The sequence below is a fragment of the Leucoraja erinacea genome, chromosome 15 (genome assembly GCF_028641065.1).
Source record: "Leucoraja erinacea ecotype New England chromosome 15, Leri_hhj_1, whole genome shotgun sequence".
Classification (NCBI taxonomy): Eukaryota; Metazoa; Chordata; class Chondrichthyes; order Rajiformes; family Rajidae; genus Leucoraja; species Leucoraja erinaceus.
Genome location: NC_073391.1, coordinates 24,382,929 through 24,450,240, shown reverse-complemented (window position 1 = coordinate 24,450,240; position 67,312 = coordinate 24,382,929). Strand labels below are relative to the sequence as shown.

General features: G+C 41.2%; 1 protein-coding gene across 1 annotated transcript; it reads left to right on the top strand.

The window, feature by feature from the left end:
• Nucleotides 1–20,225: 20,225 nt before the first annotated feature.
• On the top strand, nucleotides 20,226–62,876 carry LOC129704376 (uncharacterized). Its single transcript, XM_055647462.1, has 6 exons — nucleotides 20,226–20,610; nucleotides 21,392–21,689; nucleotides 26,092–26,276; nucleotides 27,334–27,406; nucleotides 58,575–58,747; nucleotides 60,903–62,876. The coding sequence occupies exons 1-6, from the start codon at nucleotides 20,554–20,556 to the stop codon at nucleotides 61,950–61,952; spliced, it is 1,836 nt and encodes a 611-aa protein (XP_055503437.1). The 5' UTR covers nucleotides 20,226–20,553; the 3' UTR covers nucleotides 61,953–62,876.
• The last annotated feature ends 4,436 nt before the right edge of the window (nucleotides 62,877–67,312 follow it).

Sequence of the window (67,312 nt, the reverse complement as noted above, 5' to 3'; positions counted from 1 at the left end):
TTTTTACCTCCTATGTGCAAGCATTATTACTTTATGATATCTGTTTTCATAAGAGTTGGATCTGATGATAAAGAGAAAAACTTGCATTTCTTGGGCATTCTCAATTTCTTTGATAAGGTTCCATAGTGCTTTACAGCCTATGATATAATCTTTTTGAAGTTATAATCACAGTTGTAATGTCAGGCACATGGCAGAGAATTTTCACAAGGTTCACTCCCACTAATAGGAGCAACAAGATAATCTTCCCCGAGTAGCAATTACCAGATAGCCCACATGAAATATGTTGATTGAGGGATAAACACTGGCCAGTTATAACATCCTACACTTTGGTGAAGTATAGCCATGTGATCTTTGACAACCACCCAAAACAACTGGAGTGAAACAGCAGTTTAATGTCTCATCCAAAGGGCAGCCAATGAAGCACTCTCTCAGTACTGCACTTAGATTATTGTGCTTGGTTCATCAGAATGTGACAGTTTTCATAGCTTTTGGAAGAACATCAACTTGGTGAAAGACGCTTTCTGATCCACCTGAAACTTGTTGGCCTCCCAGCACAGCTAAACGTCTGTCACGGCTTGTTGCCGGCTGGCCCATTCCAGACTGCAGGGGTATGTGCTGAGGAACGCACGGAAGCTTGGTGCAGCCAAGGCACTGTGGCAGAAGATCTCAACTTAAGTTCCTTCTGCTGCTGAACATTGAGGAGCAGAGTCTGGTGGTGACACCCCTCAAACAAGGGAATGGATATCACCCCAGGGAGCCACATGAGTTGCAAGGGTGTTTTGTTCTGTTTAAAGATAGGTGTGAGCACTACTGGGTATGGTTCTAATGAATGAATAGACACTGAGAATGTCTGAAGAGTTTTTGCATAGTTTTTTTGTGTTGCATATATTTGTTATTCTGAATAAAGTTGATTTATGAAATAAAAATAAATCTTACCGAAACTTAGCAAATGAACAAGAACACAATTGTATCTCTTCAGCGCCACATTATTGTGGTGTTAAGATTTCACAGAACCTTTATTTAAAAAAATGGACACAGACTGAGGAAAAGGTGAAATGCGCAGGAGTGATTAAAGATTTGATTAATGAAATAGGTTATGTGACCAATGGCGGATGAAGTGAAGGACAGCGAGCAGAGTAAGAGAAACTGAGAACATAGAACAGTACATCATAGCAACAGGTCCATGTCATATCTGCCAAAATGATGCCAAACTAAACTAATCTTCTCTGCCAGCATGTGATCCATATCCCTCCAATCCTTACATATCCATGTGCCTATTTAAAAGCCTCTGAAACACCACTATAACATCTGGCTCCACTACCATGCCTGGAACCACATTCCAGGCAGCCATCAATCTTTGTGTTAAAAACCTGCCCGCACATTTCCTTTAAACTTTGCCCCTCTCACCTTAAAGCTATGCCCTCTTGTCTTTGATATCCCCATGCTTGGAAATGGGTTTTACCTTCTCTATGCCTTCCATAATTATATATACTTTCAGGTCTCCTCTTAACCTCCAATGCTCAGGGGAAAACCAATCCAAGTTTATCCAACTTCTCCTTACACCAAATACACTGTAATCCAGGCAACATTCTGCTAAACCTCTTCTAAACTCTCTTCAAAGCTTCCACACCATTCTTGTACTAGAGTGACCAGAAATGCACAAAATACTCTGAATGCCGTCTATCCAAAGTTTAAAAAAAGCTGCAATATGGAAGCAATGTTTTATAAAAACTCTCGTTGTTTTTCGATAAATATTTTCAATACCTTTATAGTCAGGTGTGGTTGCAAGACTGGACCAGCTTATTTACTGTGGAACAGAGTCAAGGGCACTCGCTTCAAGGACAGACTCCAAGTTAAAGGGTCCTTAGAAATGTTCCTTCCAGCTGCGACTGACTCTCTCCATCCTTGACAATTTCACTGTGCTCTTGACTCTCAGCGGGATGAGCCTTGGGGCATTTGGACCAAAGGTGGTCTTGATAACAGCAAACAACGTTTGCCCATCATGACTACCAGCGGGTTGCTAGATCTCCTGCAGTCTTTCTGCTCACCATCTGTTCATTAGGCCATGGGTTGCCTGTTGGATCTCTGCCACTTTGCAATGCCAATAACTACTAAAGGCAATTTGCCACAGGGCAAAGCAACATGATAACAATAGACTAATGGGGCCTAAAGTACACAGCCTGCTTTACACGATTACTGCAAGCAGTCAGGGCTAATCTTGTTGTTTAATGGCTTATTGCCATTAACAGGAGGCCCAATGAGATAAGCAGCTAGCAACCATTATGGCTGTAATGGGCATCCATGCAAACAAGTTACTGCGGACTGCTGATGCTGGTTTACAAAAAAAAAAGCATGATGCTGCCTGACCCACTGAGTTTAGACTTTAGAGATACAGCACGGAAACACACCCTTCGGCCCACCGAGTTGCGCCAACCAACAATCACCCCGTAAACTAGCTCTATCCTACACACAAGCAACAATTTACAATTTTACCGAAGCCAATCAACCTACAAACCTGTATTTCTTTGGCGTGTGGGAAAAACCAGAGTACCCAGAGAAAACTCACACGGTCACAAGGAGAACGTACAAACTGCATACAGACAGTCTTCAAGGTCAGGATCAAACCCAGGTCTCTGGCGCAGGAAGGCGGCAATTCTACCACTGCACATTTCTACTACTGTGCTGCCCTAAGTTACTCCAGTACTCTAACTTTTTTAGCTGGAGTTGCATCTGTACACAGCAAGGTTTACAGGGTCTCCCAGCAGTTATGTGCTACTTCCTTCAACAGGTTACTAACATTACAAATAGTCTGAAACATTTCTGGTTTGGAGCCCTTCATCTGAACCAGCAAAGTGTCAAGGCAACTCTGTGTCTAAATTGTGGAGATGGGGAGGGATGGAGAAAACAGAGAGAATGTCTGACAGAGTTGGCAAAATAACATCTATCTACAGTGGCTTGCAAAAGTATTCATACCCCTTGAACTTTTCCACATTTTGTCACGTTACAACCACAAATGTAAATGTATTTTATTGGGGTTTTATGTGATAGACCAACACAAAGTGGCGCATAATTGTGAAGTGGAAGGAAAATGATACATGGTTTTCAAATGTTTTTACAAATAAAAAACTGAAAAGTGTGGCGTGCAAAAGTATTCAGCCCCCTTTACTCTGATACCCCTAAATAAAATCCAGTGCAACCAATTGCCTTCAGAAGTTACCTAATTAGTAAATAGAGTCCACTTATGTGTAATCTAATCTCAGTATAAATCAGCTGTTCTGTGAAGGCCTCAGAGGTTTGTTAGAGAACATTAGTGAACAAATAGCATCACGAAGCCCAAGGAACACACCAGACAGGTCAGGGATAAAGTTGTGGAGAAGTTTAAAGCAGGGTTAGGTTATAAAAAAAATCCCAAGCTTTGAACATCTCACGGAGCACTGTTCAATCCATCATCCGAAAATGGAAAGAGTATGGCACAACTGCAAACCTACCAAGACATGGCCATCCACCTAAACTGACAGGCCGGGCAAGGAGAGCATTGATCAGAGAAGCAGCCAAGAGGCCCATGGTAACTCTGGAGGAGCTGCAGAGATCCACAGCTCAGGTGGGAGAATCTGTGCACAGGACAACTATTAGTCGTGCACTCCACAAATCGGGCCTTTATGGAAGAGTGGCAAGAAGAAAGCCATTGTTGAAAAAAGGCCATAAGAAGTCCCGTTTTCAGTTTGCCACAAGCCATGTGGGGGACACAGTAAACATGTGGAGGAAGGTGCTCTGGTCAGATGAGACCAAAATTGAAATTTTTGGCCTAAATGCAAAACGCTATGTGTGGTGGAAAACTAACACTGCACATCACTCTGAACACACCATCCCCACTGTGAAACATGGTGGTGGCAGCATCATGCTGTGGGGATGCTTTTCTTCAGCAGGGATGGGGAAGCTGGTCAGAGTTGATGGGAAGATGGATGGATCAAATACAGGGCAATCTTGGAAGAAAACCTGTCTGCAAAAGACTTGAGACTGGAGCGGTGGTTCACCTTCCAGCAGGACTACGACCCTAAACATACAGCCAGAGCTACAATGGAATGGTTTAGATCAAAGCATATTCATGTCTTAGAATGGCCCAGTCAAAGTCCAGACCTAAATCCAATTGAGAATCTCTGGCAAGACTTGAAAATTGCTGTTCACAGACGCTCTCCATCCAATCTGACTGAGCCTGAGCTATTTTGCAAAGAAGAATGGGCAAAAATTTCAGTCTCTAGATGTGCAAAGCTGGTAGAGACATACCCCAAAATACTTGCAGCTGTAATGGTAGCGAAAGGTGGTTCTACAAAGTATTGACTCAGGGGGGCTGAATACTTTTGCACGCCACACTTTTCAGTTTTTTATTTGTAAAAAAAATTGATAACCACGTGTCATTTTCCGTCCACTTCACAATTATGCGCCACTTTGTGTTGGTCTATCACATAAAATCCCAATAAAATACATTTACGTTTGTGGTTGTAATGTGACAAAATGTGGAAAAGTTCAAGGGGTATGAATACTTTTGCAAGCCATTGTATATCTATACATATATTACTAAATATCACTCATCTTGTTTATTTCTATCTATGTCTGTTTGTGCGGGGTTCCTGGAACTACACCAAAACGGTACACGATGGCGCCACAATTTTTGGACCACCTTACTCACAATTGTCTTGTCGTGTCTTTTTTTTAATAAAATTTTGTTCATATTTATGTTATATTTTACAATTTAATCACATTTTTAACTTTACAAAACCCCACTTTGAGAAACATGACTTAAACACTACAGTGGCAGTTACAGCTATGACATCACCATGGGCTTGCAGCCCTGCCCACTACATAGTTGCAAATCCCAGAGTCCTGGCAGCAAGTGCAAGTGCAATTGGACTTTTTTTAAAGTTTAATGAGAGAGGGTGAATAAGGGGAAATGAGCCGCCCCTGAGCAGTTGGGGGCTATGGGTGAGTGGTGGAATATTGTGTTATGGGAACTGGTTGCGTTGGGGGAACGGGTGAGTAGTGGAATATTGCGTTCGGGAACGGGTTGCGTTGGGGGACCAGGCCTCCCATGGGGCTATGGGTGAATGGGTGAATGGGTGAATATTGCGTTGGGGGGATAGACTGGGTAAATGCACAATCTTTTGCCCAGAGTAGAGGTTTCGAGAATCTTCCTGATAATTCCTGACAAACAATCTTCCTGATATAGTAGTGGCCAGAGGATCTGGGGTGACAGATGAACTGAAGGAAATCCACATTAGGCAGGAAATGGTGTTGGATAGACTGATGGGACTGAAGGCTGATAAATCCCCAGGGCCTGATGGTCTGCATCCCAGGGTACTTAAGGAAGTGGCTCTGGAAATCTGGATGCATTGGTAATAATTTTCCAATGTTCTATAGACTCAGGATCAGTTCCTGTGGATTGGAGGGTAACTAATGTTAATTTGGATAGCATTTGGATAGCAGTAACAGGATCCGTCCTAGTCAGCATGGATTTACGAAGGGGAAATCATGCTTGACTAATCATCTGGAATTTTTTGAAGATGTAACTAAGAAAATGGACAAGGGAGAGCCAGTGGATGTAGTGTACCTGGACTTCCAGAAAGCATTAGATAAGGTCCCACATAGGAGATTAGTGGGAAAAAGTAGGGCACATGGTATTGGGGGTAGAGTGCTGACATGGATAGAGAAGTGGTTGGCAGACAGGAAACAAAGAGTGGAGATTAACGGGTCCCTTTCAGAATGTCAGGCAGTGACTAGTGGGGAACCGCAAGGCTCGGTGCTGGGACCGCAGCTATTTACAATATACATCAATGATTTGGATGAAGGGATTCAAAGTAACATTAGCAAATTTGCAGATGACACAAAGCTGGGTGGCATTGTGAACTGTGAGGAGGATGCTATGAGAATGCAGGGTGACTTGGACAGGTTGGGGGGGTGGGTAGATGCATGGCAGATGAAGTTTAATGCGGATAAATGTGATGTTATCCACTTTTGTAGTAAAAACAGGAAGGCAGATTACTATCTAAATGGCGTCATGTTGGGAAAAGGGGAAGTACAACGGGATCTGGGGGTCCTTGTACATCAGGTACAGCAGGCAGTGAAGAAAGCGGATGGCATGTTGGCCTTTATAACAAGAGGAATCGAATATAGGAGCAAAAAGGTCCTTCTGCAGTTGTACAGAGCCCTAGTTAGACCACACCTGGAGTATTGTGTGCAGTTTTGGTGCCCTAATTTGAGGAAGGACATTCTTGCCATTGAGGGAGTGCAACGTAGGTTTACAAGTTTAATTCCCGGGATGGTGGGACTGTCATATGCTGAGAAAATGGAGCACTCTGGAGTTTAAAAGGATGAGAGGCAATCTCATTGAAACATATAAGATTGTTAAGGGCTTGGACACGCTAGAGGCAGGAAACATGTTCCTGATGTTGGGGGAGTCCAGAACCAGGGGTCACAGTTTAAGAATAAGGAGTAAGCCATTTAGAATGGAGACGAGGAAACACTTTTTTCCCACAGAGAGTGGTGAGTCTATGGAATTCTCTTCCTCAGAGGGCGGTGGAGGCAGGTTCTCTGGATGCTTTCAAGAGAGAGCTAGATAAGGTTCTTAAAAATTGCAGAGTCAGGGGATATGGGGAGAAGGCAAGAACGGGGTACTGATTGGGGATGATCAGCCATGATCACTTTGAATGGCGGTGCTGGCTCGAAGGGCCAAATGGCCTACTCCTGCACCTATTGTCCATTGTGTATTGAGAACCAGAGGACATAGGGTTAAGGTGAGGGAGGGAAATATTTAAGGAGAACCTGAGGGGGTAAATTTTTTACTCAAGGAGTGGTGAGTGTATGGAACGAGCTGCCAGAAAAAGTAGTTGAGGCATTTAGACAGATACATGGATGGAGTAGGTTTAGAGGGATATGGGCCAAAAGCTGGTTGGTGAGACTAATGCAGATGGGGTATGTTGGTCGGTGTGGGCAAGTTGGACTGAAGGGCTTATTTCCATGCTGTATGACACTACGACTCTACAACATGGGCTCTCTGCCTGCATCTTTGCTGATACACGGTGCAATGTTTGAGTTCCACTCAGAGACTGTCCCTCAGCCCTCCTTTCATTACGATGATGTATGGAGAATAATGTGGAAAATTGCCAAGGTACATCCTGTTCACAAAAAGAGGGAAAAATCAAATCCAGCTGATCACCGCCCGGTCAACCTCAATCAACAACACGATGATGGGAAGTGCTACTGACACAGTGCTGTTAGACATCATTTACTCACCAGTTAGTTGCTCACAAATGCTGACTTCAGCTATCACCTCGGATTTGGTCCAAAAATGGATAAATTGCTAAATGCCAGATGTGAGGTCAGAGTGATTGTCCTTTGTATGAATGCTGCTTTTGGAATCCAGAAATCTTGGTGCAATTGATGGATATCAGTGCTTAGAGTCATACTCACTCATACCTCACTAGTTAGTTAGTTAGTTTAAGAAAGAACTGCAGATGCTGGTAAATCGAAGGTAGACACAAAATGCTGGAGTAACTCAGCGGGTGAGGCAGCATCTATGGAGTGAACGAATTGGCCACATTTCGGGTCGAGACCCTTCTACAGACAGTTAGTTAATTAATTTAGTTTACTGTCACATGTACTGCGGTACTATAAGAAACTTTTGTTCCATGCCAACTAGTCAGCAGAAAGCCAATGCATGATTACAATCGATTGTTCCACAGTGTACATGATAAAAGGAATGACGTTTAGTGTAAGATACTGTAAAGTCCAGTAAAGTCCAATTAAAGATAGTCCAAAGGCCTCCAATGAGATAGTAGCTCAGGACTACTCTTCAGTTGGTTCCAGTCGGTGACTGCCAATCACCCCCCCCCCCCGGACACTTATTATTTATTTTTTATTCAAATCGTTTCCTATGTCGCTCTTCAAGGGAGATGCTAAATGCATTTCGTTGTCTCTGTACTGTACACTGACAATGACAATTAAAATTGAATCTGAATCTGAATCTGAATCTGAATCTGAAATTGCCTGATAGAGTTGTAGTTGTTGGAGACTAATCACCACACCCCCCAGGCCAATACAACTGGCATTCCTCAAGCAATGCCCTAGGCCCAACTGCTTCAACAATGATCTCCTTTCTACAGCAAGATCAGAAGTGAGAATGTTCATAAACAATTGCACTATGGACAATGCTCAAGCCCATCTATAATTTATCGTCAATGAAGCAGCACATGCCCATATGCAGCAAGACCTACACAACATTGAGGCACATTGATAAATATCAAGATATGATACGAGATACGAGATACAAGATACGAAGGCAGCATCTATCATGAAGGAACCACCATGTGGGCCATGCCCTCTCCTCGCTGCCACCTTTGGGCAGGAGGTAAAGAAGCCTGAAGGCACACCACACCAGGTTTAGAATTAGCTACTTTCTAACACCAATCAGCTTCTCAATCTAACCTGCACAACAGTAATCCCAGGATGGAAATGTCAAAGACTATAGGGCACAGCAATTCAGCTGAAAGAGACAAAGTTTAAAAGTGATGTATACGGCAAGTTTATTTTTACACAAGGGGTGATGGGTGCCTGGAACATGCTGCCAGGGATGATGGTAGCAGCAGATACATTACAGATACAGTGGTATTTAAGAGACTATTAGATATGCATATGTATATGCCTTGAATGGGGGGGATATGGATCATATGCAGGCAGATGAGATTAGTCCATCTCAGCGTTATGTTCAGTACAGACATTGTGGCTGACAGTCCTTGTTTCTGTGCTGTATTTTTCTATCGACGATAGACACAAAGTGTTGGAGTAACTCAGCGGGTCAGGTAGCATCTCTAGGATAAAAAGGATGGGTGACATTTCGGGTTGGAATCCTTCTTCAGATCCTTTTTACACACTGTATTTTCCAATGTTCTACTGACCTGAACAGGCCTACTTCTGTGTCCCAACAACCAAGTAAGCAAGGTCTAGGTTCAATAGGACAGCAGATTTGAAGGGACTATGAATGTCCATTCTCCCATATCTTATTCTTATTTTTGACAGAGTACACCCTGTATGCTGGAGACTAATTTTATGATTAATGACTTAACCATTGCCAAAGAAGGAAATGAGCAAATTCACAATCGGAATTTATTTACTGTCATTATTAAACCAGTTTCCATTTACGAATATCATTGGAAGGATGCAAGAAAAAAATTATCTTTCAAAATTGAAATAATTTAAGATTAAAATGAAATTAAACAATTTACAACATTTAGAATGACTCCTGTATTCCTTTGCAACTTCTAAATGGGGCATTATTAATGCTGTCATTGGCATCAAAGCAAATGACAGCTATAAAATATCTCATGCCTTGTTTGTCGGGTATGGCATTTGTAGCATGCTGCTGACACAAGATGGACTTGGTGACACGCCTGCTTGCGAGATGACGTGTCCCACATATTCAATCTCATTTGGGCGCATTACCGACTTTCTGGGATTGAGCTTTAGGCCGGATTCTTTCACCCGTTCGAGTAGGGCTTTCACCCTTGCGTCATGTTGTGTGCGTTCACACCCCAAACAAGAATGTCGTCAACAACTATCTCCACCCCTTCTAAATCGCCAAACCCTTCCTGCATCGCCCTCTGCCAAATCTCCCTTGCGGATAAGATTCCAAATGGAAGCACGAGGTATCGGTATCTCCCAAAACGAGTATTAAATGTGGTCAGACGTGAGCTGTCATCGCTTAGAGGGAACTGCCAGTACCCACTTGTAGCGTCAAAGTTCGAGAACTATTCTGCATTTGGCATGTGGGCTGCCAAGTTTGAGACCACGTAAGGACCTGTTGTGACGAGCACAAAGAAAACACGTCCGACATCTTGTAAGTAAGATTTAATCTGAACAACCCACAGAAACTTCTCGAAGGTTACCTGATCTCAAGCACGAGGTACAGGCATTTATATTAAAGGGGCACTGGCATTTATATTACATATACATCACACCCACTACAGGCGACTAAGCTGTCGCCACATGGTTGCGGGGTGACGCCTGTATGGTCATGGCCTATATCATGGTGATCATCCAGGTAATAGGAATAGCTCATTGAATATGTAAAGTGGGTAATTTGGTTTGTTCTTCAACAATGGCCAGGACATTTAGGCAGTGGAATAAAGATAGATTTTTATTTATGTAGCATCACTGAGGTCCCTTTCACAGTATCTCACAGTATCTTAGAACCCAAGCAACTGTGACTGCAGCCAAATTGAGCAAACTCTGACAGATAGCAATGTGATAGTGACCAGATCATCTATTTCAATAACGTTGATTGAGGGATTGTTATTAACCTGGAAATAATGGGAAAAGGAATAATAAAACAAAAAACGGTACAGCACAAGAACAGGCCCTACATGTACTTAACCTATATCATAATGGAGAAGAGAAGAACAAAACATAGAACAGAACATGGACACAAAAAGCTGGAGTAACTCAGCGGGCCAGGCAGCATCTCTGAACAGAAGGAATGGGTGACGTTTCGTGTCGAGACCCTTCTTCAGACTTCAGTCTAAACATTGCCCCTTTGACCTCTAGTATTTGACTTTTCCATTCTGAGAAAAAAAATCTGACTGTTACCCTATCTATGCCTCTGATGATTGAAGGGAAACATTTGAGGAAAGATTGCAGACTTTTTAATGAGGGTCACAAAAAACATATTCACCAAGTGTAGCCTAAAAAAAAAAGTTCACATACAGTTCTGAGTAGCCACAGTGGTGCTGTTGAGGAAGGTTGGTTATGCTACTCTATACCAAATAACAATATGTGAAGCTTGTGTGCCATGTATTCTGCCCATTGGCACTTACAAATTGCTGCTGATTTGCAATGGCTAATGACTTTCATATCTTTCTGACAAGATCCATAAGCACCTTTTGCACACTCCTCCAACGCTGGGAGTTCAGGCAGGTGTACAGTTGGCCAACGGATTGAAAATCCCATGAGGCTGATATCTTTATGCTATGTTTATTTATACTGATAACTTTTTCGACATTGTTGATAAAGGCAAAATGACAGACCAGTTTGAGGAGCTCTGTTTCAGGGATATTAGGGCAATAATAACATAAAATTGGGCCGGTATCCCTTACAATCCATTAGCTGACTAAAAGGCAGGTGGCCTCTCCCATGCTCACTTATCTCAGCCAGATGTTCTTTCAGCTTGATGAGAAATGGAACAAAGAGCCTTGGTCATAATTCACACACCAGTCCTCAGACGTATGTGAGTGAGCAGTTCTTCGTAAAATGGGCTGAGCTGAGAGTAACTTTGCAGTGTGTGAACTTGGTGCTTAGATCTCAGATGAGTTGTCCACCTGATGTTATATTTTTTTATCAATTTCAACATGGTGGTTTTAGCCTGACTGGGCACCTTTCCTGGTCATATAAAGTCAACCCATCTCTGAAGATTGTAGTCAGACTGTTGGACAGAATTGGGTGTTTGATGTCTACCCTAAATTTGGCTTTCCCGTGGAACCCATTCTCCCTCTAAATAACTGCTTAGATCTTGCAAAGTAAACTTCGTCGAGCAGTGGTGAGTTTTTCCAACTGGTCAGTATATTTAAGGCCTTAACAGCATGTATTGGGAAACACCCTGAATGAACACAAAATGCTTAAATGATTCACAGCACCTACTTTTTTTTTTATCCTGTGAAACATTAGTTACATGTGGATTTTAAATTGTTGAAATGAGTATCAGTGATCAACCTTTGACTTTCTGTCTCTGTTAATTCGAAAAACATTCTCCCATTCTCTTGCAAAGCGGGGTCAAAAAGTGACTTTTCTTATCTTATGATCTTATTTATTGCCCTGAACATGGTTTATTACCTCCTATGGTTATCTTTACTTCAGATAGCTACTTCTTGTACTATAAGCACCTCATAAATCTATTTATTGCCTCTCCTATCATTACCTTTTAAGTAACCTCAGTACAATGGGCTCTTTCCCCATTATGCTTTTCCAGTATGTAAGTTCTTGGGTTAAATGTATTACAAACTTACTCAAATTGTCCAGAATTTAGAAATGAAAGAACCCAAAGTGCTTCAATGATTCATAGCACTAGCATTTTATTATACCCTGTGAAACATTGATTGCATGTGGATTGTACATGTTTGAAATGAGTGGTGGATTCACCCTTCAACTTTCTGTTTTCTTTTAATTCGAAAAACATTCTCCCATTTGTAACTTGGTGGTCAAAAAGTTACTTTTCCTAACTTACCGTATGTTCAATTTTATTGTCCTTAGCCTGGTTTACAACCTCCTATGTTTATCCTGACTCCAGTTAGCTATGTCTTATAATCTAAACACCTTCTAAATCTATTTATTGGCTCTCCTATCATTATCATTATGATGTGTGTAGGTGATGTAGGTGATGTTGTGTGTAGGTGATGTTTGCCTCTTTTCCCATCATGTTTTTCCAGTATGTACGTTCTTAGGTTAAACATATTTCAACCTTACTCAAATTTCTCATAATGTCCAGAATTTCCTCTATCAGACACAGAGGCTGGAATGGGTAAGAATGGCAATGAAACAGATGGGCTTTTAAAAAAAAAATACCAGTTCTTGTGATCGTCATAACTCACGTTTAACAAGTATCAATATTAATTGCTCCTTTGGAGCCACTGTCCAAATCCATTCCAGCTACGAGTGCAACCCAGAATAACCATTTGTTTACTGTGTATGTTATATTATGGCAAAGCAGTTGCTGTGATTCCATTTGTCGGAGCTTGTTAATATCCGGATGTCAAATTATGTGGAACTAACTACTAATTAATCAATGAGGAACAAACTGTAGATGATTCTCCCGTCCAAATGACAATTAAATTGACTCTCTTGACTCTTGACTCTTGAAAGGGTGGTTGATGAAAGGGAAATATAGAAATGGGACTGATACGATTGCTCCTGTGGGAGCTGACATGGAACAGTTGGGCCAAATGATCATCTCCTGTGTTGTATTGTAACAGTTAGTGAATTGAGAATTTCCATTAAATTGTCATCTCCCATATTGTGCTGTAAGCAGCTTAGTGAATTGAGAAATGGCAGCGATGTTCCAAATTAGTTTTGTGACCAAGCCTCTTTATTAGTGAGAGGGTGCAGTCTGCGTAGACGGACCAGTCTAGACCTATAATGGAAGATTCAGAGCTTCATATTTGAAAGAACATCTGGGTGAAACACACGACATCCATGGGACCAAGAGAGAGAACATCTTCAATAAGGTTCCAGCCTCTAACCTGGTAAGTATCCCAGCCCAATGTGATGCTATTATTGCCCTAATGCCAACAGTTGATAATGAAAATCAATTTGAATATGATTCCAATAGCTATTTCAGTTCATTTCTGCCTGCAGCTTGACTGTCATGTTAATGAGGATAGTGCTGGAGTAACTCAGTGGGTCAGGTAGCATCTCTGGAGAACATGGATAGGTGAAGTTTGGGTCAATTAAAAAAACGGTTTCAAAATAACATCCAGCTTTCCACTGTGGTTCTGTGTGTTTTGGTGACATAGTACCTGGTTGGCCATACAAATATAACTTCTACCACAAACAGCTAACATGCTTGTCACTGTCTATCTTCACTGGTTTTAAATAGCACCTAAGGCTGATTTTTCTTCTATTTTCAACTACCACTGGACAGAACTGGAATGGACTTGAAGGTCAGAAGTAAGTTGTGACGCAGATGTAAAAAGCTACAGGGGATATAGATAAGTTTGTAAATGGCCAAAGATCTGCCAAACAGAATATAATTTGGAGAAAAAAAGCAGTATCTAATCTCAACGATGAGAGATTGAGCAGTTGTGCAGAGAGATCAGAGTGGCCTAGATGATTCACAAAAGACTAGTATGCAGGATTGCAAGCAATCAGGAAATCTGACAGAATGTTATAATTTGCTCCTGGGGATATTAAATACTAAAGTAAGAAGAATACATGTTCAATTACAGTGCATTCAGAAAGTATCCAGACCCCTTCACCTTTTCCACGTTTTGTAACGTTAGAGCCTTATTTTAAAATTGATTAAATTCTTTTTTTTATCATCAATCTCCACATAATACCCCAGAATGAAGAAGCGAAAACAGGTGTTTAGAAATTTTGCAAAGTAATTAAAAAGAAATAATTGAAATATCACATTTACATATGTATTCAAACCCTTTGCTATGACACTCAAAATTGAGCTTAGGGTCATCCTGTTTCCATTGATTATCCTAGACATGTTTCTACAACTTGATTGGAGTCCACCAGTGGTGAATTAAATTGATTGGACAGGTTTTGGAAAGACACACACCTGTCCATATAAGGTCCCACAGTTGACAGTGCATGTCCGAGCAAAAACCAAGCCATGAAGACGAAGGAATTGCCCGTAGACCTCCGAGACAGGATTGTGTCGAGACACAGAACTGCGGAAGGCTTTAAAACAATTTCTGCAGCATTGCAGGTCCCGGAGAGCACAGTGGCCTCCGTCATTCTTAAATAGAAAAACTTTGACAACACCAGGACTCTTCATAGAGCTGGCAGCCCGGCCAAACTGAGCAATCGGGGGAGAAGGGCCTTGGTTAGGGAGGTGACCAAGAACCCGATGGTCACTCTGACAGAGCTCCAGGGTTCCTCTGTAGAGATGGGAGAACCTTCCAGAAGGACAACTATATCTGCAGCACTCCACCAATCAGGCCTTTATGGTAGAGTGGCCAGACGGAAGCCACTCCTCAGTAAAAGCCACATGACAGCTCGCTTGGAGTTTGCAAAAAGGGTTAATTTCTCTGGTGCTCTAGTCTGATGAAACCAAGATTGAACTCTTTAGCCTGAATGCCAAGCATCACGTCTGGAGGAAACCAGGCACCTCTCATCACCTGACCAATACCATACCTACGGTGAAGCATGGTGGTGGCAGCATCATGCTGTGGGATGTTTTTCAGCGGCAAGAACTGTGAGACTAGTCTGGATCGAGGGAAAGATGAACGGAGCAAAGTACAGAGAGACCCTTGATGAAAACCTGCTCCAGAGCATTCTGGACCTCAGACTGGTGAGGAGGTTCACCTTCCAACAGGACAAGTACCGTAATCACACAGCCAAGACAACGCAGGAGTGGCTTTGTGACAAGTCTGTGAATGTCCTTGAGTGGCCAGAGCCCGGACTTGAACCCGGTCGAACATCTGGGTTCGAGGAACCTGAAAATAGCTGTGCATCAACGATCTGCAGAGAAGAATGGGAGAAATTACCCAAATACAGGTGTGCCAAGCTTGTAGCGTCATACCCAAGAAGACTTGAGGCTGTAATCGCTGCCAAAGGTGCCTCAACAAAGTACTGAGTAAAGGGTCTGAATGCTTATGTAAATGTGATATTTCAGTTATTTATTTTTAATAATTTTGCAAAATTTTCTAAACACCTGTTTTCGCTTTTTTATTATGTAATTTATTGTGTAAATGTAATCAATTTTAGAATGTAACAAAATGTGGAAAAAGTGAAGGGGTCTGAATACTTTCTGAATGCCCTGTATATTTTCTAAGGTTATCCACTGGGATCTGAGGAGCGGGAGCTACCAGGGATAACCATTGTACAACAAGATCTTGACAAACCAAGTTCAAGGCCCAGTGGCAAGGATGTCGAAGACGATTAGAGACGTCGCTCTGCTGCATAGACTTATCTTGTGTACGCACATTCAGCCACATACTCTGACCACCCACTCAAAATGATCACAGACACATAATCTTTCTCTCACCTCTATAACTTTCTATCACCTCACTATGATGTGTTTATCACACCCCCACCAATACCTTCCCTTGATCCACTACACCAAAATCACTTCCCCCTCAGTCTCTTTACTTCAAAGCCCTTTCCCTTACTATTTACCTCTGTCTTCTGACTTTCATCAACCTCACCTTTGTCCTCCTATTCCTCCCCCCTCACCCTTGTGCCCCACATGTACTCGCACCCATTCCTCCCCTCCTCCTTACACCCACATTCCTTCCTCTAGTTTCACAATTTGCAACTCTTCAATCCTTTTGTATCTCACCTGTCTTTTCATCTCTGGCATCTATCCAATGATCTACCGATCTAAAATACCCTAATCTGTAACCACCTATTGCCTACCAGGCCTTGGCCTACTCCTTCCCTCTTCCTGCTTTCTTCCACCCCACCATCTCCCAACACCTTTGATTCCTGTTCCTCTCAACTCTCTCCCCTCTCACTTACCTCCTTCGTGGGTTAATCCATTCCCTCTTTCTTCACTTCTTGATTCCCAGAAATCCACTGCACTCTCATGGCTTCCCATCTCCCCAATGGATGTTGCCAATCAATGGCAGATGCGGTTTTTCATGGATAAACATGAGGTCATCCACTTTGGTGCTCAAAACAGGAAGGTAGTTTGCTGACATATTAGGAAAAGGAAGGGACAATGAACCACAATGTCATTGTACATTTGTGACAGACAAAGGCTCAAATGCAGTTAGAAAAACAGAGTTTGTTGGTCTTCATTGGACAGCATATAGAGCATTAGTGGGTCAACAACTAGAATACAGTACAGTAAATCCTCGCTATAATGGACCACGGGGGAGGAGGGGGGAGGGGGATCCAGTAATGCTGATTGTCTGCTGAAATTGAATAATGGGGTTAATATCAAGAGTCAAGAGAGTTTTATTGTCATGTGTCCCAGGTAGGACAATGTAATTCTTACTTGCTGCAGCACAACAGAATATGTAAAAATAATACAAAATGGAATATAAAAGTTCAATGTGTCTATAGACCATAGACCATATATACACAATACATAAACAGATATAGTGCAATAATAATAATAATAATAATAATAATAATAATAATAATAGATTGTTATTGTTCAGAGCTTATTTGATGTTGTGTTTAATATCCTGATGGCTGTGGGGAAGGAGCTGTTCCTGAACTTGGATGTTATAGATTTCAGGCTCCTGTACCTTCTTCCCAATGGCAACGGTGAGATGAGTGCGTGACCAGGATGATGTGGGTCTTTGATGATGTTGGCAGCGTTTTTGAGGCAGCGACTGCGATAGATCCATTCGATGGTGGGGAGCCGGTGATGACAACTTTCTGCAGTCTTTTCCGCTCCTCGACTTTCAAGTTGCTGAACCAGGCCACAATGCAGCCAGTCAATATGCTCTCTCCTGTGCACCTGTAGAAGTCCGAGAGAGTCCTCCTTGACATACCGACTCTCCGTAATCTTCTCAGGAAGTAGAGTCATATAATTGCATCAGTGTGCTGGGACCAGGAAAGATCATCGGAAATATGCATGCCCAGGAATTTGAGGTTTTTGGCCCTTTCCACCATCGTCCTGTTGATATAAACAGGTTTGTGGGTCCCTATCCTACCCCTTCCAAAGTCCACAATCAGTTCCTTGGTTTTACTGGTGTTGAGAGCCAGGTTGTTGTGCTGGCACTATTTGGTCAATTGATCAATCTCACTTCTATACTCTGATTCATCACCATCTGTGATTCGTTCCACAACAGTGGTGTCGTCAGCGAACAGATGATGGAGTTTGCACTATGTCCGCCTACACAGTCATGAGTATAGAGTGAGTACAGCAGGGGGCTGAGCACGCAGCCTTGAAGTGCTCCCATGCTGATTGTTATCGAGGATGACATTTTTCCACCAATAGAGGGACTGTGGTTTGTGGATGAGGAAGTCGAGGATCCATTTGCAGAGGGATGCGTAGAGATCTATTGGAAAAACAGCCAATAAACGTGCATTATGCAATAAACAGGAAAGAACATAAAATACACAATATCTTGGAGGCTCCCAGTGCTGCCGTAGAAGAGTTGCTACCTTACAGCACCAGCGACCCAGGTTCAATCCTGACTTTGGGTGTTGTCTGTACGGAGCTTGCATGTTCTCCCTGTGAAGGGCCTGCCCCACGATGCTAGTTTACCCAAGAGCTCTCCTGAGTTTAAAAAAAAAATCAAACTCGTGGTAAGTATGTAAAATGTATGTGGCTCGTAATGCTAATGGCAGGTACTCGGGAAACGCGGAAACTCGTGAAGTTTTTTCAATAGTGAAAAATTTCCAAGAGTAAAAAAATACTCGTGATGAGGTACCACGAGTTTGATTTTTTTTTAAACGCGGGAGAGCTCTTGGGTAAACTCGCATCGTGGGACAGGCCCTTTACCCCGTGAGATTCCTCTGGTTTCCTCCCACATTGCAAAGACGTACAGGTTTGTAGTCTAATTGGCTTCATATTCAATTGGATTGTCCCTAGTATGTTGGATGTGAAAGTGGAATAACATAGAACTAGTGTACGGGTGATTGCATGTCGGCACGGATTTGGTGACCCAAAGGGCCTATTTCCACGCTGTATGTCTAAACTTAACTAAAATGGTTAAAAAATACAAATTCAAATTTGTATTTCTCCAAAGTATCCAAAATGCTTCTATTAGTAGGGAGGATGGCGGAAGAAACAGGGCAACATCAATGTACAGTATGTCTAAGACTAAACTAAGGTTCAACCACCCAGCAGTCATTCCGTGAAACAATGGACTCGCTATACAAGATTGCCCCATCTACACCTGTCCCACCTGTTTGAATTTGGCCCAAACCCATCTAAACCTTTGTTACCCATGCACCTGTTCAAATGTTGTTTATAGCTTAAAGTAAAATGTCTTTTAAATATTGTTTATTGGTTATAGTACCTGCCTTAACGACCTGGTATGGCAGCTCACTGCATATACCTACCACTCTGTGGAAAAAGTTGCCCTCAGATTCCTATTAAATCCTTCCCCTTGTAGCGGCACCTGCTGGTGCTCGCAAGTATCGAACCCTGTGGTGGTAATCCGCGCGTAGGTGACTCTGGGGGTTGTGCTTTCCCGTGGTTTTCAGGGCTCTGCCCTTCAGTCGTAGTGAGACCACCGTTGTGGTTAATTGTGTTAGCGGCAATTGTTAAGCCATGTAAGCGGTGAATCACATTGTGAATAAACCTGATTCAAATCAACTGTCTGTTGTCTTCATCCGCAAAACCTCAACTTAAACCTAAGTCCTCTGGTTCTTGATCCCGCATACTCTGGGTAAAATACTCTGTGCATTCACATTATATATTCCCCTTGTGATTTCGATCTCCTCTGTAAGATCGCCCCTCATCCTCCTGCACTCTAAGGGATAAAGTCATAACTGCAATCTATTACAAAGGTTAGCTGCATAGGTCCACATTCCTCTAAACTATTCCCATCAATATAGCCATCCAAATGTCTGTTAAAAGTCAGACTTGTCTCTGGTTCTGCAGCTCCTTCTTGCAGCTCATTCCAGATACCGACTACCTTCTGAGTGCAACTGTTGCCCCCGCAGGTCCCGTTTAAATCTCTCCCCATAAAAAGCCTATTCCCTCTACTTTTAGAATCCTCTACCATGAGAAGACTTGCTGAGTATTTTTTGTTTTGTTATTTGCAGGCCACTTTTATTGCAAATGTCCATAGAAGTGTAAACACCAACACACACTGTTCCCTTGCACACTACCAGATAAAAATTGGGGGGGATTTATATACGGGGTCCTTTCTGCAAGGGATCAACAATTCAAACAATGTTACTTTCGCTTTTGCATCTACAATTGCGAGAGAGCGGCGGTATAAATTAGCAACAGTGGAGTCTTTGGGGGAACAGTGTGCCAGAGTTGTGGCATGTTACTCTATATGAAACAAGAAGGGAAGTGTTGGAAGAAATCAAGCAGCAAAGATACTAGAAGCAGTGTCCGTGGAAAGAGGGACCCGTCAATGTCTCAGAGTCTGTTTATTCCAGGACACCCTGGGTCATTACCAGCTGCCACCCATTGGTTGAGTCTTCTGGGTCCTACTGCTCATGCCCCAAGCCGTGGTCTCCAAACCCTAGACCTTAATACCGACTCCGGTGGGTCTTCTTGCCTCCCCCACCCATGCTAACCACGCCACATATACTACACCGTACCCGCGCACTTATCTCACCTCTGCACTACCATCCCAAAACAAAACAGCCTGAGGAAGAAGGTACACAAAATTGCTGGAGAAACTCAGCGGGTGCAGCAGCATCTATGGAGCGAAGGAAATAGGCGACGTTTCGGGCCGAACCCCTTCCTCAGACTGATGAAGAGTCCCGTCCCGAAACGTTGCCTGTCTATTTCCCCCGCTGCTCCGCAGATGCTGTCTGACCCGCTGAGTTCCTCCAACACTTTGTGTTTTGCTCAAAGCATCTACAGTTCCTTGTGCCTCCAGTCAAGGTGGCAGATCAGAGTCCCTGCTTGATTTATGTTGATTTATGACAAGGTCAAACCCAAAGATCCTATCCTAGAGGAGCTAGTATCTTTGGTCAAAACTAACCGATGTCTAGGTTAGCTGCTAACAGAAACATAGATCAGAACTCATATGGTACAACATGTATTTATAACTTCCATCTGTAAACAATGGTAACTTGGTATCACCCCAGTTACTTCGACAGGTGAATTATTGCTTTGTATTTAACGAACGGAAACTGGCTGCGGAAATGAAGCCACAATAAGTAAAATCCGCCTCTGCAAACGATGCAACGCATAGCATGGAGGACACGGTGAAGGAAGGTTTGCTTTACATGCAGCAGAATAAGTTTCGGAAGGTATCCAACTTTTACTTAGCATACGCCGTTAAACTTGCACTGGGTGCAAATCGTGCTATCGTCCCTGTCTCCGTGTTTGCGCCGAGACTTCCACCCAGGTTCCAGACACGGTGAAAGGGCTTTTCCACCAATGCACATTGCATTATTTTGAAAGCCATTTGCAATGCTTTTATTTTTAGTTTAACTTGTCGTTTTACCAGGGGCGCGAATCATGCCTACGGTACGGTCCTGCAAAAAGTATTGCACGACGAAGGTTTTTGTAAATAAGTCGAAATATTAAAATTGATATACCAATGTATTAATGCTATCACTGCAGATTTTAGTTGCGTGTTTTGTGTGTGAGGACAGTGCGAAACATTGATGCATTTATCGGTTTGTTTTAAATGGTTTAGTTAGGTATTTGACAAACACATGAAAAAAAAAGTTTCAAAAAATCTCGAGATGAAGTTGCAGCATGTAAATAGATTTTCGAAGATGCGATTACACGAGTGAAGTGTTCAGATCCATCCATTCATTTATCTTTCCCTTGATTACCATGTTTTTTCCCCAATGGTTGACAGTAAATCTTTGAGATTTGTACTTCTGCCATGTATTCAGATGCACAATAGAGTTGAAATATCAGAGAGGCACAAGGAAACTGCAGATGCTGGAATCTTGAGCAAAACACAAAGTGCTGGAGGAACTCAGCGGGGCAGGCATCATCTGTGGAGGGAATGGAAAGGGAATGGACAGGGAATCCTGCTTCTTTCTTAAAATGGAATGTGTTCTCTTCTCTCCCCAGAAATGGAAAAGAGTTTGGCTCTTCCTGTATCCTCAGAGCAACCAGTCGCTTGCTCGCCTTGAGTACTTTGAGTTCAAAGAGGGCTCATTTTTATCAGATAAGCACGTCAACAGAAGGATGGACAGAAAGATGATCCGAATGACGGACTGTGTAAGGATAGTTGAGATCGCTGAGTACTCTTCCAAAGATTCAAGCGCCTTTTCGGTGGAGACGACCACAAAGGTTTATACATTTTCAACTGGAAAATCGGACTGCATGGAATGGGTACAGAAACTCTCAGAGGTTGCATTTCAGGCAAGTATGCAAATGTAATAATTTGCACCCCATCAGACATTACCCTGTGGTTCTTACTCAAAGCCTTTTAATTAGACTTTAGAGATACAGCGTGGAAACAGGCCCTTTGGCCCAACGAGTCCGCGCCGACCAGCGATCATCCCGTACACTAACACTATCCAACACACTAGGGACAATTTACAATTATACCAAAGCCAATTAACCAACAAATCTGTACGTCTTTGGAGTGTGAGAGGAAACCGGAGCACCCGGAGACAACATACACTGTCACAGGGGGAACGTACAAACTCCGTACAGACAGCACCCATAGCCAGGTCCGAACCCAGGTCTCTGGCTTTGTAAGACAGCAATTCTACCGCTGCACCACTTAGGTCAGGCCTCTTTAGCAGCCTTCGTTGGTAGGGTTATTAAGGAAAGTAACAGGAGAGCCCATTGGAGTTTGCCATCATCCTTACAATTTTCATATGATTATAAGATATGAGCAGAATTAGGCCATTCAGTCCATCGAGTCTGCTCTGCCATTTGATCATGACTGATCTATTTTTCCCTCTCAAGCTCAATCTCCTGCCAGGAAATTATAGTGTTGTGAGTCTTGCATCAGGGAAATTATTGCAGAAGATTCTTAGGATCATGGTTTACTCGTATTTGGGAAAGCATGGACATTAGGGATAGTCAGCAGGTCTGGGTCTGTAGGAGATCCCGTATCACAAACTCAATTGGTATTTTTGAGGAAGTGATGATGATGATTGATGAGGGCGGAGCGGTAGATCTGCATGGTCTTTAGTAAAGCATTTTAAAGGTTCCTGAAGGACAGTAAGTCTAGAAGATGAAGTCATATGGGATATGTGGTAAATTGAATCCAATATTGACTTGGTCTCAGAAGCTGGAATGTTTCACTGACTAGAGGTCTGAGATTAGTGGTGTTCCACAAGGATCAGTGCTGTGACCTCTGTTGATTCAAACATTCTTTCATGACTTGGAAGAATTTGTAGGTGATCTGATTAGGAGGTTTGCAGATTACATGAACATTGGTGGAGGGAGGAAGATTGACAATGGATACAGCTGTAGGTCGAATGTATACAGTATATAGCAAGACCCTTGAAAGCATTGCTATACAGATGGATCTTAGGCTGCAAGTATGATCTGTAGAAAGGATGTGGAAGCTTTGGAAGTGCAGAAAAGATTCAGCAGGATGTTCCCTGGACTAGAGTGTATTAGTTGTTAGGAGAGCTTGGACTACCTTAATTGTATTCTCAGGAATGTCAGAGGCTGAAGGCTAGCAGCATGTAGAATTTAAGAAAGGCATAGATGGAGTAGATGGTCAGTCTTTTATTCTGGGTGGAAATGTAAAATTCCAGAGGGCATATTTTTAAAGTGAGAGGAGGGAAGTTTGATTGATACCAGACCAAGTGGGACCCATTTGGGCCCAGTTCCCCCAATGCAATAATCCACCACTCACCCGTTCCCCCAACGCAATCCGTTTCCACCACTCACCCATTCCCCCAACGCAATATTCCACCACTCACCCATAGCCCCCACGGGAGGCCTGGTCCCCCAACGCAACCCGTTCCCCAACATAAGATTCCACCACTCATCCGTTCCCCCAACGCAACCCATTCCCCCAATGTAATATTCCATCACTCACCCATAGCCCCCACTTGTGGAGGTCGGCTCATTTTTTCACCCTCCCTCATTTTAAACTTGATGTACCATTTCCCCCAACGCAATCCGTTCCCCAACGCAATTATTCCCTCCCTCATTTTAAACTTTTAAAAAATGCAATTGCACTAATGTGACGTTGGTGCCACTGACAAGGCCATCTTTTGTTATCCAAATCTCATCATCAAACCTTGCTATGCAGGGTTAGGCTGGCAGATTCTTCCCCTTTGTTATCCAAATCTAATAATTAAACTTTGCTGTGCTTTGTTAGGCTTGCAGATTCTTTGCAATGCATTTCGTTGTCTCTGTACTGTACACTGACAATGACAATTAAAATTGAATCCGAATCTGAATCTTTCCATGAAGGACATCTGCTGTGAAGGACTGTTCTGGGATAGAAACATTGTAGCCATTAGGGCATTGTGACATCATAACTGCCTAACTGCTAGTGCAGATTTGAAGAACTACAACTTTTTAAAATTAATTTAAATCTCCCCTACTAAATCTCCCCTCTCCTTACAACAATGTAAAAACACTCTCATAGCTTGTGTATTGGCAGCAGAGATCACGTTGTGATGTCATTTTCGGTTGTCAGAATGTTCACGGCAGCTTGTGTAAATGAGATCCCATTGTGATTGGCGGACGGTGAGATGCCATTGTGACATCATCACTGGAAGCTGCTAGAAAAGTTTCCATCTCACAGGCAGTTATTATTTTCAAAGTTGGCTTTTTTAAACCTTTAAATATCAATAATGTGAAATATAACATCAAATCTGAAGGAACCTTATTACATTGATGAAGGGAAAAAGCTGAGTAAGGTTCTGCAATTTTTTTTTTGCGCTATTGTGTACCATTTTGGCAAAAATACAATCACACATGCACACACACACACACACACACACACACACACACACACACACACACAGAAATAAGCCAATACTTTTTATGATAGATAGATAGATAGATAGATAGATAGATAGATAGATAGATAGATAGATAGATAGATAGATAGATAGATGTACAAGTCAAGTTTTTGTTACACTGTAAAGGGTATGGTGGAAGCAGATACAGTAGAAATGGTTCAGAGGCATTTCAACAGACGCATGAACAGACGGAGAATAAAGGGACTAACGAAGTGCCAACTGATGGGATTGGTACAGACATGGTGATTCGATGGATCTGTTCCTGTGCTGCATTGTTCTATGTTTTACAATGTCAAGTTTCAGACGCTCACATAATCCACATCCAAAGCTGTCAGGAAGAAAGCCTCATGCTGGTTTAAGACTGAGACAATCTCGTTACTCAGCCACCTCGAAACAGGGAGAGATCCCATCCATAAAATTCTCAGTGATTGCAGGTTGCTTAATTGGCCACAAAAGATTCAGTGTTTCATTTAGTCATCAGTATTTGCCAATTCTGATGTAATGTTATCAATCTTCACATTAACTCTATTTTTCTACCCGCATATACCTCCTCACCTGCTAGTTCTGGGCTTATATTCACTGGAATTTAGAAGGATGCGAGGGGATCTTACAGAAACATTTTACATTATTTTGGGATTGGACAGGCTAGATGCAGGAAAAATGTTCCCGACATTGTGAGAGTCCAGAACCAGGGGTCACAGTTTAGGAATAAGCTGTAGGCCATTAGGACTGAGATGAGGAAAAACCTTTTCACCCAGAGAGTTCTCTGCCACAGAAGGCAGTGGAGGCCAAATTCACTGGATGTATTCAAGAGATATAGCTCTTAGGGCGAACGGAATCAATGGAAATGGGGAGAAAGCAGGAACGGGGTACTGATTTTGGATGATCAGCCATGATCATATTGCATGGCGGTGCTGACTCAAAGGGCCGAATGGCCTACTGCACCTATGTTTCTTACATTTTCTGGTTTTATTTCACTCATCTATGCCTCATCTGCTCGATAAATTAGATTTTGATTTGGATGTTAATTATTTGAAAAAGAAAACTGTCAGATTACATTTTAATAAACTAGCTGGATGCTGAATACCACAATGCAATGTGGTATTTTAATTTACCTTTGGAATTCAAGATTTATAACAAAAAAGTGGTAGGCACTGCTGACTGTGAATATTATTAAATATATCAACTGAAGTCCTGATGGAGGACTGATGTCTGCGGTATAGCATTTCAGCAAGGGTGGAAAAAGTAGTAGAGAGACATATGTACATCAAAACACATTGGTTGGGTGTGGTAAATCGTAAGCTGCAGCCGTTACCTCAGCTAACCACTAGAAGATGCACGTAGTGAAATGTCACCCACTCAAAGTCAAAGGTGTATACTATTTTTAGGATGTAAGGCATCTGCAACGTGAAATGGGTTTGGGGCTGTTTTTTTTTTTGCTGTATCTCACTACGATTCTATGAAATCATCACATGGTCCTAAGCTTGCAACTGGGAACCTATTCTTCTCAGGGCTGCTTATTTAATGACCATGTTGTGGTGTGAAATGCTCACATGGGCAAAAATCCCTCTTGACAATGCAAGAATTTTAAGTGCGATTGGGATTCGGGGATGTGTGGTGTCAAAAAACTGGACAGTTTTTGTCTGTACTGAGCAGGTCAGCTGCCTGTAGATATTTGTGGAGTGTGGCAGCTGGTCAGTGGTAAGAAAGTGTGGTGAAGGAAACTAAACTTTCCTTAAGGAGTACACAGAGTTACCCTTGCTCCACTGTGCAAGAAAAGTAATCTAACTTTGCTGAATGGCTTTTTTCTGGCTAATCAAATAGATGCAGATTCTGTTCCTACATTAGTTCCAAGCCCCAGAATGAGGCGCTGGGGAAAATTTGTAACTTCACATTCCATTTCTGGTCAGCAAGTTAATGAATTGCACATTCATGCGCACATGAGAAGAATTTCAAAGCTTGCTTCCATTTTCATGGGGAACTTCTGGCAGAATGGCTGGGATTCTTCTGTAATGTTCAAGTCATTGCACTATTGTGTAGGAAGTGATAGATAAACCTCTGAAGAAGGGTCCCGACACAAAAAGTCACCTATCCATTTTCCCCAGAGGTGCTGCCTGATGCGCTGAGTTACTCCAGAATTTTGTATCTATCTTTGATAGATATACCTCATTTAGAAAGTTGTATTTCATTTTATATACTTTATATAACATAAACCATTTTTTCGGTTTATAGTTAACTAGTAAAAACTAAAGGGGCCTGTCCCACTGCAGGGACCTAATTTGCGAGTTTAGAAGAGTTTGCGCTCGACTCAAACTCACAGCATGGTCAACACGAGGTTCGAGGAGGTCACTGTTACTCTCCTTCATGCTCAAGGGAAGTTCCTGCATACTCTAGTTTGGTCGAGGAAAATTTTTCAGCATCCTGAAAAATTTCCCGCGAGTAAAAATTGGTCGGCATGGTTCTTTTGAACTCGTAGTGCAGTGGAGTGGGGACACTATGTAGTTATAGGCAGTCGAGGTAGCCATAGTCAATCTACTTCACTGACCGGACATTAATTGACTCATTGGAGTTTTCAGAACCAAGGAAAACCGACCGGTAATGTTAAATGCCCGGTAAACTTCATTAAAAGTTGTCTGGCTTCTTAAAAGTGTCCTCCTGCCCCCCCCCCCCCCCCCCTTCTAACCCCCCCCCCCCCCCCCCCCCCCTTCTCTCCCCCCTCCCCCCCCCTGGAATACCTGGAATAGCACTTGCTTGCAGCTAGTGAATTCCTATTTCAGTAATGACTTGTAGAGGTAATAAAGGTATTTCAAAATACTTCACACTTCAAAAATGGTTTACAAACTAAAAATATTTAGGTTTATGGAGATGGGGATTTTTCACTTCTGTCCATTCATTTCCACAGAAAAAAGGGTTTTGAGTTTTTGCATGTGGGTGAAGATCCCACGATTTAGTATTTTACTTGGTTGACAATAAATAGACATAAATTCCTGGTGATTTTGTTGTTACCCATTTCACTTTATCTTCCTGCAAATGTAATGACTAATTTGGAAATCTACTTTTATTTAGCCTTCTCAAGAGGATTCAGACGATATAGCCGTGCGAATGAAAGAAAATGAACTCTACAGTTCACACGAAGGAGGTAAAACATTGCTTCATGTTTCCATAATCATAGTTCTATTTAACAATGATCCACGTGCTCTGTCCTATCTCAGCAACAGAACACTACCGCTCTTGCACACGGAGCATTTGATTTCCATTGTGTTTTGCATTAATGTTTTGTTTTTTTTACACAGCCTTCTTTTCACTGTCCTATAGAATTTGCATATAATTTATATTTTGTGTACCATCTGAGTATGTTTTAGTTTAGCTTTTAATTTAGTGTATTATTGTCACATGTACAGAGGTACAGTGGAAAGCTGTTTTGTAGTGTGCTATCCAATCAATGAGAAGACTATACATGATTACAGTCGAGCCCTTGACGATGTACAGATACAGGATAAAGGGTATATTATTTAGTGCAAGTTAATGCCCGTTTAAAGATAGTTCAAAGGTTTCCAATGAGGTAGAAGGTAGGTTGGGATTGCACTCTGGCTGGTGAGAGGACAGTTCAGTTGCCTGATAACAGCTGGGAAGAAACTGTAGTAAGACTGACTAAGTTAATCTGAAGTAAGACATTTTCAAACTTCTGTACCTCTTACCTGATGGGAGAGGGGAAAAGAGGGAACGACATGAGTTAGACTGGTTCTTGATTGTGCTGGCGGCTTTGCCGAGACAGTGTGAAATGTAGATGGAGCCCATGGAAGGAAGATTGGTTTGCATGATGGTCTGGGCTATGTCCAGAACTCTCTGCAATTTCTTGCTGTCTTGGATGGAGCTTGTCCCGAACCATGCTGTGAAACATCGTGGTAAAATGGTTTCTACATTACAGAAGTTGTTGAGGGTTGTTGGGAACGTGCACAGCCTCCCGAGCCTTCTAAGAAAGTAGAGGCATTAGTCTGCTTTCTTAGCATTTGCTTTGTTGGGGCTGGTCCAAGACAATGAAGTTTTTGACCGTCTCTACTCTAGCAATGTATACTGGGGTGTGAATAACGCTTCGCTTCCTGAAGTCAAACAAAATCACCTTTTTCTTGCAGACAATGAGAGAAAAGTTGTTGTTTTGGCATCAGGTTAAGAGGTTCTCAATCTCCTTCCTGTACTCCATCTCATGATTATTTTATATTCGGCGCACTAGAGTGGTGTCCTATCGAGTTGGATTGGTATTTGGCTGTATAGTCGTGAGTGTATAAGGAGTATAGTAGGGGCCATCCTCCTTGCATCTTACAACATATCCTTGTAAGACACCATTGTTGAGGATTATCATAGAGGATGATTTGTCACCTATCCTCACTGATTTTTATTACTGATTTTAGATTGTTTACAGCGTGTTATGTTTACATATTCTGTGGGGCTGCTGCAAATAAGAATTTCATTGTTCTGTTTGGGACATATGACAATAAAACACTCTTGACTCGTGATTGTGGTCTGTTGGTCAGGAAGTCGAGGATCCAGTTGTAGAGGGGAGTGCTGACTCCATGCGTTTGGAGATGAGCTTGGTTAGATGACGATAATGAAAACAGAGCTGTTGTCTATGAATAGAAATATGTGCCCTTAATGCTGCTGGGAGCAAGATTTTCATTGTTCCTGTACCTCACCATATGACATATGACATGAAAACTGGACCTGACGACTTGATAAACTAAGCCTTGCTTTTTAATCCTTGTGGAACATTCAGCTTCAATTATTCGGGACTAAAACTCAATTTTTTCAACTGAATAAAAAGTTGCGGCATATTATTATCTTTACCTTCACTTCATTCAAGATTGAGCATTTTAGACTAGATTAGTATATTCAAACCTGTTCAGATAAAAGACTGCAACAGAAAAACAATTCAATCTATCATAGTGTCTTCATTAAGGGCAGGGCCGAGTTTATAATTTCAGACTTGTAAGGATATGGAGAATGCAGCTTAATAATTATTGGGTGAAAGCAGTTTAGAATTTACCTAGTTTATGGAGGTTAATGTACAAAAACAGGAAGATGTTGTAAGTATAGAATGACCTGCGATGGTAGAACTTTGATGAAGCACATGATGGTAGATGTGTGTAACGAGAGATGAAAGCTTCTCAGACGTCAGTAAGACGCAAAGGAAGCTCTTGCACAAGAGGCAACAATTACCAAGCACGAAAGGGGAGGTGCAGGGATGAAAGGCGCATAGTGCAGCCAAGGCAGTTTGTAGTTTGGTGTTAGTGGAGTTTATAGTGTTGTTGGGAAAAGGACTGTTTTGTTCTACTAAGTACGAATGTTACAAAATTTTGAGATTTAAAAAATCAAGCCTGTAATTTATCCCATCAGATCAAGCATAAAAATAACTTTAATTTGATACCTAATTCACTTTTCATATCTTAAGTATTAAAAAAATGGTAATTTTCATACTCGGAAATTAGCATCTTGTTCCTTATTGCTTTTCCATTAACAACACAAAAGCTGCGATCGAGGACAATCAATTGACATAAAAGCCCATAAATTTAGAGAACTGAATGAAATTTTCAGTTATTATAGAATGAAGCATTCTGAAACAAATATGATACATCTTACTTGGATGACCTGAAATTAAAGAATATAATTAGATAATTACCTAATTAAGTAGCTAATTACAAAATTAACCGTTGTGACGGAAATAGTAAAAAACACCCAGACAGCCTTGAAAATTCAAAAATGTGATATTCTCAAGATCAGAACTTTAATATTATTGTAACGTTAAAACAAATAGTAAATAACCAACAAAAAAATCATATTCGTCAGTCATCAAATCAATTAAATTCATCTAAAGGCAATTACTAGATCTAAACATCTATCCCATTCTTAAGAAAAGGCTAAAAATTCTCACAGAGTTGTGAGTCTGTGGAATTCTCTGCCTCAGAGGGCGGTGGAGGCAGGTTCTCTGCATGCTTTCAAGAGAGAGCTAGCTAACGCTCTTAAAAATAGCGGAGTCAGGGGATATGGGGAGAAGGCGGGAATGGGATACTGATTGGGGATAATGGCACCTAATGTCTATTGTCTATAAATGTTTAAATGGCCAAAGTATCCGAATAACAAACTGATCCCATTCACACAAGAATTCACAATATAACATGATTTTTAAATTCACTTTGTCATGAATTTCTATGCCAAATGGAAGGAATTGAATGTTTAATTCCCTTAAGTTTTGTTAATAATACTGCAGCACGCAAGGGTCGTTTTACACAGACATTTGTTCAAAATCCAGAAACATCCATTCTCAAGATAAACAAAATCATTATTTTTTGCACAATCATGTCGTAATAACATCTAAATTATCTATATTTTGTGTCATTGTCTATCCATGATCAATATTTTCATACTAAACATCTGACTAAAACTGTACTGTGGAAGTTTTCAGTAGAATTTTATAACAACACTATACAAAGTTAACATTAAAAATGTATGTTGTCGTTGAGAAAATGTTTTCAGCTACTTGTTAATAAACTCATAATTCAGTTATCCCTTGGGAATCCTTTTTGTCAAATCCACTGGCACCATTCACACAGTGGGCATTACATCAGAAGCACATAATGTTCTTGTTTTGTGCATGATAGATGGGATATGGATCAGTGAGCTGATTCAGATCCTGAAAGTATACTTTGTGTTTATGATTATGTATTTAATACACAAAATATAACTTCACATTTTGGACAGTGATATCTCACTGTGTTATGCTTCGTACTGTGAAATGAACATGGCTTTAGCAATTTGTCTAATATAGCTATTTTTTCTCAGTTTTGGCAAAATAAACAATTCTAACTTTGACTATATTATGAAAAATAGGATGAAGTTATGATGCAAGTCAAGTGAAATAACTTTCATTTCAGTGATGAGTAGGAAAAATAAACAACTTCAAATTATTCCTATCATCATTAGTTTATTATTTATTCAAGATGGTATATACAGACTGCATTAAACTCATGTTGCACCAGCAATTTCATGGCCATTGATGCAGATTTCACATTATACATATAAAAGCAAAGTGTTGAAACAGGTTTGAGTTTGAAACATAATTCCGTATTTTTAAAACAAAATTGTTTGCTGTATGGAAAGTTAGATATAGGTCATGTGATCATCTGAGTATTCAGTGGGTCATGTTTTCATTATCAATATTTCTGTTTCCCATGACAAATATTCCCGTAATATGCTGTGTGAAGCTATAAATTGTTGAAATAATAACTTACACAAATTATTAGACAAGGATCATTTCATATTTTATCAGGTGCGGTCATTATATGTGATGAAATGACTGTTTATATTTTTAATTAATATTCACAAGGGGCATTTAAGAACCATCACCTTTGAGAAAATTGGAAAACAGGTTTGTGGGCATAGGTTGTGGAGGGTTGCTGCTGTGGCTTTAATGCTGACATTATCTGTACACGAGGAATAGTGGCACGTTCTCCCCGTAAGACACAAATGGAAATTTGACCACATCTTCAGTGAATGCCAAGCAACACACATTGTGCCACAAGTTGGCAGTGAGCGAACTTCAGATCATAAGGTATCAAGTCGGAAATCTGACTTTATGAAGAGGAAGGCTCAAGATCTACCAACCTGTCTTCATCAACAGATCAATGGTGAAAAGATTCAACAAGTTCCTGGCCTTGCATACCCCTGAAGATCTGTCCTGGACCCAGTACGTTGATGCAATCATGAAGAAAGCACATCCTTCCCTCTACTTTATTAGAAGATTGAGGAGATTTGGTATGTCGACGAATATTCTCTTGAATTTCTACAGGTATAAGGTAGAGATCAGATTGACTGGTTGCATCAAAACCAGGTTTGGCAACTTGAACACCCTGGAATGAAGGAGATTACAAAAAGTGGTGAACATTGCCCGGTCCATCACTGCTAATGACATCCCCATCATTAAAGGGATCTATAGGAGGTGCTGGGTCAAAAAGGCAAGGACCAACACCATGCTCTCATTTCACTCCTGCCATCAGGAAAAAGGTATAGGAGTCTGAAAACTTAACATCCAGGTTCAGGAACAGCTTCTTCCCAACATCCATTAAGCTATTGAACACAACGAACTCCAGCTAAACTCCAAACTCTGAACTGCCTTGGTTACATTGAGGACTTGGGGCATACTTCTGTTTTTGCACGATATATTTTGTTATAGATTGAACATTTTTTTTCTTTTTTTCTTGTTTACAAACCGGTTGTGCTGCTAAAAGTAAGAATTCAATTGTTTTGGTACTTTTGACAATAAAACACTCTTGGCTAAAAAGTCAGTGTTACAGCACCTAATATTTCACTTGGGCAGCTTACAACCCAGTGGTATGAATATTGATTTCTCTAATTTCAAATAACCTCTGCATTCCCTCTCTCTCAGCCCCTCCCCCACCCTAGTCGTCCTGTCTGTTCCACTGTTCATAACCATATATCCCTTTGCATCACCTTTCCCACAGCCAACAATGGACCATTGTGGGCTCCACCTATCCTTGGTCATTGGTGCTGGCTCTGATTTGTTCTGAAACTTTTCATATCTCTAGTTTCCCTCTCCCTGCCTCTTAGTCTAAAGAAGGATTTCAACCTGAAATGCCACCTATTGCTTTCTGCCAGAGATGCTGCCTGGCTTGCTGAGATGCTCCAGCATTTTGTGTCTATCTTTGTAAAATAAGGCTGGGAGATGCAGTGTAATAAGCGAGTTCAGTATTCCGACTGCACGTGCCCAGGTCATAGGTCACTCGCAATAAACATTCTCAGCAGCTGTGGTGCTGCGTTGTGTGAAGGCCAGGATATCGTCCATGGTCGGGGTCGGGCCTGGGTCTCCGATGCTGTGGGCGCTGTTTAGTTGCTGCTGGACCGTCCCCGTCCCGTCCCTGTCCGGGGGTGTCCAGGGTGGCCCTGAGCTGGCGGGGCGGAGGCAGCCCTGGACTTGCAGTCGGCATGGGGGAGAGGCGCTGGCTCCAACTCGGCTCTGTTCTGAGCCATTCCCCGGTGGGCTGGGGACCATCGGCTGTACCACTCACTTCGTCCAGTGGCTGTCGGTTGGCCCCCTTGGTGCCGGCGGGGCCGAGCGCCGGTCATTGGCGGGGATGCACACTGGGTGCAGTGGTGGTTCAGCGGGTCAGGCAACATCTCCGGAGAAGGGTTCTCACCCATTCCTTTTCTAGGGGGATGCTGCCTGTCCCGCTGAGTTGTTGCAGCATTTTGTGTGTGTCCCCAATGATGGCTAGTGCTTAGCTATCACTGGTGGGGGGGGGGGGTTGGCCGGTGGCTACTGGGTGGGGTGGGGTGGGGGGGGGGGGGGGGGGGGGCGTTTGGCGGCTGAGGGTCCCCGGCTCGTCAGGGAGCGGGTTTTCGGCAGTTGGAGCGGGGTTAGGCTGGAACTGTGGGCCACCGCTCCTCCGAGCTGCTGTCCCGTCCAGACGGAGTTGAGCTGCGATTAGTGCTTCACCGCACTGGCTGGGGGCCGCTGCTCCAGGCCAGTGTCCCGTCGAGAATGTCTCTCTATCCCGCTGTTACACCCCGCCCTCCCGCTACCTGGCAACCCCGTTCCTCAGATTAAATATATTTTTACACATAAATCATGAATAAAGATAAGAATTTATACACAGTTTATACAGTCAGCGCTTTGTTTGCTTTTTCTTTAGCGAGTGACCTTTGACAAATCCCATGATTCCTTGCGTTTTTCGGAATACCGACTCGTTAATTGTCACCTCCTTCCTGTAATTCTCCAAGTTTTTCTGGGGATTAACAACAAAGGACATGGGTTTCCTTTGGAAGTTGCAAATGCCACTGACAGTGGAGGAAACGTGTAACCTACGATCAAGCGTTGGTCAATGAATGCTGGGCAAATACCAGCTGTGCCAAGGTGAACCACACACTGAAGTGTGCTTAGGCTAATTTCCTGATTAATTAGAGATGTGATCACAAGCAATTCTAACATGTGGAAAACAGCTTTTAGATGCTATTTACGTATAAGGAAACATGCTCACAGGGGTCCAATTACAAGGATGGCCTATTTAACCCTCAAACAGAATAAATGAATATTGTGCCATAAAATACAGCATTGAGCTTTCCGTTAGTAAAACATGCCATGGGATTGCTGGTATTTCTTAGACTGTCCATATCTATCCCTTTAGCGGATATGTGATACTGAAGGGAAGGTGAAACAAAATGCCTCATTCAAGTTTATCCTCTCAGTTCATTGAATCCATTAGAATATTACAGAAACAATATGACATTGGGTGGAGCAGAACACTATAAAAAGTAAAATATTTTAGCTGAGAAACTCAGCTTCTGGTCTTTGCTTGCTTGTACAAAGTTGAGATTAATAAGCTAATTTTTGTCTGCCATCCTGTATCTTTCTTGGTCTCAATACCCGATTAATTCTACAACTAAATATTTGTATAATGTTTCCGCCCATTGTCACCTGAACTGTTCCAAATCCTATCAATATTTTGTTGTTAAAAATTCGTTTTGATTTCTTCTAGATTTCTTTTGCAATAATTTAAAATCTATGAGTTGTAATTAATGGTCCACTTGTAATCGTGACATTTTTCCATTATCTACTTCATCAAAAATATATGAATTATCTCCTGAGACCCAATGGAGACTATAAGAAAAGCATCTCACATTTCATTTGGTTAGCCTATAACCCAATAATATGAACATTGAATTTTCCAATTTGAGGTAACCCACTCCCCTGTGTTTCTTTCCCACTGCCACCAGTCCACCTGGGGTCTTTCTTACTTTGGTCACCTTTGCTAGCCCTCCCTCCCCCCACCCATCCAGTCACCCTAGACTCATCATCTTCCCCCACTCCATTTATCCATCACCTGCATACCTATCTTCTCCCTTGGTTCATCTGTAATTTTCCTTACTCCACCTCGTCCCATCATTCCATGGCACCTCTCTTCTTTGGTTCCACCTATCACCTAGCAGCCTTTTCCTCTACCTGTCCCCTTCCCCTTCCTAGTCCACACCATTTTCTATTTATTTTTCTGTTTCCACCAATAACCTGCACACGACTCTCAGTACTTCCCTTCATCTTACTCCAAGTGGCCCCATCTGTTCATCACCTCCTTCATATGGTTCCAACTGTCACCTACCAATCTATGTCTCACCCCTCCTTCTCACTTCAATGCTCTGGCGATCTTCCTCTCCACTATCAGCCCTAAAGTAGGATCTCAACAGAAACATACACCACCTCTGAATCACCACAAATGCTGCTTCTGAAGTTCCAGCGGTTTATTTTTTTAATTCAAAACTTCTCATCATCTTGAAAATATCTATTGGTTAAAATCACCAATCCAGAGAATATTGGCTTAACTTTCCAAACCCGCCATATATCAGAAGTTTTTCCTTTACAGTAACATCAATACCTTATCAATTTCCTTTCCGTCTTTCCTGATAATGCCCGGAATTTTCACAATATTCTGATTGAATAATTTATGAAGTTCAAGTACCATCTCTTTATTTCAGTTTGTGTGGTTTTATTTATAAACCAAAAGTTGAAATCTTGAAATGTTGACATTTTTAAGGATTTGTGTTTTGTGGACATCAAAATCTCTCTGAACATTTATACTTTTCAACATCCTGTCACTTGTAATATACTGCCTCTCCATCCCAGTCCTCCTAATGCTCGTCACATTCAATTCCACCTAATAGGTTCCATCATTCCATCTAAGATGTTTCTCAAAGTCTAACTATCTTCATTGCTCTGTACTTCTATATTTTTGGTTTGGTTCGGGTTATGATCATTGGCAAACTTCATAATATAATTTCTTAAGTTTTAACTTAGGTTTTCAAATATTGCAAGTATTGGAACCAAGACCTTGAAAATTGGCTAAACACTACTTAAATCCAGCTCCCACGAGCATCTAGCATTTTAGCTAGTATCCTGTCTGCTACTTAGTTCAAAGGCTTCCAAAAATTCAAATGTACAACCACTGCTTTACTTTCATCAACCATCTGTTACGCTATCAAAATTCTATTAAGTTAGTCAGGCATGATGTGCCTTTTACGTATCCATGCTATTTTCTCTGATGAGCTAAAGCCTTTCCAAATTAGATTATTGGTTGTACCTGATAATGGTGTTCCATAACTATCCCATGTTATGAAAATCCAGCAGCTATAACCACATTATAGATGCTGGATATCTGAAATTAAGACAACAATTGCTGGATGCACAGGTCAGGCGGCATCGATGGAAAGAGAAACAACTAACATTTCAGGTTGGAGATTCAATAGACAATAGGTGACAGGAGTAGGCCATTTGGCCCCGAGCACCACCATTCAATGTGATCATGGCTGATCATCCACAATCAGTACCCCGTTCCTGCCTTCTCCCCATGACTCCACTATCTTTAAGAGCTCTAAGAGATTCTTCACCAGAATTGACGAAAGGTCTGTGACCTGGCATATTAATGGTTTCACCTTCCATAGATGTTGTCTGAACTTCTGAGTGTTCCAGCATTTACAATCAGTCCCTAGATTTGACATTGGTTTGTTGCCCTTTATCCTTACTGGAAAAGTGGTGAACAGCTTCCATTAACAATGGCTCAATCAATGGGTCAGAGCTTTCTTTATTATCACGTGTGCCAAGGTACAGTGAAATACTTTTTTTTTGCGTGCATATCAGCAAGAATATGTCCATAGCATAATTCCCTGATTAGTACAGAACAGCCCACTATATATTCTATATGGAAGTGTCGCCATTTTTATGCCATTTTACAGTCACAGATGCAGCTGGGCACAAAGGCCCATTGCAGCTGTCACCTCCATTCCTGTCATCATGCAAACAGTCAGCCCTCAATTGCAGACAATTTTCAGAAAATGTATTAATTGGAGGGTGAAGTTGGAAATATATTCAGAGTACAATTTAGTACATGGGGCTGAAGGTGGTATCTTCAGTTCCTTTTTGAGGTTTGTATAGTCTCGATGGAGTAAGATTTTGTCATTTTTGGTGAGTGTTTTAGTTTTTGTGAAAGCTAATATGAAAAGAAAAAGAGCGTTGCAACAGCCAACACATTGTAAGCGACGTGGATTAAGACATCAGATCAAACTGCAAATGTCGTGTTTGACGGAAAGTAGACTGCCTAAGTTGAACATGTGCAGTAGATATCTCCATCCTGCAATCCTCTGGCTCAGAGTCACTGAGCTGGAGTGTGAGCTGGGGACACTCCAACAAACAAGGAAGAAGATAGTTATCTGGGGCTTGTTCAGCCACTATAGTAAGGAGTAAAAGCAACCCTAGTAAAATGGGGTGTGCTGAAGCAGATTCTATTCAACATCTATAATGATATTGCTATCTGTGAGGATAAAGATGAAATGGAATAAAAGGACAGAGAATAGGGACAGCAGCACTTGAGGGCAAATGGCTGTCTGGAAGTAGAAAGAGGAGGGAATGTGGTATTACAGAGCATATAGGAGCTGATAGCATCTTTATTGAGCTGCCCAACATGGTGCCAAAGTGAGGGAATTCCACATGCCCTGAAAGGTTATTAGAGAGGGAGAAGAGGGTCAAGTCATTGTGGTCAAAGCACACAAGAGAGTCATGGACTTCTTGTCTGCGGAGCACCAGATCCCAGGAGCTAAACTAACGAACAGGTTCTCAATAATTATTATCTCCAGATTCTTAACTAAACTAAACTAAGTGGCATTTAAGAGTCTTTTAGATTGGCACATGGATCTGCAGGGAATGGAGGGAGATGGATCATGCGTTGGCAGATGAGATTAGTTTATGTTCAGCACAGTCATTGTAGGCCAAAGGGCCTGTTCATGTGCTATACTTTTCTATGTTCTATATGCAATCACAGACTAGATTCCATTTCACAGGGTAGATATAATTGAGTAATTTGATTGCTGTCCCACAAAATCTGACAAACGCCTCAATGAAAGAACAAATAGGGCAATTATGGGGAGTTTGAGTAAGAAAGGTGGGGGGAGGGGGGAGTTGGTGAAGAGGAGGGGGAAGAGGCCTTGAGTGAAAAAGAAACTATTAATATTAGTTCGAAAACAAACAATAGAGCAGAGAGTAGACTCATAATTAGTAGTAGACTCATAATCAGTGGTGCTCTAAGCACCAGAAGTAAAGAGAAACGGAAAGATAAAGGAGCAAGTTTAGATCAGTATTGCTGTGACAGATAATAGAAGAGTGATGGGCCTGAACCACTTATGAGACTTTTTCGGGGACTTGCCGGCATCCGTCATAATTCGTTGCAGGTGGCCGAAAATTTTCAACATGTTGAAAATCCAGCAGCGACAAGAACAAGGTACGACGCTTTGGGCGGCTATTCACGACCATACAGGCTTCACCCCGCGACATGTCGCCAGGGTGTTGCCTGTATAGTCGTGAGTAGAATCCTCAGTCGCCCAAATAGTCGTAGCGTCTTTCTGGCCACCGCTGAATTTTCAACATGTCGAAAAAGTTGCGTGTGGGACAGGCCCATAAGAGTTCCACTTGTTGGTTACATTCAATTTTAAATGTTCGGTTAAATCGATTTCAGTAACTCAAGCTAAATAAATTAATTTCTGATACTAACAAGTATATGCCTTTATTTAGAATTGTAACGTTAGGCTTAATCACCGCTAACATGCCTCTTTTGTCTTTTTCCTTGCGTACTTTTCCTGAATCCTTGGTTTCTATGAACAACAAGTACTCATTTCTGGTTTTATTGAACCAAATTCTGGCAATACAATCCAAACATCATCAGGTGGTATCTTGCACCTGCAGTACATCTACTTTCAGAGATTTATTCAGAGAGGTATTCAGCACTCACTTCTTATATCCTTCCTCAGCATCCCTCTGGGGCATTCGGAATGTTTTTAACCTTCATTATTTATATCTTCCCATCCTCTGATTTCCTTACTTCTTGTTTCTGGTTTGTGGTTATCCTCCTCCTGCCAAATGAATTTGAATTCTTCCAATGATACTATTTCATTCCTTAACAAGCACAGGGACCCAACTCTATTAAGTTGGAACATGTCAGTTTCGTACAAAATTCCTTTCCCTTTCAAAACTGGGCCCAACAGTTCAAGAATCTAAAACATTCTCTACCGTCAATGCTCAATGATTTGTCGGGGTATGAATAGTAATCCTAATAGAATCATTTTTGAGATCCTGTTTTAGAATCATATTAGTTGATCTTGAAACTTTAGAAAACTAATTCACCCCAATGTATTTTTTTGGTTTCAACACAAATCATAAACTCCATCTGTTCCCCTTCCCCATGCAGAATATTGTGTACACACTTGATTGTATAATTTACTCTGGCATATCAAGGCAACACATTATTAATATGCATAGTTACATAAATTCTGCCTGCTGCCTTGCTATAAAATCCCCTCTGGGTAATATATTTCTAGTTATTTTATATTTATTGAGTGTAGTAAAACCACCCATGGCAATAATGTTCTGAATCTTATTTAATTCAGAGTTGACTATCCAGACTTCCAAAATGGAAACAAAAATGGCTGGTGGCACTGGCTGCTGTACTATCTGTGACTTGTTTCTAACTGGTTGCATTGTGGCAGAGAGGTGGCCATTCCTGGGACATGCAAATCCAGACACACTTTTCCCTCACCTCTGCCAACTGCTCTCCCTGCTTCAAATCTTGGAACTTGTTCTCGAGCAACATGAGAACGTTTCTGTACCACTGGTTGTGTGAGATAGATGAGCAATCCTGGAGTTCCCAGATCGAACGTGTGACGTGTAATCGTGGCTGCCAAGAAATCCATCCAACTTCACAAGTATACGCAAACCAGTGTTGAATTATACAGTCATACAGCACAGAAATAAGTCCTTTAGTCCAGCTTGCCCATGCTGACCAACATGCCTCATCTAGACTAGTTCCACCTGCCTGTGTTTGCCCCATATCCCTCTAAACCTATCCTATCCATGTACCTTTCCAAATGTTCTGAAACAAATGTCCATGAACTCTATACATCTAATGCATTGACATCTCAATTACTGAAGCTGTTATGTATAATTTTGAGGAGCTTTCATCTAGAAGTACCAAAATAGTAAAACGCTGCAAATGTTATTTACCAAATTAAAGTATGTTAGAAACTAACAATTTCATGAAACAAACTACCATTTGTTCCAATTACTCCTGGCAGGAGATGAAAAAATGCCCTCTAAACTATTTTCTGCAGTATGTTTTAAAATCCAAGATATGACACTAATTATATTTCATAAAAGGTTGTTAACACATGTTCGTGCAAAGGAGATAAGACTTTGCTAACCTTTCTAGTGGGAATGTTGAGTTTAGATTTGTTGTACATTTTGCATACCACCAAAATTTATTTTCCATTAACTACAAACCAAATCAGGGTGGTCATATTATGACGGTTTGATCCTGTCATAATAGATTATCATTAGATGAACTAAGTTAAAATAACCATTGTGAAGTCGGAAAGAGACCTCGTTATCATGCACTTATTCAGTGAAGTGGACATTAATGTAGCATCTTAAAGTAACATTTAGCGATAGTTTAATGTAGAGATATAGCGTGGACACAGGCCCTTCGGCCCATCGAGTCCACGTCGACCCTGTACAACAATTCTATCCTACACTCTTGGGATAATTTACAGAAGCCAATTAACATACAAGCCCGCACATCTTTGGAAACCAAAGCACCTGGAAAAAACCCACGTGGTCACAGGGATAACGGGCAGACTAGCTTATATAAAATAACATGTATAAAACAAGTTGCTTCTATCTATGGGGGAAAATGGTGTTAAACCATTTAGTAGGAACAAGGAACTCAGATGCTGTTTTACAAAAAAAAAGACGCAAAATGCTGGAGCATCTCAGCAAATCAGGCAACATACCTGGAGAACATGGGTAGGTGACGTTTCCATGTTCTCCAGAGAGACTGCCTGATCCACTGAGTTATTCCAGCAATCAATCAATCAATCAGTTTTATTCGTCACATTGCACATAAAGTGCAAATGAAATGAATTTGTCAGCAGCGGTACAATGATAAAGAACACACAATACACAATAAACATTTACCACAAACATCCACCACAGCATTCATCACTGTGGTGGAAGGCACAACATTTGGCCAGTCCTCCTCCACTTGGTGCCATTCTTTGTTCACACCTTAAACCTGATTATAAACCATGTGGGTTTTATTTGGACTAACAGTTGTGCAAGGTTAGCATCACACCTCATCAGCCAACCTTGACCTCATGGATGGAATTTATCTCCATGATGTCATACCCTCTTTCACCTGAAATAGGCAGGATGTTGTACTGGCCAGCACACAGAGGCTTTTTAAAACGTATTTACAGGATGTGGGTGTCACTTACAAAGACAGCATTCATTGCACAATTCTACGTCTGAACATCGAAACTAATAGCAAGAGTAGATCACTCAGCACCTCAAGCCCACTAGGCCATAAAATGAGATCATGGCTGATCTGATTGTAACCTCAATTTCACATTCCCACCTATACCTGGCAACCTTTCATCCCTTGCTTTGTGTAAATTGAACTACCTCTGCCCGAGAGAACAAAACCCCCATTAACTGAGGACGAGAGTTCCTGAGGCTCAGATTTTCTTAAATAAAATAGATTTGCCTCGTGATCCTAGTTATTTACAAGAGGAATCATCCTCTCTACATTTTTCCTGCCTTAGTTTCCTTTGAGAAGATGGTGCCTTCTTGAATCACAGTCTTTTGGCTGAAGCAGGTATCAGACCCAATAACATTGAATAATGTCAATAGATTTTGAATCCATGATGGTGTGTGCCTTGGAGGAGAAATTACAGAGGGTGATGCTTCCATGTATTGCTCCATTGCCTTGTAGATGATGAACTTTGTAGGTTTGGCAGTTGCCATCTAGGGAGCTTTGGCTAACTATGAGAATCATTGTGTCAGACAGCACAAAAACAGTCCCTTCTGCCCTCAGTCAATGCCAGCCATCAAGCACCCAATAACATTAATCCCACTTTAATTCTTCAAAATTCTCCTCGCAATCCATCATATATTTCCATATCTGTTGTGCTGTTGTAAGTAAGAATTTTGTTGTTCCGTTTCAGGATATATGACAATAAAATACTCTTGACTCTTGGACTTTAGACTTTGGAGATACATTGTGGAAACAGGCCCTTCGGCTTACCGAGCCCTCGCATGAGAGAGAAGCGAGAGTCACCAAACCTCTGAATTCTCTGGGGTGGAACCCTCTCCAACACAGACGTGAAGCTCACCGTTTGACCTGTTTTTACAAAATGTTAAATGGTCAGCTCGACATAGACTACAAGACCTACACCAAACCCAAACCAATTAGGACCAGACGAGGGCATTCAATCCAATTTGTGATCCCAGCTACAAAGACAGATTTATACAGCAATTCGTTCTTCCCCCGCACAATTAAAGCGTGGAATAATCTCCACCCAACTATAGTTACCCAACCAGATGCAACTAAATTTAAAGTGGCTCTTTCTTCCCAATAACCCTTTCTGGCTTAAGCCCTCCCTTCACCACCTCCAGTTTAAATTCCATTTGGAATATTTTGGAGGACCAAGAAACCAAGAACCAAGAAGACCAGTGATCACCCTGTACACTAACACCATCCTACACACCAGGGACAATTTCCAGAAGCCAATTAACCTACAAACCTATACTTTTTGTGGGAGTGTGGGAGGAAACCGGAGGACCCGGAGTTAATCCACACGGTTACAGGGAGAATAGACAATAGACATTAGGTGCAAGAGTAGGTCATTCGGCCCTTTGAGCCAGCACCGCCATTCACTGTGATCATGGCTGATCATCCACAATCAGTACCCCGTTCCTGCCTTCTCTCCATATCCCTTGACTCTGCTATCTTTAAGAGCTCTATCTAATTCTCTCTTGAAAGCATCCAGTGAATTGGCCTCCACTGCCTTCTGAGGCAGAGAAATCTACAGATTCACAACTCACTGTGTGAAAAAGTTTTTCCTCATCTCTGTTTTTCCTACAACTCTGTGCAAAACTGAACCTTGATCAATTCCCCTATCCTACCCCCTAGTGTAAGACCCACCCTCAATCTACAGATAATTTACAGTGGCTAATTACCTTACAAAGTTTGGGATGTAGGAGCAAAACTGACAGTCCAGAGATCCATGTACAACTCCCACTATCACACCAAAGGAATTCAATAATAAATTGGCTTCATAAAAAGGAAAGCAGTCATTAATAATGATGCCAGTAAAACTTTTGGATGTTGGTAAAACCCCAAATGGTTCACTAAATTGCAAGAGAATAAAATCTCCCATCCCAGTTTGTTAGCTCTGCGACTCCAGATCCATCAATGGTGTAGTAAACAACCTAGTTCAAGGCCAATTAGGCATGGGTTATAATTGCTGGCGTTATAAGCAAGTGCCAAGATCATGAAGAATTAATTTTTTTAAAGTCAGTCAAGAATTACTGAAGCAATTTGTATTTTAGTATAGATTATTGAAGCAAGAAACAATAACCACAGTTCAAATTACTGCTTAGTTAGTTTAGTTTAGAGATACAACGTTAAAACAGGCCCTTCAGCCCGGCTAGTCTGTACCGACCAACAATCATCTGTACACTAGCTCTAACCTACACTCGAGAAACAATTTACAGAAGCCAATTAACTTACAAAACTGCACATCTTTGGAATGTTGGAGGAAACCAGGGCACCTGGAAAAAACCCACGCGGTCTCAGGGCGAATGTGCAAACTTCGTACAGACAGCACCCGTACAGAACTCGGGTTCCTGGCGCTATAAAGCAGCAACTCTACTGCTGCGCCACTGTGCTACCTCGCTACCATTTAGCAGGTCAGCTGTAGAGTTGTGTGACCCTCTGCTGGCTGGCCTTTGTGTCCAAAATGAAACCGGCAAAGTACTCGCATTCGTGAAACTCAAAACATCTGGAGATGCTGACAACAGAAATGCTGGAAATATTCAGGCCTCCCTCCTTCAGGCCTCGTCTGTGGGAAGGGACACACAGATCATGCTTCATCTGTGATCATGATTCAGCTTGTTTTTTTGAGTGTTTTTTGTTCCTTTTATTTCCTCAGAACTTTCCCATCCTGACCTGCTGGGTATATCTTCCTGCTCTGCATTGTGCAACACGTAAAGTATTTTGCCAGAACTCTCAGTTGCTAACCACTCCCTTTCCTATTCCCACACTGACCTTTCTGTCCTTGGCCTCATACATTGTCAGAATGAAGCCACATGCAAACTGGAATAACAGCACCTCATATTCCGCTTGGGTAGCTTTCAATGGTATGAACATTGAATTCTCTAATTTCAAGTAATACCCCCATTTCTCTTTTCTGTCTCCCCTCACCCCCCATTCCGGAATGCATCTCCCACCTCTGCATCACCCTTCTCCACTCCTCTCGCTTGTACACCCATCTCCATTCCCTGAGTCCTTTATTTCCCATTTATTCCTGTTTTCTCCCTCCCCCTCCCCCTTCCACATTTATCCCTCCCTCTGGCTTTGCATTTCACTCCTCTCATTATCTAACACCCTTTTGTCTCCTTTGTCACTTACTTCACCCATCTGCAAAACAACCATCCTCACCTGTATCCACACATCATTTGTGTAGGAGGGAACTGCAGGTGCTGGTTTAAACTGAAGATAGACACAAAAAGCTGGAGTAACTCAACAGGACAGGCAGCATATCTGGAGAGAAGGAATGCGTGACGTTTTGGGTCGAGACCAAAACGTCACCCATTCCTTCTCTCCAGAGATGCTGCCTGTCCTGCTGAGTTACTCCAGCTTTTTGTGTCTATCCACATATAATATGCCTGACCTGTTGAGTTCCATCAGCACTTTGTGTTTACATCAAGATTCCAGCATCTGCAGTTCCTTGTGCATCGAGTCTTTTGTCTATGTTCTATTATCCATGTTCTCACTCTTTAGCTACCTTAATTCTCTCATTGACCAGACATCCTTGTTTATGGTTTGTCACGGTGCTCACCCTAGTTTTATTCTATATGGGGCACCCCTCTACTGCATATTCCCTGCAATGTAATTAGCTTGTTTTGTCTCTGTCCCAATCTGTACAAGGTTAATTCCCAGGATGGCTGGACTGTCATATGCTGAGAGAATGAAGCAGCTGGGCTTGTACACTCTGGAGTTTAGAAGGATGCGAGAGGATCTTAATGAAACATATAAAATTGTTAAGGGTTTGGACACGCTGGAGGCAGGAAACATGTTCCCGATGTTGGGGAGTCCAGAACCAGGGGTCACAGTTTAAGAATAAGCAGTAAGCCATTTAGAACGGAGACGAGGAAACTCTTTTTCTCCCAGAGTTGTGAGTCTGTGGAATTCTCTGCCTCTAAGGGCGGTGGAGGCAGGTTCTCTGGATGTTTTCAAGAGAGAGCTGGATAGGGCTGTTAAAGATAGCGGAGTCAGGGGATATGGGGAAAAGGTAGGAACGGGATACTGATTGTGGATAGTCAGCCATGATCACATTGAATGGCGGTGCTGGCTCGAAGGACCGAATGGCCAATTCCTGCACCTATTTTCTATTGTCCCAGTTCTGACCAGGTATCTTCGACCTGAAACATGAACTCTTGTTTCTCTTTCCACAATTCTGGCCTAAGCTGCTGAGGATTTCCAGCATTTTCAGTTTTTTTAAATATTCATGTTAGTTTATCTAACCGTCAGTTCTTATTGAGTCTGGCATAATACTATGTTATTCAACGTCATTATGCTCCTAATGTAGCAGTGTCCTGGGTTTCTAATACCCTGATGCATATAAAATACATTGCCAGCTTTAGGGAGTTAGCTTTAAAAAGTACAAACCCCACATTTTGGCAATTCTGGCTTTAATCCAGATGGAAAACATAGATAACAGATTACAGAAAATCTAAAAGCACAAGGACATTTTATATCACTGGGCTTGGATTATATTGAGGTCTTTAGCTTTTGGTACATAGCAGAAAATGGTGACTATTTAGCTTCTTGAGTAATGAAGTAATGGCTGACTTCACATTTTCTCACATCCCTTAAATATTTAGCTTAGTTTCGAGATACAGCATGGAAACAGGCCCTTCAGCCCACCGACTCCAAACCGACCAGCAATCCCCACACTTTAACACTACCCTAAACACACTAGGGAGAATTTTACATTGATACTAAACCAATTAACCTACAAACCTGTACGTATTTGGAGTGTGGGAGGAAACTGAAGATCTCAGAGAAAACCCACGCAGGTCACGGGGAGAATGTACAAAACTCCGTACAGACAGCACCCGTAGTCAGGATCAAACTCGGGTCTCTGGCGCTTTACCGCTACGCCCTCGTGTCACCCACTGTTTTAGATGAATGTCTTAGATTAACAAAAAAAAATAAGATTGCTGAAGTTTGCCACAGTTTCTACTTGCAGAAAAGTCTTTCCAATTTCTCCATGTTTTGAACTGCTTCCTAATTTCTGAATTATTTCTGAATGGTTTAGCTCTCATTTTTAGATGGTCCCTATCTCTAGATTCTCCAACTGGTAAAAATAATTAGCACTACTTATGTTATCAATTCAACAATATCCTGAAACATTAATTGGATGATCAGCGAATTGTTTTAATTCAAAGGATTCCTGTTAATTTAACCTTTGGATCCAGGTGCCATTCTGATAAATCTATGCTGTACTTTGTCCAGCCCTAATTTATCCTACGTTTTTTTGTCCAGAACTTGTATGATGTGTTCTAACATTTAAAGGTCTGAAACTCTACTTTGTCATCTGTAGCAGTTTCAACAGAAATGTATATAAAGCACCTTTAATATAGAAAAGAATCGTCCTTAAGTTGTTAACAGAAGCTTTACTCAATTAATGATAATGACATAGAGTCTGTGACATCTATGGTTGATGGCGTGATGAAATTCATGGATATATAAGGCACATGAATTGAAAGGGTATAGGTATCTCAGAGCATTTTAGAGGTGGGAACAATTGCAGTTAGTTCTGTGCAGAATTTGCACATTCGGTGACCAGATGGGTTTCCACAGGTGCTCCGGTTTCCTGCCACTTCCCAAATTGTTTGATCAATTGGCAACTGTAAACTAGCCTTGGTGCAGGTGAGTGTTGGGAGAATCAGGGTGAAGATGATGGGTTTGTGAGAAACAATAGGTTACCACATAATGTGTGAAGGAATGGGATTGGCCTGACTGCCTCTTAAGATGATACCGTCCATCTAGCTCGTTGACTGTCTGCTGTCTAAGGCAGAGATAAGGTGAATTTTTTTTTAATCTCAGAGAATAGCGAGTCTTTAGAATTTTCTGCCTTAAGAAGCAGAGGAATAGAAAGGTTTACTGTGAGGAAACTAGAATGAGGAGGAAAGATTATGGTTAAGTCAGCATGATTTTGTTCAAAGGCACTGCAGGCTTGAAGGGCTGAGTAGCATTCATAAATTGCATGTGCAACTGTAGAACTATGTGTCACCAACATACATGTGGAAAATTACCCCATGCTTTTCGATGCTGTAACAAGGGTCAGCATGTGAATCGTGATTTAAGGGAACTGAGGACCTTTCTGGCTCATAATTCTAGGATGTAGTTGTTGAAGAAACACATACAAAGGATGACTTTTGTTTATTAGCAACTAACCTAAACTGAAGTATCAAAATATATTTTAAGAACATTGATCTTTAATGAATTAAGCAATAATGGTAATTTATTTAAATAATTTGGACATATTATAAGGAACATAATTAATTGTTAAGTAATGCAGCATCAGAATACTTCCATTTGGACAATAAAATCATAGCTATATTACACAAATTAGAATTGTGACTAACTTTTTAGGGTAGTTATGAAGCACGATCTTCATTATGAGTGGCATTATAATTCATTCCCATGTTATACATTGCTAATACAATGCTTCAAAGTTATTGCTATGGGTTTGACATTCTGTAAGTAAAAGAAACAATTGACAAAACTTGCTTGTCTACAGTATTATTCTGACCACACGAATGGCTGTCAGATAGTTTGGTTTTCATTCCTGGAAACAAATTGAAACTATTTTCCACGTACAGTAAAGCAAAACCAAGCTTTTAGATTTATATTGCACACCTTCAGTGAATGACATTTTCAGTTGTTTATCATCCCATCTGACAGGCGCAATGATATTTCCTGACAGATAACAAATTCACATGCCATAATTTCCCAGACATAAAGTATCCTCTTTTAAATTTTCTCTTTGCTTACGGTATTGTTTATAACAATTTCAGTAGATATTTTTCTCCAAATATTTTGTATTTTTCTGTAGCCGGAAACATTTATGTTTATTCTGTGACAGAGGTTGGCGGCCACGTGTGTTTTTTTATGTTTCTCTGAAACTGAGTTTAATACAATTTAAAAGATCCAACTGCCTGCATAATTGAAGGAAAACATAATATTTAAATACCCCTTGATAAAAAATCCACGTTGAAGCATGAATTTGAATATTTCTATATTGTTTTTTACCAAATTTCATTTTTTACTAAGTTTCCTTCTCTGGAAAAGTCAATTTTGAGATATTCTTGTTTACATTTTATCTATTTCCTTTTCTGGTTCATTTTGAAAGACCATATTATCAGGTTTAATTCTTGTTGTGATTATAGGTGTTTAATTATAATGGAAAAGCATGTGAATCAAATACTTATATAATTATTTAATGGAGGAGTTGGGATTTTGTTGATGGAGAAATAGTAAGGTACCATATTTGTATGAAGGAACTGCAGATGCTTGTTTAAACAGAAGATAGACATAAAACGCTGGAGCAACTCAGCAGCACAGGCAGCATCTTTGGAGAGAAGGAGTGGGTGACGTTTCGGGTCGAGACCCTTCTTCAGACTTCCATATTTTTCGGGTACCATATTAGTTTCTGAGGTAACACTTCAAACCTACATTCTTTTTTTAGTCTAAGAATTTAATTTTCACCGCAGTAGTGGCAGGGAGGAATCTGACTTGGAGCTTTTATAAGCGCTTCCCACTGGAATTGACCAGGAGTGGATGAGGAAGGATCACCAGTGGCTGATACATGGTGCGAAAGGAAATAAATTAAGATTCATATGGGTTTCTAATTTTCCCCATTTTTTAATTATTCTGCTGCACATTAGCTAGGGAAATAGCAAAAGATCACTCTGAGGATGTCGGCATTTTCTGCCCTGCATTGCATGTCAAAGTATAGTTATATTGTACAGCACAGGAATAGGCCTTTCGACCCACTATGTCCATGCCACCTATTGTTACTATTTGCACTAATCCCATTTATCCACCCTTTGTTTTTGTGATTAAAACACTTGTTTAGATGCTTCTTAAATGCCACGAGTGTATGTCCTCACCACCTCTTTGGGCAGCACCTTCCAGGCACTCCTCTGTGTGAAGAAATCCCGCACAGCTCTTTTCTAAATCTTCTTTCTCTCACCTTGAACCCATTCTCACGTCTTTCACACCCACATTGTTGGAATAGGCTTATGTTAAATATTACCATACCAGAGAAAATGCAGTCTTACTCTTTAACACTAAAGTCTTACTGTACGTATATGTGGTCGCTCGACGTATTTTTGGTTGACGTCATGGTCTTATTTGATTAACTGATCATTTATTTTGGTGTTTTTTGCATTTAATGCACCTGTAAAGCTGTAGCAAGTAATGCCCCTGTCCCACTTAGGAAACCTGAACGGAAACCTCTGGAGACTTTGTGCCCCACCCAAGGTTTCCGTGCGGTTCCCGGAGGTTGCAGGTGGTTGCCGGAGGTTGCAAGTAGTGGAAGCCAGTAGGGAGACTGACAAAAACCTCCGGGAACCGCACGGAAACCTTGGGTGGGGCGCAAAGTCTCCAGAGGTTTCCGTTCAAGTTTCCTAAGTGGGACAGGGGCACAAGAATTTCATGGTTAGGGTTCATATCCAGTGCATAGAAAAGATAAACACCCTTGACTCGTAGCCCATCATTATGTGTACAGTATTTGTTATAATTGAACATAAATAAAACATGACAATTCTTATGAGAAGGAATGAACTGCAACTGCTACATATAAAATGCTCCCAGCATGCTTATTTGTTGGCAATTCTGTTCATCACTTTTAATGAATTATATCTACGCTTGCATTTATAGAGCAAACCTTCTGTTAACAAACGTCTGAGTTCCGCCATTTTAGGCTACATATCTTATTTTTATGAAGCTACTTTTTGCAATGACAATCAGGGTGCTACTTGTCATGCACATGAATAATGTGAGGTAAATTGATCTGTATGCATTTCACCCAGCCTTTTGGATTTCTGAAATCTCACAAGAAGCTCCATGCATTTCTCTATTGCAAATAGTGCTCTTATTGTAGAGCAGTGCTCCGGAAAAGAGAAAGCAATCACCATCACTACATTTATTTTTGCATTTCCCACAATTAAAATATTTGACAGTATTTAACCATAACGGAATATTGTTTTTTAGCATTTTCAGATTCAGATTCAGATTCAGATTCAACTTTAATTCTCATTGTCAGTGTACAGAGACAACAAAATAGTTAGCATCTCCCTGGAAGAGCGACATAAAATATGATTTCAATAAATAAATCTATTTACATGCATACATTTCCTGTGGGAGGTGTCCGAGGTGGGGGGGGGGGGGGGGGGGGGGGTGATTGGCAGTCACCGAGGTACATTGTTGAGTAGTGTGACAGCCGCAGGGAAGAAGCTGTTCCTGGACCTGCTGGTCCGGCAATGGAGAGACCTGTAGCGCCTCCCGGATGGTAGGAGGGTAAACAGTCCATGGTTGGGGTGACAGCAGTCCTTGGCGATGCTGAGCGCCCTCCGCAGACAGCGCTTGCTTTGGACAGACTCAATGGAGGGGAGCGAGGAACCGGTGATGCGTTGCGCAATTTTCACCACCCTCTGCAGTGCTTTCCGGTCGAAGACAGAGCAGTTGCCATACCATACTGTGATACAGTTGGTAAGGATGCTCTCGATGGTGCAGCGGTAGAAGTTCACCAGGATCTGAGGAGACAGATGGACCTTCTTCAGTCTCAAGAAGAAGACGCTGGTGAGCCTTCTTGACCAAAGTTGAGGTATTGTGGGTCCAAGAGAGGTCATCGGAGATGTTGACCCCCAGGAACCTGAAGCTGGAAACGCGTTCCACCTCCGTCCCATTGATGTGGATGAGGGTGTGCGTGCCGCCCCTAGACTTCCTGAAGTCTACAATGAGCTCCTCGGTCTTCTTGGAGTTAAGGGCCAGGTTGTTGTCAGCGCACCATGCTGCTAGGAGCTGGACCTCTCCTATAGGCCGACTCATCGTTGTTGCTGATGAGGCCAATCACTGTTGTATCATCTGCATACTTGATGATGATGTTAGTACCATGTACAGGTGTGCAGTCGTAGGTGAAGAGGGAGTAGAGGAGGGGGCTCAGCACACAGCCCTGTGGAATGCCGGTGTTCAGGGTGAGGGTTGAAGAGGTGTGCTTGTCTAACCTAACAGACTGGGGTCTGTTGGTTAGAAAGTCCAGTATCCTGTTGCAGAGGGAGGGGTCGATGCCCAGGTCATTGAGTTTGGTGATCAGTTTTGTGGGTATAATGGTGTTGAATGCTGAGCTATAGTCGATGAACACCATTCTCACGTAAGTGTCTCTGTTGTCGAAGTGGGAGAGGGCGGAATGAAGTGCCGTTGAGATGGCATCCTCCGTACTCCTGTTCTTGCGGTAGGCAAACTGATAGGGATCCAATGTGGGGGGTAGGCAGCCTTTGAGATGTGCCAGGACCAGCCTCTCAAAGCACTTGGTGATGATGGGAGTAAGTGCAACTGGGCGGAAGTTGTTGAGGCTTGCCGCAGTGGAGTGTTTTGGCACCGGCACGATGGAGGTGGTTTTAAGGCACGTGGGGACAACTGCTTGGGCAAGTGACAGGTTGAAGATGTCAGTCCAGACGTATGTCAGCTGCGTAGCACAGGCCCTGAGGACGCGCCCGGGGATGCCGTCAGGGCCAGCAGCCTTACGTGCATTAGTCCTACTCAGTGCCACATACACGTCGTAGGGGGTGAGTGTGAGGGGTTGGTGATCAGCAGGTAGCACAGCCTTGATGGCTGTCTCTAGATAGTCCCTGTCGAAGCGGCCATAGAAGTGGTTAAGCTCCTCAAGGAAGGAGGCGTCGCTGGATGTGGGGGTGATGTTGGTGGGTCTATAGTCCGTGATGGCCTGGATGCCTTGCCACATGCGTTGGGGGTCGGAGTTGTTGTTGAATTGCTCCTCAATCCTGAGCTTATGGCAGTGCTTGGCCTTCTTGATGCCCCTCTTCAGGTTAGCCCTGGATGAACTGTAGGCTCGAGCATCGCCTGACCTGCAAGCGGTGTCCCGTGCTTTCAGCAGTTGCCTGACCTCGCTGTTCATCCATGGCTTCTGATTCGGGAAGATGGTCACCCGTTTGAGGGAGGTGACACTATTGATGGTGTTTATAAAGTCCCGAACATGGAATCTTTATATGCAATCTCCTTGTCCAAATATACTCTTTCTGTTCTGTTGATTTTTTCTAGGTCAGACCACATTCTGCCATTTCTCCCGTAAAAAATGTAGTCACTTTTTTGGAGGAAGACGTACGTGGTGTCACATTTATAGTTCTTGAGCAGTAAGTAAGCAAATCAACAAAAAGACTGAGTGTTATTTCAGGAAGTAACTTTGGATTGTCCTCATGATGCCTGTACTGCAGCAGATTGCCTAATCTTTAGAAACATAGACAAATAGGTGCAGGAGTAGGCCATTCGGCCCTTCGGGCCAGTAACACCATTCAATATGATCATGGCTGATCATCTAAAATCAGTACCCTGTTCCTGCTTTTTCCCCATATCCCTTGATTCCTTTAGCCATAAGAGCTAAGCCTTGAAATCTCTTTCTGTGAAATCATCCCATTTTATAGAGTGTGAAATCATTTAGTGTGCACAGGAAGCTTGTGAATATTTTACAATTTGCTAGGGAGCTTTGACTGGTTTGGCTGTTATGTTGTGACAGTATAACAGTAGAGATGCATCACCATCACATAACGATGTAACATATTTAAAGAGAAAAATGTGACCATTTTTAAACCAAGGACAGCTTTTATTTTAAAGGGAGACTCAAAGCACTGGAGTAACTCAACGGGCCAGACAACATCTTTTTAGCGGGTGACATTTCGGAAAGTGACTCTTCTTCAGATTACAGCATTTATTTTGTTCAATTATGGGTTCTAGACATCACTGGCAAAGCCAGCATTTGTTGCCTGTTCTTAATTATCCTTGGGAAGGTGGTGATGACCACTTTTCTGAGCTGCTGCATTTCTGGTGAAGTGTTACTTAGTGCTACTGAGTAATCTCAAAGCATTGGTTATTTGGTGTACCCTCCAGTCACTGTGGTAGTGGAGTGAATGAATGGGGTGCCAATCAGACGGGCTTCTTGAGAATTGTTGGCATGGCACTTAGCCAGGTACTACACTTGTGACTTGGATTTTCTAGATGGTGGAAAGTCCTTGAGGGGACAGGAAAGGAAGGCATGAACAGACCATCTGCCTCCGCTAATACCCAAAGCCCCCAGAAGCTGGGGGTGGTGGAAAGAACGTCAACAGAGTAGATGTGTAACATGTGAGGCCCCCGTTCCTGGAAGGCATTGACACATATAGATAGTGAAGAGGCAGCCCGTAGTTTACACAATTATCAGTGGCGGAGAAAATGAGATCAGGGGAAAAGCTAATTCGCTAATTCTGAGTCGTTTTTGTGTTGTATGGAACAGTATCTTAAAGGGGAATCCAGCCCTCATTATTATTACGTTATTTTAATTTATTCTTCAACCAACATGAGCAACACATTGTTCCTCTCAATCAATAATCAAAATAGAAAATGTTATAAATACTCAGTAGATCAGGCCTGAAATAAAACTGTTTCTCTTCCCATAGATAGGGCTTGATCTGCTAGGTATTTCCAGCAATTTCGGTTTTTATTTCAGATTTGCAGCAGCTGCAGTGTTGTGTTCCTCTCAAACGCACCAACTTCCAAGTAGTTTAAAGTCAGACACACCAGACTCTTTGATTGATTGTGGGTGAGGACAGCACCGTTCCTTCCCAAAGAATAAAAGTGAATTGAATGGGTTTTTACAAGATTTTAGTGGTTTCGTGGATACCGTGATTGATATTAGCTGTTCCTCCCAACTACTTAAGTAATAAGTTTAACTCCCAACTTCTGTGTTGTGATCTGCATTCTAATTTTATGATCAATAGTCCAAGCCTTGAATTACTGCTAAACTCCACCACTGTGCCTCCCCATAATGTTGTTTCCAGCTAAAGCCAAAATAAATTTTGAAATCTCATATAAAATGCTATTCTTAAATATCATTAACTGTGGGAACTATGGCTTGGAGATACAATTATTTCAACTGTCAAAATGTTGCTTTTTCATGTCCTACTCCAGAGACTTGAGCAGAAAATCTAGGTTGATGAGGGAGTGTTTCATTCTTTTGAATGAGGCATTTAATTGAGGGCCCATTTGTCCTTTCATTGCAATGAAAAAAAATCCCATGACATCACTTTAAATAAGGAAAAGGCCTTTACAGTGCATAAACGAGCATTTAGGTGCTACCACTCTTATTTCGCAATATTGGATCACTATCAAAACTACTTAATTGGTTATAAGGTGCTTTGGGACATCCAGAAAGGCATTCTATAAATGCAAGTACTTTCTTTCCTAATTACACTTTCACATCTCCAAAGGCAAATTCATTCAGTCTCGTATATTTATATAATGAAAAGTGACTGTGGTTATTATACTTCCTCCATAAAGAATTTATAAATGTAAATCAAGAAGATTTTCCAAAATATATAAAATATATAATTGAGATGTCCATGAAACATGTACATTTAATGATTGCGTGTAATTGTATTGTCAATATGAGCAACGCTGTTGTACATATATCTGTCAGTGTTGCACTGACCTCAATGGAAATTATCATCACAAGTGTCAGTAATGGAAGGAAGGAAGAGGTAATGAAAGAAAGAACCTATGTATGTAGCAATAAATGCTTCTTTTAAAATAGAGCACAATAGTGGTAATAGCTAATTTCCATCAAAGATGACAAAATTACATGCTTTAAATATCTTTAAATTACAACCAGAACTGGAAAGTTCTGCATGTTTTTTTTTCCATTGTTGAACCAGACATGTGGTCAAGGTAACTATTTATAGCAGATATACTCTACAATTCTATTTTCCAATCCTGTTACAAAATGTGATATTAATAAAGTTAGCAATCTTATAATCTACAGATTTTCAATAATTATCATCAATAATCTTGTTTTTTTAATCATTTATTTCACTGCATTACAGTATTACAGAAATGTAGATCGACATGCAAACACAGAAATAGTAATGAATTTAGGTTAATCACTCTAGTGGTTTATGAGAGAAACCAAAATGTACTTAAATGCTGGAGTAACTCAGCAGGTGAGGCAGCATCTATGGAGAGAGGGAATGGGTGACGTTTCGGGTCGAGACCCTTCTTCAGACTTTTTAGTTTTATGTATTTTTGTATTTTTATATCTTTGTTAGTTAATTGGTCTCTGTAAATTGCCTGATGAGAACTAATGTGAACAGGTGATCAGTATGGTCTTTGAGGGCCGAAGGACCTGTTTCCATGCTGTATCTCTAAAATAAAAAACGATAATGAGGAGTTACTAATCGTAAAAAAGTCATTTGTAATGCATTTTAATTAATTTCCTGGGCCTTGTACCCACAGAATGCCTCACTCTATTAGAGGAACAATAAATCAAAAGAATAGGAAGAGAATACTGACATTATGTTCAATAATGTTATTTAAGGCATTACTAATGTGACTCCTGAAGGTCTGCAGGATGCTAGGCCTGAAGGAAACATTGGCACGCAAACCTGTTATTAAGATCAAGAATCTGACAAGATTATTTCATTTCTAATCCAGTGCCAAACATCAAATATGGATACCCTTGTTAAAGAGAGTCTGCTGATCACTGCAAGGCTGTTATGGGCACCATGAGGACTCAATAATTGTACACGGCAGTGCAACTGAGATAAAAGCCTTGGGAATAAAGTTTAAAGAATAATGTTTTGTCCCAAATGTTGGGAAGGGATTAATGCAAAACTCAGAATGATCTTTTAATGCGTTGATCTCTGTAGCTGAACCAGGGCTGGATTTAGATGAAGAGAGGCCTTAAGCTATTTCATTTGTAAGGCCCCCCCTCCCTCCCAATCCCCCACCCCCACGACCAGAAGACCATGACTACCCGACAGTGACAGTGTGACACTTTTAGATCCTACTGTATGTTGTCATTAAACAGTTGGTTTTAAAATACATATTGGATTCACCACGGAGCGGGCGATGCCTAACCTGGATCGCCGTTCGAAGCTGGAGTGTTGGGCCTGTGGCAGGGATGGGGGATGGGGCCGGAGGAAGGCAGGTGGGTGGACTGAGGCCGAGGCGATGTCTGGTGGAGGGGTGGTGGGTGGTCAGGGGGGAGGGGGGTATGAGGACTGTAGTGTGGGTGGGGAAGAGCTGGGGTCACATGGTTTCAGGGGAATGGGGAAGACCCAGTGGAACAGTCACTGAGATCACCAGGGTTAGGGGGCCTAGCACTAAGACCCAGCGCAGTTAAACCCGGGGGAGTGGGAATCTGCAGTGTGGAAACTTCAAGTCCGGTGCTGAGTCCAGGCTGCAGGTAAGGCGACTGCTGCAGGCTGCTGGAGGGCGGTGGAGGGGCCAGGGTCAGCGGGCAAAGAGTAGGAGGTCCCGGTGGGCGGATGGTCAGTGAGGCAGCGAGGTGAGTAGCCCCCCTAGATCTCGAGGCCCTAAGCTTAAGCTTGTCTAGCTTATATGTAAATCCAGCCCTGAGCTGAACTCATCTACCTGCCTCCATCCAATGTCCCTTAATATGTTCAGTTATCATCCATCTAGATATAAAATTAACAACAGATCTAATGCAATCAGTCACTTTTGGTAGAAATTCACACATTTCTATCACTATTACATGTAATGTACATGTGATCTATTGTTGATTTTACATCTGGATGTAAAATTCACCTATTTTAAAACATCTCTTGTTGATTTTAATATCTTTAAAGTTTTCCTTTAACATGTAGCACCTGAAACAGAATTTCTGACTAATAATACTTCACAATTCTTCATTGTGCTTGTTTCAAAACAATTACACCCTGAACTCTGCCACACACACTTTCTAGTTTAAGCTCCTTAAGACCACTGTATTTTTCATTTCCAAAGCAATTTGTATCCAAACGAAGATCAGGTGGGCCTGACACTGAGAGTGAAGTTCTTAGGATATACACTAGTAATCTAAGAAATTAATCTCCCTTTGTTCACATCCATTTCAACCACATACTCCCCTACACCACCACTGCCTTAGGCATGTCTCCAAATCACACTACATACCATTCAATGTTTAAGAAGGAACTGCAGATGCTGGAAAAATATGTCAAGTAGACAAAAATGCTGGAGAAACTCAGCGGGTGAGGCAGCATCTATGGAGCGAAGGAAACAGGCAACGTTTCAGACTCATTTGAGACTTAATTAGTCTGAAGAAGGGTTTTGGCCCGAAACATTGCCTTTTTCCTTTGCTCCATAGATGCTGCCTCACCCGCTGAGTTTCTCCAGCATTTTTGTCTACATACCATTCAATGACTAGTTTTTAAATGATTTGACTTTATCTGATCCTACAGATTTACCGTTGTGTTTGATGACTATTTCCATTGTGCTTAAAATACCTCTCTGTGAACATTGTTGCTGCGATGATGCCTGGGTTAGATGAAGGCGTGAATTGCAGTTCCTAACCTTGGAATTAATGAGCGAATCTAAGATCATCTCCATGACATTAGCTTTTCATGACATAAGAGAAGTGGTTTAACAGATGGCCTAGTACTAACACCCACTTTAAGTATATCTGCGAGTTTTCTATTTTAACAATCTGTATTGTAAGCATATGAATGTGGACTCCTCTACATTGGTTGACATGAAGGAGGAACTGCTGGGATATCATTCAACCATCTAACACATTGTTAAAGCAATTTTGTTTGAAATGTAACATAGTGAACACTCTGAGTCCACTTTCTGCATTGCTACTTGAGAAGGCAATCTCCTTCTCTATCAAATAAAATAATTGTTATCTTGACCTGATACTTGTGTTCCTGAAAGCATCATTGGTATTAGGGGAAGATGGCAGAGAAAGGTGAACTAGTCTTTGACAATGGCTTACAATTCCCATTACCTATGAAACCCAATGTGAAATTACTGATTATATATATATATAAATATATCTTTTTTTATTTTCAGTGAACGAGTATAAAGTTTCAATAAGAAATACAGATGCTTCTGAGAGATGTGACCTGAAAGGAATGTATCTTCTCAAGGCAGAAAAAGATGCACTGATTTTAAAAAGTATCAGTCCTGAACAACTGGTATGCGAGTGGCCTTATAAGTATCTAAGGAGATTTGGTGGTGACAAGGTACCTTTTAATTATTTTTAAATTGTAAGTGCATACTAAAATAGGATAATTATGTGCATTGTAATGCAAGCTATTATCAAATTCAGTGGTACTCATTCAAAACATTAAAACAATGTTGGAAACGTTCATCAGATTAGGATGTATTACTGGCCTGTGTTTCAAACATATGCTGCTTTTGGTTCAGATTTCTTGTATCTGCATTGTATTTGATTTTCAATAAGACTCAAATCCCATCCCAAATACAACTATCTAGGCTGATACTCTAGCACAGAATATAGCAGAGGATAATATCTTACAAATGATACATTGAGTCAATTCTCTTGGATAGGTGTAAAAGATCCTGTGGCGCTTTTCTTAAAAGAGCAAGAGAGTTACATCTGACGCATCGATAAATATATATTCATCGATTAGTAATACTTTATAGATTACCTCGTCATTATAATACAATGCCCTCCGTAATGATTGGGACAAAGACCCATCATTTATTTATTTGCCTCTGTATTCCACAATTTTAGATTTGTAATAGAAAAAAAATCACATTTGGTTAAAGCGCACATTGTCAGATTTTAATAAAGATCAGGTGATTGACTTGGCCATTCAAGAATTGACCATTTTGTAGCTTTGAAAAATGCCTTTGTTGCTTTAGCAGTATGTTTGGGATCATTGTCTTGCTGTAAAATGAACAGCCAGCCAATGAGTTTAGAGGCATTTGGTTGAACTTGAGCAGATAGGATGTATCTATACACTTCGGAATTCATAATGCTACTACCGTCAGCAGTTGTATCATCAATGAAGATAAGTGAGACAGTACCTTCAGCAGCCATACATACCCGGGCCATAACACCCCCACCACCATGCCCAGAGTTGGGGAATTGAGGACCAGAGGACATAGATTTAAGGGGGGGGGGGGGAAAGAAGATTTAATGGGAAACTGAGGGGTAACTTTTTTACACAAAGGGTGGTGGGTGTATGGAACAAGCTACCGGAGGAGGTAGTTAGGGCAGGCACTATCACAATGTTTAAGAATCATTAAGATAGGTACATGGATGGGATAGGTTTAGAGGGATATATGGGCCAAACACAGGCAGGTGGACTAGTGTAGATGGATCATGTTGGTCAGCGTGGGCGAGTTAGGCCAAAAGGCTTGTTTCCATGCTGTACAACTCTATGACTGTAAATATAGGATTTGCTGCTTGTTTCCAATATTTAAGCATTGTGCGTGTTTCACGTTTGTTATCTTGGTTGTGAACAGACCAATTGTCTTCCAAAATCACATTTCTCACAGTCGGGCTGTATTTCACAGCAGGACTTCCTCTTGGAACCCAACATGCAAATTATCGAACCGTGACTTCTCTGCTTAGACTGACTTTGGACAAAAGAGTTTAATTGATGGGAATTGACTATTCCCATGAGCTTTTAAATGGTAGAAATAGCAGAACACTTTAAAGAACTGAAAAAATACTGCATGCAAACAGACCCTTTGGCCCACCGAGTCCACGCCAACAATGGACCAGCCATTCACGCTGGTTCTATGTTATCCCACTTGCTCATCCACTCCTTAGACATTCGGGGCAATTTACAAAGGCCAATTAACCCACAAACTCCCACGTCTTTGGGACGTGGGGGGAAACCGGAGCATCCGAAGGAAACCCACATGATCACAGGAGAACGTGCAAATGCCAGAGAGACAACATCTGAGGTTGGGTATGACGCTGTGAGGCAGCAGCTCTACCAGCTGCGCTACTCCAAACACTTACCCAAATGTTTAGTATTAATCATAGAATGGAATTTGACATACCAATTAAATGACATAATATTCAATGAGTAATGTTAACCAATTAAATGCAATTAAAAAACATTTGTATAGTAATGGATGTTGGTTCCATCCCTGGGATGGGCAGTACATGTGTCCTTGTTATTGAGGTCATATTCTCAATGGCCATTGGTTTCTTTATTGTCATGTGAACCAGGTACAGTGAAATACATTTTTTGCATACGGATCTGCAAGACTATCCTCGTACAAAAGCACAATCCCCCTCAGTTTGTATACTTGGCACAGAACAGTCCACCTAGTCCATTTTACAGTCCCAGCTGCGTGACATTCCATGAACAAATACAACCAACTGCTTATACAGTATACATTTATATTTTTCAGAGAATGTTTTCAATTGAATCTGGAAGGAGGTGCAAATCTGGTCCAGGCAAGTTTGAATTTGAAACCAACCAAGGAAAACAGATTTTCACATCCGTAAATGCTGCTGTAAGTGCTCAAAAGTCCAACAATGAAGAGGAGCGATGCAATTCTGACACCTTAGAAAGCTACAATTTAATTGCCGCGGATTCTGCTACTCACAGGCTATATTCAGATTGTATAAAGGAGCAAACGGCCATAAACAAATCTCGAATATCCAAAAGATTATCTTCTGTGATATCAAATGTTTCCGAAGGAATGCAGAATTTGCATTGTGATGCTTTCCCCGATAATCAGACACGTAGTCCACTAAGTAAGTCACCAGTCAGGTTTCAGTACAGTTTCCCATCACCACCTCTACTTGGATTGCATAGTGATGTAACTGCTAAGTTATCAACAGATACGCTAGAAAATAGGAACACACTATATTCAGAATCAAATCCAGGAGAGATTCACTCGACACTTCCTTTGGAACCACCAAGCAGTAATAAATCCATATCAAGACAAGTAGGAAAGCAGCAAAGTAGCTTTACATCTCGCAAAGGGAATAGCCAACTAAACCAAATTAATGGGCCTTTAGTTACGTTTCCCAGCCAAGCCCATTCATCCAACAATGAGAATAATTTTGTTGAAAAGAAAATTCCTTCCATTGTAACGACCGTGCATCCTGAAGCTCTTTATGATACGGTGTATAGTGGATCTGATGTACCAAATTCCAAAAATCCACTTTGCCAGATATCATGTAGCAAGAAGAATGAGCACATATATGAAGTTAGCGATGATTGTTTACTTTACGATGAAGCTAAAGAATTGAGCGCAGCATGGAAAACACAAGGCAGGTCGAATGACTTTGGTTATGAATATCCATACAATCCTTCTGCAGATGACTATGCTGTGCCAAAACAGGCAATTAAAGATGCTCCTCTCAGACCACCTAAAAATGTACCATCTTCAAAGAGAAAATCGCAAAGCAATTATTATGTCAATGTGGATTCAATCATTTCTAATAGGTAGATAAGCATTTAAACATAATCTGTTATATATATTATTTGTATAAATACTGTACAAATGTCAAGCAGTGGGTTCTATGTTAAGCAGATTGTAGGCTTGGATTTGTCGAGATGGAACTGTAGGCTTGGATTTCTAAGCAATATTGTACCATAAAAATGACAATATCTTTGGGATATTTTTAGTATGCACTGTTTTGTCAGATTTAGCCTCCCACAAAAAAACTATCGTCTTTGCAACCATCACCAAATTAGTCAAGAAATATCATTTGAATTGATATGAACAAACAAAGTAAAACTGTTATTCTGGTATAATACCTTGAAAATTACTGACTTTGCTGCTTGAGGTCTAAGTTTTTAATGGTGTGGTACACCAAAATTCCTGTACTTTATATACCTCAAACATAAATTTGAGATATGTGATTTGTAAATCCTTGATAAAAATAAGTTTAAAATTATTATTCAACTGTTCAACTTTTTTTCAGTTATGTATGCATTCCAATATTTAATTAATATCTGGTAAAATGTTTAGGAAATCAATTTTGAAGATTGCTTCCAGGGTTACACTGTGAATAATTAATTGATTCCTCGGCCAGCTTGCCTGATGGGTGCAAAGGATCATCATGAATTGATGCCCAACAATAATTAAAGACCAGTCCATGCATGATCTTTGTGGGTAGCTTCTTTGGGGTCAATGGTTATGTCATTGTTTATTGCTTATGGATCTGTGTAAACTGTATGTGCACTTCTCAATCTCTCTCATCTGTGGCTGTCATCATTGTACTTCATCTTGCTGCTTTGTCTTTCAGATCATCCAATTGGAAATTTCTATATATAATATATATATATATGTGACTATTTTTTTGTAAGGCATACTTTTGTATTTGCAATGCTGAAATCACAGGAAAAATATAGATTTTTCGAAACAGTTTATATCAGATGAAAATATGTTTCGTACTTTTAAAATTAAATACAAAAAAAATACCCATTATCTATGTTTTTCTATTATTCGTGAGATGTGTCAAGAGTGTTTAATTGTCGCATGTACCAACAGCGGAATAATATTTTATTTGCAACAGCTTAACAGGCCCATAATCCCTATACTAATCAGAAAATTTTAATAAATTAATAAGGGTAATACGAGTACAAAAAATGAATTCCATAGTGCAGTTGAGGACACAGTCATGGCATTTCTGAAAATAATGGAATTGATATCAGCAATTTTGTTACAACTATATTCAATCAATTATGTTAATCCTGCAACTACACATATGCTCAGTAATTACAGCACAATCATGTGTTCACCACTGGACTCCACGGCTGCTTTACCTAAATCCAGGCCTAAGAAACAGTGCTGATATGCATCATCACAAAAACTTTTACCATCACCTTAAAAGGTTTTAAACTAGATTTTTCAAATTATTAATATTACTAGAAGATTATTAAAGTTTTTTAAAATACAGTCTATTAAGCAGACAGGCTCTTAAATGGCTTAAGCAGATTATTGGAAGACAATCCACCATGAGCACCAACAGTAGAGAACAATACCCGTACTGGCACCTTTGGGAGACCAGCAAGATGGATTTGATGGCTGCCAGAAGTGAATTTTCTTGCAGTTAGCTGAAATTTTACCACATGCAACCCAGGAAGATGTGTTAAGGGCATGTCCCACTTTCACGACCTTATTCACGACCTTTTTTACTCGGGGACATTTTTCATCATGCTAGAAAAAACGCCCCGACCTACTTGATGCCACGAGTACCTACGACTCGCATCACTGCCTGCTACGACCTAACTACGACCTCGTGATGACCATGCTCCGAGTAGGAGTCAAGGGCAAACTCTGCAGAGGTCGTGAATTACGTCGTGAAAGTGGGACAGGCCCTTTATCGTTAATATGTTGATGTCCACTTTACAAATCCTAACTGGAGCAGATTGTCAGGGCTAGCAGTTGTGTCCCTAGCATTAAAAAAAATAGCATTGAATAAAATACACAATAACAATCGGACTCAAAAAATACACAAGGTGCTGGACATGATCAGATTGAAGGAGGGTTCTGACCCGAAACATAGCCAAACCATTTTTGGTATAAACCAGCATCTGCAGTTCTTTGTTCCTCCAGAGATGCTGCCTGACCCAATGAGTTATTCCAGCACTTTAAGTCGTTTTTGGTAAACCACCATCCCCAGTTCCTTGTGTCTACATAATAGCACTTAAAACTTTGTTTGCTGTGAAATCTTCTAAAAAATATATTATTATGAGTCCATGATGGACTAGGGCTGTTTGTTAATATTATCTTTATAATTAAGAATAACAAAACAAGATTTAAAATGCTTCCCGAGACTATCTGTCTTTATGGAGCAACCTACCTCTGCAGGCATCTTCTGCTGTGTGAGATCTCGGTTGGTGATCATGTTGCAGACGTGTGACCTGTTCGGATTTTGAACAGTTCCCAGGATCAGAACCCAGAGACGACGTGTACAAAAGCATCTTCTTCGATACTCCCACAGAATCAAGGATCACTTATTTCTAAGGTACACAAAAATGCTGGAGAAACTCAGCGGGTGCAGCAGCATCTATGGAAATAGGCGACATTTCGGGCCGAAACCCTTCTTCAGACTGAAGAAGGGTTTCGGCCCGAAACGTCGCCCATTTCCTTCGCTCCATAGATGCTGCTGCACCCGCTGAGTTTCTCCAGCACTTTTGTGTACCTTCGATCTTCCAGCATCTGCAGTTCCTTCTTGATCACTTATTTCTTCTCTGATTTTGTGGGTTTTGAAACGGTTGATGAGAACTTTGAGGGAACCATGGACTTTTTGACAGATGGACGAGAAGTTTGCTGACAGAGTTTGGAGCAATAATCTGTTATTACTATAAATGAAAATGTTCAGGCTGTTCGCTATAGTCTGTGCAGGTATAAAGTTAATTCTGATCTGCAGGTGCCATGACCACAGCTTTGATAGTCATGGTTGTGGCTGTGAATAATTTATAAAGTCACCTTTTGACATTATGCCACCACTCAACGTCCCTCTGATTTTGAAGTGTGCAATTACTGACATTTTTCAGAATTTACCACCAACCCGGGAAGGTTTCTAATGTTTTATACCCAATAGGCATAGGCTTGGCTACCATTATTAAGAAGGAAGAACATGGATGGAGGAGCAATGGGAGTGAGGCAGCATTCACTGTTCAATAAATAGGATTACATATTATTACTAAGATCCTCCAAGTAACAGAGTGTACTTTTGGCTACAGTTTTCCAAATAACACAGCGTACTTTTGACATTAGGGTCGTTAATTTTCCATTGCCCCCCAATGACAGGAGATTCTATTTATAACCAAAAAGTCCAATCTATTAACAGAGCGATTCACAGTTCTAACTAATATCTAGCCATTTATTATTACTATAGACGAACAAAAGATAAAATGAAGTTTCCAAAACCTGGGCAGCTATGCTTGCCTTTCTTCCATCCATTCGTGCCCCTCCCAAAGGCCAATATTCTGAGAAATGACAGACTGCCCAATTGCTACAGATCCCAGCAAAGATCAACTTCTAGCTGCAAATCTCGAGTTGTTCACCAAAACCTTGCCAGAGTTGTCGGTGGAGAATGCCAGCTGCTAAGTAATGATGTAGCTCTTCATTTGCTATTTGGTGCTGGAAATTTTCATTCTTGCTATTTCATCTGGAAAGGCTGGGTGCATGAACTCTATGTTATTAGACTCAGAGTAGGAAGAGATTGAAACTGGGAATGGCCTGTCTTGTCTGCGTAAACCACACATTTCTCTTACAACAAGGTTGAGTTAGGCTTGAAATATAATTTCACAAGCTATACTCAGGCAGCAAGAAAAACATTAGCTGTACAATCTTGATGAAGAGGGTGCAATCCGAACAATGTCATCAGTGATGGTATTTGGGTTTATGTCACTGCCTGAAACATTTAGTACCCAGATTAAAAAAAAGATGAAATTAGGTTGTTTTTTTTTGTTTTCTCCTCATTTGAACAGATTTTGAACCCGTTTTCATCCTCCCCTAATTTTATGTTTAGGCTTCTAAGGAAGCTACTTGAAATTCTGTTTTTGATATTGTTATTCAATAAGGCAATCAAAATGCAAAAACTTTCCACTGCTAGAAAAAGTGAACGGGTGTGTCTTGATGAAAGTTTAATGACTTGAAACGTTAACTCTGCTTCACACTCTATAGATGCTGCTTGTCCTGACGAATGTTTAGAGGTTTATTTTGTGAAAGGTCTTCCATACATATTTTGTAAAGTGTGTTTTTAGAACAATCATTATATTTAACCTATCCACTGTATTTAAAAAAATGTGATATTTAAGGTCAAAAACCTAAAATTGATCAGGTCAATAATCCAAAGCCCCCTTCAAAGATGCTGAACCTTTAGGGTCATTATTCTGTGTGCACCTTGTAATATTTGTTGAACTATAAAAAAATATTGTTGTGGGTATAGAATTGCACGAACTGAACTATTATACCATTGGTTACAGCAAAAGCCAGGGAACTAAACAACATCCCAGTTTTAGAACCTTCTCACCACTTCCTCATCGATATTCAGTTTAACCACGTATCCAGATCTCAGTACATGGATCAAAGAGCTGAATACCAGATGTGAGGTGAACTACACCTCTTGAAACATCCCAGAAACATTAGGTGCAGGAGTAGGCCATTCGGCCCTTCGAGCCTGCACCACTTCAATCATCGTGGCTGATTCCAACTCAGTATCCTGTACCTGCCTTCTCTCCATACCCACTTGATCCCTTTAGCCACAAGGATCCAGATAACTCCCTCTTAAATACATGAACTGGCCTCACTACCTTAATGATTTCCCCCTTATCCTTAAACTGTGACCACTTGTTCTGGACATACAGTGCCCTCCATAATGTTTGGGAGAAAGACCTATCATTTATTTATTTGCTTCTGTACTCCACAATTTGAGATTTGTTATAGAAAAAATCACATGTGGTTAAAGTGCACTTTGTCAGATTTTATTAAAGGCCATTTTTATACAATTTGGTTTCACCATGTAGAAATTCCAGTCGGTTATCCTTGGTTCTGAAAACTACTGCTCACCTTTTTTTTCCCCCAATGAGCCAATGAAATTCACCGGTCAGCACCGGCTCCAACCTAAGAGAACCTCCGAGAATCTTCGACCTCCTGGCAACCCACTAGGACCTCCTGCCAACCCACCTATGGCTCGAGAATTCTCGCTACTTTCCATGGCGGCTTCATTCCAGTCGCTGCTAATTTTTCAACATGTTGAAAAATTCATGGCGAACATAATGAGGCCGTCACTAGTTCCCAGAATGCGGGAACTCCTCACGACCATGAAGGTGACTCCTGGCAACCACCCG

Coding starts and splice junctions, on each gene's coding strand:
- LOC129704376 (XM_055647462.1), top strand. CDS start 20,554: ATGGAGGACACGGTGAAGGAAGGTTTGCTTTACATGCAGCAGAATAAG. Junction 20,611..21,391: donor AGCAGAATAAGTTTCGGAAG/GTATCCAACTTT, acceptor TTCTCTCCCCAG/AAATGGAAAAGAGTTTGGCT. Junction 21,690..26,091: donor AGAGGTTGCATTTCAGGCAA/GTATGCAAATGT, acceptor CTAATCAAATAG/ATGCAGATTCTGTTCCTACA.